We start from the raw sequence: 72,089 nt of genomic DNA, 5'->3' as shown, positions 1-72,089 counted from the left end.
CAACATATTTTAATGCACTATTTCCTGTTGGATTCATTCTCTCTCTCTTTGTTTGACAAATTGCCATTATAAGAAAATAGGAGAGTACAGAGCAAACCCAGAATATTTTTGTGCTTACAAAGTGATGCTTAACTTGATTGAAAGAATGAGTGTAAAGGGAAATGGAAAGAAGACTATTTGCAGAGGCAAGGGCACACAAAAAAACCTGCCAGGGGTAGAACACAGGCTAGCAATGATTATACTAGTTGACTCAAGGATGATACAGGCTCAATAATTAAATGAAGAGATAATCTAATGATTCTGCAATTTCACTCTTATGTAGAGACCAAAGTTGAAACAAACATTCACAAAGTGAATACAGGGACATGCGATTTCATAGATACATTATTCACAATAGTCAAAATGTAGTGACAACTGAAATGTCCATTAGGGAAGAATAGAGGAAAAAACTTGTGGCATTTACATGTGGTATATTACGTATACAGTGGAATTTTATTCAGTCATAGAAAGGAATAGGGTAGTGGAATATACTACAAGATAATGAGACTTTCCTTTAAACATTACACTAAGTGAAACAAGCTAAACATAATATCACATCTTGTATGATTCTATTTATATGAAAAATCCTGAAAAGCTAAATCCATAAGAAAATAATGGCAGATTGGTAGTTTCCAGGGGTTGAAGAAAAGGGGGACAAACTGTTTAATTAGTAAGTGTTTTACTTTGGATGGATGTAAATTTTGGGGAAATAGATATAGTAGTTATATAATGTCATACATACATATATATATGACACATATATGACATTTATATATATTTATATACAAAGGTCACTTCGTTGTTCACTTTAAAGTGGCTAAATTTTATGTCCTGTAAACTGCATTTAAATAAGTAATTTTAAGAAAAGATAATCTATGCCTTAGAGCTTAATCAATATCTTTGGAAGAAAACATTTTTATCAATATTGGAGCAAATCTAAATTATCATTCCTGTATATTTTTGTTTCTGTATTTATGTCAAAGTTATGACAATCAGTTCATTTCAAAGTCTCAGCTCAGATTTTCATAATTAAAACATGAAGTTTCTTACAATATAAATATTATGGCTCAGATAAGTGTCCCTTATAGGTGCATGTGTTAAAACCCTTTTCCTCTGGGTACCACTATTGGGAAGTGTTGAAACCTTTAAGAGGTGGAGCCTATGGGATGTCTTTAGGTGACTGGAGCAGGGCCATGCCTTTGAAAGGGATAGGAGAACCCCAACCCCTTCTCTTCTTTCTTTTGCTGTGAGGTGAGCAGCTTCGTTCCACAAAGCTCTCCAGCATGATGGGATGCTTTGCCACAGGTTTAACACTAATGGGGCCAACAAATCATGGACTGAAACCTCTAAAAGTATGAGCCAAAACAAACCTTTTCTGTTTATAAGTTGATTATCTCAGTGAGTTAGTTTTTCATCACTGTGACAATATACCTGAGAAAAACAGCTTAAAGGAAGAAAGATTTATTTTGGGTCAGTTTCAGTGCATGGCTGGCTGGCTCCACTGTTTCTGGTCTTATGGGGAGGCAATATGTCATGGAGACAAGGCCTGGGAGAAAGAGGCTTACCTTCTAATAGCCAGGAAGCAGAGAGAAAGAGAGAAGGAAAGGGGAAGGGGCTGAGAACAAGATGTAGTTCCCAAGGACACCCCCCACAAGGATCCATGGCCTTCAACTAGGTTCTACCATCTACAGTTTCTGCCTCCTCCCAATAGTCCATTCAGTTAAGAATCCACCAATGGATTGATTCCCTGGAGAGAGAAGAGCCCTCAAGACCTAATTATTCCCTAATGCCCCACCTCTGAACATTGCTGCATTGGGGACCAAGTCATTAATACATGAGCCTATGGGGAACATTCTAGTTCCAAACCATAATACTCAGGTATTTGTTATAGTGACAGACAGCTGACTAACAAAATGCGATTGGGGGGAAAAAATGTGTCAGGTAAAATAGTAAGAGGTAACTGAAGTTCATATCTCCCCCTTGTATTATTTTTCCCTTTCCCCTCGCTACCTCTTGTATGTAATTTTGTATAACCCTGAGGGTTTCCTTCCATTTCCATGCAATTTCCCTTCTCCCTCCCTTTCCCTCCCACCTCTCGTCCCTGTTTAATGTTAATCTTCTTCTCATGCTCTTCGTCCCTACTCTGTTCTTAGTTACTCTCGGGAGGGGAGGGGAGGGGAGGGGGATAGTAGAGGATAGGAAAGGCAGCAGAATACAACAGACACTAGTATGGCAATATATAAATCAATGGAAGTGTAAAAAAAAAAAAAAGAGGTAACTGAATAAGGAAGAGATAATAAACATTTGTGGTGTTCTCCTGGAGATCATGCAGAGCAGACAATGTGATCAGCACCCAGAACAGGGCCTGGACGGGACTGCTGTGAGCAGAGGACCATGTCTCTCCTGTATTATACAGGTGACTGTGTCCTCCAGGGAAGGCTTCATCTCCCTAATGTTTGCATCAAGAATCAAATCAAGAATCAAAGCAAGAGACAGCTCATGCGCAGATGCAGATGCGGGTCAAGGGGAGTTTCCCTGAGTGTGAGGCAATCTCAACACCTCCTGCTCCCCAAGGGCCAACATCAGAAAAGGGGGCATTTGTAAGTTTTACATTTTCAGTAAAGCTGTCAGAATGAATTAAGTACAGTTAAGTAAGGGGAACAATGTTTCTGAGTTGGAGCTTAAAAATACACAACTCTCTGTGTCATTAATGCAGTTACACAATTACGAATATTTTTAGTGGATACTAGTGTATATATAGGAATGTATATATAGGAAAAGGTACATTTGTTTCTAAATAAGTTATCCATACTCTATGAATTTCAATAGAGAAGAAAAAATTTCTGGTGGGGTGCTCTGATTACCAAAGTTACTGTGTGTACTGATAGCATATCCAGATAATTTCATTATGTAAGCTTTGATAGCAAAGTCTACAGTGCAAATAAAATAAGAATGATGATAATAGCAATGATAATAATAGGTTACATTGCTTGAATGCTCATTATGTCAAGTGCTTTAACTTCATAATATTTAATTAAATAGACATTTCTCATGTAATATGCTGTATAAGCACACAGAATCAACCAATTTGTGTTCAAATCTCAGCACCAAGTTCTTCATCTGTAAAATGAGGATCCCAACTATCATACCCCACAGGGTCACTGTGAGGATTAAATGAATTGATATGGGCAAAGCTGTTAGACTATTGCCTGACACATAGCAAGCAACATCGAAGGTATAGCTATTTTTGTTACTAAAAAGAAGCCTTGTCAATAAATTTGCAAAACTTTGATTGACATAAAATAAGTAAGTCAAATTAGGTGGAAAGTATTCAGCCACCAAGGGTTTCCCTATCAATTCTTTACACTGTGGTGCAGTTGTAGTTGAACTTGCTGCTAAGCTGCCCCTTGTATGACCCAACCCTTCTCATGCCTCACTGCTAAAGTGCACAGGGCCTCTCACAAGAAGAGTGATAAAGTAGTCATTTTAGATTAAAAGGGCAATGACCAAAACAACTCCCAGAAAAGCAAAATCCCTGGTGGTTTTTATGAGGTGTATTTTTTTTTTCAATTGCAGATGTCATTTCTACAAATTTTCATTTTGGCATTTGGCACATGCATGTGATTTGAAAGCAATATTGCACATGTGCTGGCTGTTACCGTGACATTCTTTGGGGACTGCTTCACACAAATTAGGTGAGAACTTATCTTTGTAAAAGAATGTCTGTCACTGACAATTATGGTGATGCCCAGCCAATGCCCACAGTGCGAATACAGAACGTCAACATGTATTTCTCAAGTTTTATGATTCAAGGAGGAAACATCAGGCTTGAATGGAAAAAAAAGAAAAAAAAGCTCGATCTTCCAACTGCCACAATTGTGCCCCTATTAGAAATGGTGGAGCCTGAACTCCATTAGTTAGCATAAGTCACATTCAAATAAAGAGGTGAACAAGCCACAGTCCATAGCCATAAAATGGGTCACTGCTTTAATGAAAGAGGGCCTTGTTCTTAATTTATTTGGATCCCAAATCAAATTATGTAGTATTAGAGACTTTTTTTTTTTTTTTTTTTTTTTTTTAGTACTTAGCAGACTTTTGTTGTTGTTGTTGCTTTGGAAAGAATTGCTTTTGTGCTGAGCTGTTCAGCTGAATTTCTTTGTTAAGATAACCAGGACGTTTAGGCTCACACGCCAGCTCTCTGCAAATATTTCTATGGAATATTTTAACATATATAAGCAACCTTGCAATGTGTGCTTAGGGTTTTGAGTTGAAGATGAAAGCCAAAACTTAAAGTGAGGTTTAGTTTATTGTTATTCACAGTGACATAGTTTTATGTGTTCCCTGAAAACTTGATACGAACCTTGAACTTTCTAATTTTAGGTTAATGTTTTTAAGTCACAGCCTTGCAAGCAAACACTTAAAATAAGACTCTCAGATTCCTATTATTTTTGACATTTTCCTTGCAATTTCTTATACAAATTTTAAAGCTATAATGCTATATACTTAACATACCAAATAACTATTAACTCATTTTAGAACTAAGGCAGTATGTGCAAAAATACTTCAAAAGGCATTATGAAGTTGTAAAATATTAAATTTAATATTTTTTAAGATAGAGAGAGAATTTTTTAATATTTATTTTTCAGTTTTCGGTGGACACAACATCTTTATTTTATTTTTATGAGGTGCTGAGTATCAAACCCATGGCCCCATATATGCCAGGCTAGCACGTTACAGCTTGAGCCACATCCCCAGCCCCAAATATTTTTAATGTTCACTAATGTAACCCTATGAAACTAGGGCCCAGTACATTCATGGTAAAATCATGCATATTAATATTTGGATATAGTATAAAATCGAAGTGCAGTTCTACCTTGTTTTCTTTTTCTGGTTCTGTTAAATGTGATATTTGCCTGTTGACTCAGAGAAACGAGCCATTGATTCTTTCCTTCCCAGACCAGCTCCCAGTTCCCTTTCATGAGTACACCAATAGCTTCCTGGTAGGTACAAGATGAAACAATCTTCTTACCTACCATCAAGGGCTGTCACAGGGTATGGGGTAACTAGAAGAAGCCTCATCCAATGATGATTTTGCCAACTCCATTATCACTCATGCAGTAAAACCCTGGTGAGTAGCAGCTAATTGCACCTAATTGTTATTGTGCACTTAATATATGCTAAGTGTTTTGCTTGTATTACTTCACCCAACCTTTGCCCGATTAGCAATTCCACTCCATTTCCACAATGAAACTACTAAGCCATATGGCAGCAGTTAATATTTATTGAGCACTTACTAGGCACCAACTACATTACTTGCATAATCTCATTTAATTTTCTCACCAACGCTTTGATCTTGTAGTCACGCAGGATGCTTGTTCATTGTGACTTATTGGAAGACCAGAGTCACATCTATGCTCTTCTCTGCCTCTTGTACATCTGGTTCCTACTGGGCTACAACTTGAAAATGAGATGGCTAAGAAATTGATGAAGGAACAAAAGAAGGAAGGCAGGAGGAAGAAACAGTAACATAAACTGCCTCTTAGATGAAAAAAAAAAAAACCCCAGTTTCACTTCTCTTGATTCTCACAGTAATCTTTAAGGGAGGCATGTTTATTTTCCCTATGTTAAAAATAAAAATAAAAATGGAGGCATGCTAAGGTTAAACAATTCCATCAAGTCTGTATCACCCACAAATGAGTTGTCAAACACTCAACTCCTGTATCCGAATCCCTGAGATCACAGCCTGGCAGATTGGTGTGTGGCTGCCCAGCGCCTGTGGAAAGAGGCTGAGCCTTGGAGTTTCCTGGGAGGTAAGAGGCACATCTGGCTTCACCAGACCCTGCTTTAGGGAAGAAGCAGCAGGAAGAGGATGAACCTCTTAATGTGGAAACCACTTTAGCCTAGTGGGGCACAACAATCCCCGGGGAGGACAGACGCACGCCATATGGCAACTCACTGCACAAGACCCAGCCCATGGGTTTTACGCAGCTTTGGCAATGAGCTTGACCATCCAGGCCTGAAAGAGGGTGACAATCACATTGACTTGTGCATGACATAATCACTATCTCCTTTTCCTTCACTTCTATTTGCTGTGTGTATTTAATATCCCTATTATGGTATCCATCTTGACATTGAAGATCCCCCTGTTTTTGTTTTAGGAAAACTGGGGGGAGCACAGTTCATCATGGGACATAAACATATCTCCCTGTTCTTGAATGTTTAGTTTAATTGCTTTCTCCTTGAACTTTGTGCTGCGTGAAACTAGGGACTCATTTTATTTACTAATAAAGTCTTAGAACTGTTCACAGGGCCTTGTTGACCCTCTATAAACAATTGGTGAGTTATCTAATTAATACCATTCAGATCTAACACACATACTCTATAGAAAAAAATCAGCAGAGATTAGCTAATATACTAAGAGATGGGGTTTTGCTGGGGGAAAAAAAAAACTGGACTTAAATTCTGTCTGTTCATACCTTGCACAGAACTTTGACCTTCACATCTCTCCCCATCTCTGTGAGGTTACCTCCTAGTCTTCGGTCTCTTCTTGTAAGAAGTCATCTTTAATTGACGTCTGTCCTTGAACCCTTGGAATCAAATTTTCCAGGGGCCACTTTGGTTCACTGCCATTTGTAGTCCATTATTTCCAAGGCAAAAATTGATAGTCCCTTAAAATGGGACATCATTTAAAAAAATAATTATACCCAAATCAAAAAAGATTGCTTAACTTTGAACAGGCTTGTGGGGCTGTCTATATAATCATCTCAGAAGATTTAAAGCACCTTAGAATGCTGATAAATTTTCTTTAAAGCTAAGCATAGGTATGGCCTAATGTAGATTGAATTGATTCAGTTAAAACATCCACCAAGAAACACTTAAAAAGGTGATAGCTTTCTGCCCCTGATCCCTGAGTAGCTGCCCTTAGTAGTAAGTTAAAATTAGAAACTTGTTGAAAGTATGCAGTATGTTTATGAAGACTAAGGAATATTTAAAAGCAATATTTAAATATTTTTTACAACATGTCTGATGCAGAAGAAAAATTTCGCCTTCTCTTTAGAGTTACTGAGGCGCAAGATAAGACTAGGAAAGTTCACCCGGCCATGTATATTTTACAGCAAACATGTCATTTTAGACATCTTTCAAAATGTATCTGGAATATGGAAAGCAATCCTACTGAGCTATTGTTTGGCATAGCTCATTGACATATTTATGTTTGTAAAATCAATCATATCAGAGCAACTATGGGCTTTGAGTTTTATTTTGTTTTTCCCCGAGTGAATGGAGTCTGGAAATTTTCAGCAAATACAAAAATAAAAGAAATGTGTGATAAGTTTTGCTTATTATTTTCCCCTTAAAATAAAAATAATAAAATGTAGAATAAGAGAAAGGGAGATATTAGGAAAATAGTTTGGGGTAATATGTTCAAAGAGTCTATAACAAATGGCCTATGTAGTAATAATTGGAAGATTTTGATATGTATCCCAGAAGCTGGGCTCCAAAGCCACCTTCTGTCTCATCCCACATGCTATAAATTTTCAAAAAGTCAACAACTAACAACAACCTCAGGTTCTTCTAAAACAATGGAACTAAACATAGCTCTCAATTTTCAGGAATGATTATAAGGATCACATAACATATACAATATACATAAAAGGGCTAGAAAATACACACATTTTCCATAAATAAATGGTATTTACTGACAATGTAACAATTATTGTTTAATTAGAATAAGCTGTTGTCTTAGAAAATCTAATTTGAACCTGTTGTCTCAATGTACTATGATTTTACTCTATTCTCTGAGAAGTATTTGAAATGACATATTTAGAAAATTGTTCTTGAGTTAAATGTATCTGATACTCTCCACTTGTGGAGTGGTGGAAGGGTTAAAAAAAGGTTTAACAAAAGCAGGCTTCCTTTTAAAATTAGAATCTCAAAGAATAGATTTTTACAATGGTTCTAATTCTTAACCAAGATATAAATGTAATAAGATAGAGGACAAAAGAAAGCAAGAATATTGGAATCGTTGTACAAGTGAACTAGCAGAAGATTTTGTTGTAAAACAATGATAAAATGGAGATTTGTCTCTAGATAGTAAAAAGTCCTATCAAACTATACCTTGAGAAAGTTTTGCAAAGTTCTTTTTCTTTACTTTCTTAAACATCTTCTGGTATATCAATTCCAGCAATATTTTGGCAGCCTAAAATTACACCATTCTGACCTTGACATTAGTATTCAACAGCACTGATGAAAGAATGACAGCTTCTCCATCCTGGTGGGTGATCTTGCAAGCTTTTACTTTCATGACTATGGAGTTTCTGTCAAATGTGCTTCCAGCTGAATGATCACATTCTTTTGAATTATGAAGTGGCTGCAAACTGTGCTAATTGGGTCCGCACTGATGTCACTGATAAGGATTAAACAGCCTTGATTGTCTAAAGTCATAAAATATATGTAATTTTGTTATACATGCATATTCCTCTTAGTATAATCCGTAACGATAACCGTGCAGAATTGTTTTGCTTAATTCAAATACTCATTAAGAATACGAAGATGAATTAGAGGCAAACCTTAAAGAGATCATTGTAACAGTTGAGAGCAACTATAATAAAAGGTTAAATATTGTGATTATTTTTTATTCTTTACAAAGTGTGAACAGTGTGTTTGGGAATGCAGAAAAGATTGAAAAACAGTTCATCTTCATCCAGAAGAATTGAGCTATAAGTGCAATAGAACAAAGAACATACATCAAGCCCCAAAACCATAAGAAAAAATGACTTGGACTAATGTAGCTGTTTCCTTTTGTGAATTGCAAAGCCTATTCTACAATTAAAGTCCCTTTAAACCGTAAGCTCCTCAAAGGCAGGAATAGGACGAGAAGAGTTTTGTACTCTAGCCAGTACAGAGTCATTTGTACGTAGGTGCTTATTAATTAATTACTATCTGATGTAAGTGTCACAGCCAGTAGGAGATTCTAGAGGACAGTAATGCATTTCTATGCATAGTTCATTGCTCTCTAACCACAAAATTATACTGATATTTTAAATTGGTGGGATTTGAATGGAATAGTTAAAAATCAGTACATTATTAAAGAAGTTACTAAGCTTTTGAAAATCAAAGTATAATAAATTATTGTACTTTATTAAGAAACAAATTTTCCTACTGAGTTGTTCCATGAATTTAATATGGGTATGTTCAGTAGTCTTATTAAATAATTTTATCATGAAATAGTTCATGCAAAGAGAGGAATAGGAATTGATATGTTAACAACACAGTATACAGTGCATTATTCAGGTTTTCAAATTACTAATATTTTCCATCATTGGCTTTAAAAAATAAAACAATATAGATACAACTAAATTTGCCTCTATGTTCTCTGGTAGAAATCCTTCCCTCACCTCAGGGATCCTTGCTTTCTGGAATTGTTTGTTGTTCTCATGTTTTGATGTTTGCATGTTTGTGGAAGTGCGCACGCGTATGCACACACACACACTTGTTTCTAAAGATATGTGCAATATTTTATGCATTTTATAATTTGTATAAATTATTTCATAGTTACATATCCTGCAACTAGCTTTTTTCATTCAATGTTGCTTTTGAGATTGTCAGTATCGATATGTGTAATTTTGCTTCATTCAGTCTTAGATTCTTTCAGTCATTCAATGAATTAGATATGCACTGAAAATCTACTATATTCCAGGCAACATTTGAGGTAATAAGGACATCCAGCCAATTGAACAGACCAAGTGGCTGCACCATGTAGCTTACTTCTTGGGGAATTGATTTCAGTGGATGAACTCTTTTTTCTATGTATGCTTCCAAGTTGTATAGTTTACAAAGGGTGCTTCAATGAATAATCTTAAATATTAGTACCTGTGTACTTGTCTGTGAGGAGAAATACAACGGATGAAATACTGGATTTATAGTTCAGGAATATCTTTAATTTTATTACATAAATTCACATTGTTAAGTAAAGTGATTGAGCTGAATTTACACATCTAACATGGCTGCAAATGAGCACCCAATGACGTTCACATTCTCAATATACTGGTCCTGTCAAACTTCTTAGCATTTGCCTGCAGATGGGTTTGTGATGGCACTTTCCTTCTATTTTACATGTGATTACATGTGATGTTGACCATTCCGTATGTAATTATGGCTTCTAGGATTTCTCTTTCATGGACTATGCAATCATATATATTGTCTGTTTTTATATTGGGTTAGTTGTCTTTTCCTTTTTTATGTTTATAAGTGTTTATGCACTCCACTGGGATTACAGGCCTGTGCCACTGCCCCCTTATTCTGGGCCATAAGGGTTCCACTAGTCTTACATACTTTTTTTTTCTTTTCTGAGCGCATTTGTGATTTGAAAAGCTAATTTGTTTTAATCTAATTATATTTACCAATGTTGTCTGTTTTGTTTGTGCATAATTTTTACCATACTTTACCCTGTATCATAAAGACATCTGTTGTGTAGACCAGGAAGAGCATACTACAGGGACACAGCCCATCAATGTTTATAGCAGCACAATTCACAATAGCTAAACTGTGAAGCCAACCTAGATGCCCTTCAGTGGATGACTGAATAAAAAAAAATGTGGTATATATACAAAATGGAATTTTATTCAGCAATAAAAGAGAATGAAATCATGACATTTTCAGGTAAATGGATGGTGTTGGAGAAGATAATGCTAAGTGAAGTTAGCCAATCCCCAAAAAACAAATGCCGAATGGTTTCTCTGATATAAAGAGGCTGACTCATAGTGGGGTAGGAGGGGGAGCATGGGAGGAATAGATGAATTCTAGATGGGGAAGAGAGGTGGGAGGGAAATGGAGGGGGCAGGGGATTAGCAAGGATGGTGGAATGTGATAGACATCATTATCCAAAGCACATGTATGAAGACATGAATTGGAGTCAACATACTTTATATATAACCAGAGATATGAAAATCCATGCTATATATGTATAATAAGAATTGTAATGTATTTTGGTGTCATTTATTTTTTTAAAAAAATCAATTAAAAAAGAAGTAAAAAAAGACATCTGGTGTATTTCATAAATGTATTAACATTTGGTTTTTCATGCACATGCTTTTAGTTCACCTAGTATATTATTTTGCCTATGAAGAAAGGGCTTAGTTTTATTTCACTTGTCCATGGTTGTAACAATGGTAGTTAGAGTGGATGTTCACCAATACTCTGGTTCTCTCCTTTCTGAGCCCAGGAGAGTACTTCCTTTCAACCCTATTGTTGCAGCTATGTATTTCCATGTGACTTGTTTTGGTCAAGGGACTATGAGTAGAAGGCTATATATAAACTTTAATACCATGAGACTGGATCCAGAAAATAAATAAGAAATTGGATTTTAGTCAAGTCTTCCTCAGAGCAAAACTATAAAGTAAGTGGACTTTTTCTATCTCTCATTCACCATCATCTCCATGTTTTTAGGTTCTTTTCTAAGGTCAACCTTACAGGACTGCCCTACATAGACAGGACTTCTCTCTCTGGATTTATCCCTTCAGCCTCTACCCTAAAGCAAAGTAAAATAAAACAAATCTATCCTAAGATCTACTTTCCAAACAATGATAACACTTCCCAGTTGTCACCATTGAGCAGAAAAATTATTAAGAAATTAACTGCTTGTTTTTTTTTTTTCCAGCACTGAGTTCCTGGTGACAAAGTATTTGTATTATGGTGGGAAATAATAGAACAAAGATGTCACTTTGGAGACTTCCAAGAATATATATTTCTAGAGATTTGAGTTTCAGCTGACTTGGATTTTAAAACCGTTCAATCACTTAATATCTGTATAACTTTTGTCAAATTGCTTAATGCTCTGAGCTTCAGCATCTTCCTTCACTCATTGGAGGTAATAATATTTTCATTACATTATTGATATGAGAATTAAAATCAATGTATGTACTAAATGCTTACCATAGTGGCTGGAACATAGTAAACACAGATATCAGTATTGTCGCTTTTATCAATATTTATAATAGTGACAGTGGTATTCTTTGAAACTAGTCTGTTAATTTTAGGGTAGAGTACTGTCCTGGTAACTCTAACATCACAAAAAAGCAGGCAGCCTCTTGCTTTGCCCATAGAGAGAAACCGCTTATCAAAGCATTGTCTTTTTTGAGGCTTCAGTGGAAATATAGGGAGTTTCTGAATTGGTGATTTATTAAAAGATATCATTACAAATTAAGAATATCCGATTTGCAAAGATATAATTGACATCTGCAAAATAAAAATAGTATATTCGTCTCATTTTCATCCTTTCTCTATTGTTAACTAAGTCAAAAACAAGCTGTTGCCTTTCTGGAAGAGTAACTGCATGTTTTGCCTTGGAAAGAAGGTTTGCATTCATAGGTCCATGTGTTAACTTTCAAAAGAGAATGTTAAACTCCATTAGTTCTACACAGTAAGAGGTAAAAGTGTCAATGAAAATACTAAGTATTTTGCATCCTGATTTTTTGGTCTCTAAAAGGTATGTTTTAATTGTTCCCTAAATTTTTAGAAGCAATTTTGCCCACTTCAAAATAAACGAGATAATTTTTTCTTGTTTATGTGATTTCTTATAAAATGAAAGATACTACATTTAAGCCTTTCTCTTTTAACTTCATTGATTCATAGAAGTCAGATTATTTTTAAAGTTTGTATCATAAGTTGTTAAATAATAAAAATTTGAATTATTAAAAATTAAAACAAGGACAGTTGAAATACAAGTCAATAAAAGATGAAAGAATTTTCTAGTGATTAAATTAAAAGACTAAGGGATTAAATTCATCCTAAGAACCAGTTAATGGTGTTGATTGTGCAGGTTTCATTATGCCATGAATTATTAATTCATTTTCAAATAAGGGAAGTGTGAGACTTAATTAATTTTTACAAAATGTTTGATGACATTATTATTAGAGGAAAGTGTGGATCAATATTTTTATCATTTTAATTATTCAATATGATTACAGCCTCTTATAACCTACGTAGTTTGTATATGATTTTTAAAATAACATTTTGGGTAGATTTTTATATGTTGGTCTATGTTAATTAGAAATAAACATGAGTCCTGAAAATTGTCAATACTTCTATATGAATGCTAAGCAATGTTAGGTTCATGACCAAGTATGTTAGTCTGAATTTGATTTGTAAGCATGTGTATATTAAATGTTTCACCTATCAAAGTTTCTCAGCTGACTAATATAAACCTAGGAATAATACTTTATAATACTGTGCTATTGTTTTCAAAGTAAGTCCTCAGGAATTATTGTATTTAATCTTTGCAAAATCTTTTGAGGAAAAAGGAATAAGTTTGGGTACCACATTTTATTGGTCAGAAAACTGAGCCTCACTGGATAGTCCTAAATATTAGGGCTGATCAGTGGTGTCATGATAAGCACCCGCTTTTCCTGACTTCATGCTCAGTGACTATGCCACGGTATATTTTATGCTTCTTCAGGCAGCTTGCCTGGCAGCTCAGATGGTTTTGTGTGGGGATGTAATGACGACCTTAGTTTAATGACTGGTTATGTAAACATGTATGTGTGTATATTCTTTTTCCTTTGACAAAAAAAGTAGGATCACATTAAATATGGAAGAGTGTATTGCATATTTTAAGGCATTTGTGATAATGCATTAAAATGTTAGTTTGGAGTCATTGACAAACACAAGAAAATTAAAAAAAATGAATGGCTACAGCAGAAGGTAGTTAGGGTTAAAAGTTAAAACATACTTCTGGTTCTTACTCGAATTTATATACATAGAAAATGAGGAGTAGAAAGAGTCTAGCACATCTGTACTTTTGTCCTGGGACATGTAGATACTAACTTATCCCGTTTAACATGAGAAAACTGATTCCAGTAATCCTTATATTGAGCCAGAGTCATTTAGAGTTTCTGATTAGTATTTCTGTTTATACCAGAGCAAGAGAAAACAAAAAGTTTCTAAATCTGCACAGGGAAACTTACTATGGTAGCAGATCATCCTTTGCTAAGAGATTCCAGATGGTAGGGGCTGCAGAGGAGGTTGAGAAAGGGTATTTCCCTGAAAGTTAGCACCCTTAATATTAACAGCATGACAATGACATTACTTTCACTGAAATTGCTGATAATATAAAGGCTTATATCATTATATGAAATGGACTTTCTTAAACATAACCTCCACTAGCATTGGAATTATTTGATCATGATAAACATTAATTCCATGGCTTCTCATTTTCTTTTGTTTATGTTAAATGATTAGAAGTAAAAATTATACTCAACACCTTAAAGACTAGAGTGGCAAAGGTTATGTTTATAAGATTCACTTAAATTGCGAAAATATTCTTCACATACTACTAGCTTCTTTCTCTAAAAATAATCAGCATTGAGTTTTCCTCATTATTTCAATGAGTCAACTTAGTAACTAGATAATTTGCTAATGGCATAATTGCATCTTTAAAACTGCCTATCTGCAATCGGTAAGTGATGCTTCTAATACATGACTAAAAATTGGCCCCTTTAGAGATTGTATTGATATGGGAAATGAGCCAGATCACTTCAGATACCTGTCATTGAAACTGTACAAGGAAGACTGCATCTTTGCACTGATAGGCATGCAAAGAGCTTGAGAATTATGTTAGAGATTTTCAACTTTTAAAAACTGTTTAATATTGTTAATTTTAAATAAAATATTGCATTTTGCTTTTTTTAAAATTTTTTTTTGCAATTTTGCTTTTGCATGCCAGTCACCAATGAATATTTCCACTGAAGCCTCAAAAAAGACAATGCTTTGATAAGCGGTTTCTCTCTATGGGCAAAGCAAGAGGCTGCCTGCTTTTTTGTGATGTCAGAGAACTGAAGCAAAATAAATGCATTAAAGTGGAAGGACAATTGTCATCAATCTGAGCAGTAGGCTTACTGTTCTTACCTTATGAAACTAAGGATTTGATGTTTTGAGCAATGCAAGCTTTCAGGAGCCATGTTTAGTCACTAATTTGGTTCTCAAATGGGCATGTTTAAAGGCTCTTCTGACTGTCACTTCCATGCACAACACAGAAGACTCACGCCTGGGTAGGATTTGCTGTTGAAGCTACTTCCTGTAGCCTTTCAATGACTCCTTACCAAGCTTTTCTCGCTCCAGCAGTACAAATGTTTGTCATCTTATTATCATTGGCATTTGCTCTGCATAAGATGATAATTATAATGTCAGTCAAAGCCTTATTTAAAATATTTTTGTTCAGTGCAGTTTTTCCAAGGTCATGTTGTTGTGATAAGTGGGATAGAATATGGTGGATCAATTTGAACACTATTGAGAAGGCTGTCACATTCAAAGCTTAAAATTAATTAGGATCCTATTCATACTACTTCATCACAATGGCACAAGAATACTTCTTAAAACACATCTCTAGTTTTTGTTGTTTTTTTTTTTTTTAATAACATGAAGAGCCTCATATTTGCTAAGTGTCATGCTGTTCAAATAGCAGGCCAGAAGAGAGAAAACTGAACAATGAAGAACAGGAAGAGTCAGTGAGAACATTATGGCAGTCTGGATAGAGTGGGGAAATGGAATTAATGGAGGTTTTTGAACCAGAGGAGATATTTCAAGGTACAAGAAGGTCATATCAAAAAGGACAAGCAATGAAGAGATTCAAGGAGGCGGAAAGGCAGCATTAGAGAGGTGAGAAAGGAAATCACCCTGGCAGTCATGTCCTGGAGAGAGATGATGGAAGGGGGAGCCAGGGAGCAGACACTATCAGTATCCAACTGCCACTCAACAATTTCTACAAGGAGGAATCCACTAAAGTAGAAGCAATGCAGATTCCATAACTAAAGCCTGGCAATTTTATGATCTCTTTTTTATTTAAAGAGTTTTTCCAAATTCTTTCTGGATGGATGCAAATTTTATTCTGAGCTTTAGAAGGAAGTTTTACCCAGAGAGTAAACAGATCACAAATTCATTAACAGAATATTTCAAATGAACAACCCTAACAACTTTGAAACTATGAAAAAAAAGACCATAGAACTAAAGATTGGTTTTAATGTTTCTGAGAAAATAATATTTACAAAACATTTCATCAGAAACTTCTTAAATGGCTTACTGTTTCAGTTGCTCAAATGTAAAGTGTTGGATAATAAAAATCTGCACCACTTAGTCACTGAAAAATTTAAAGAAATTAATACCAACAAAGCACTTGGAATTCTACCCAGCTTTTAGCAACACTTAATAACATCAGTCATTAATAAATTTATAATCCAAGCCACATGATTCAGCACCAATTCTTTTTCCTATTAGTAACTCTAATGAACAAATAAGTGGGTGTCTACATTAGGTGTGTATATACATATGATAGCCATAAAGCATATAATGATTACTTACAAAATACCCATTCTGACTGTTATTTTTAAAATTCCATTTCTTTGATTAGGGCTTATACATGTATTTTCATGTCATGATTGAATGTAGCATTCTTGTCTTTCGATGACAAAAAGAATTCTAAAAATCCCTTATTTGAGTTGTTCATTATCAGTTTTCAAAGCAATATTAAGGCCACATTCCCAGTCACTATGCAAGTTCTTGGTACAAGAATAATATATTTAAATGGTGCAATATGGATAGGACAGATAAAATAGAGAACACTGCCGCAGGGCATCTTAATTCACTTTTTCCTTTGAATTAAATCCTTGAGTCAGAAAGCAAAAGATAGGATGGTTGAGAAATTCTCAGTATAATATCAAGTGGTTAAAAGGCCCATATATAGAATTTCTGCCTGAAACTGCAGAAATCTTTATGGATGCTACCTAACACTGGGGACTAGAATTCTGATATATATCATTTCATTCACCAGTGGGGTACTTGATAAAATCTGGAGGTTTCTACTGGGTTACTCCTATTTTATTTTGAGCATAACAACTTTCCCAGTGACCATATATAGCCCTGCAACCGAATTAGCAGGACCTGTACCTATTAAAGTTCTGGATCTACCATAATGTCTGACATTGGTGGTGGACATACAATAGGAATATAATGCACTAGTATATCAAACTGTGCTACCATTAGGCTCTCCGGGTAAATAACCACTCGATTGGTCTTGGTCAGTTTTTCATTACTTGGTGACCAACTGCCATAAACCCATCAGACATGACCAAATGAGTTGCGAGTGTGAGTCAGAAAGGATCTAGTAAATCTCAAATGGAGAAGTAGAGCATATTGGTAGAATCTACCAGAGATTCTAATCAGTGTATGGAAAACAAGATTTTGAAGTAAGAGATAAAGGAACTTGTAAAAATAATATGGAATTCACCAGAGCCACATAGCAACGAGAGAGAGTGTCACCCATTACAAACAACACGAAGGGCAAAAGACTGAATGCAGTTATTTTCTAGACATCAGGAACCAGAGGTAGCACTATTAGTGTGCATTAGAAGGACATACGGAACGTTCTATTATACAATTGCACAGTATTTAGCAAAGTGACTGAGAGGGGTTCTCAGTGGCCGCAACCCCTATTCCCCCCTCTTCCTGCAAGCTGGCTCACATGGAGTCTCCAAATTTGGAGGAGGGGCTGCTTAGCTACAGCTGTCACTGACAGACCCGAGTGTGAATGTCAGTTGTGGCCACGATGGCTCCACTCTCACCCTGTCACACATTGTCTTTTCAAGCCTGGCATGTCAGTGCTATAAACTGATGAGGTAAGTAGTGATTAAGGCTAAGTGGATCTTGTTAATTCAGCAACACTTTAAAATAATTGAACATGAATAAAATGGCAAATTATAATCAAAGTCCTCTGGGAATGCATTTGAAAGCTACATAATGCAACATTAGTTCATCATGACTAATACTGTTATAATTAATATTAAATTATAAAATAATGACTGGCTTCTCATCCTGAGTTCACATTCTCATGCCAGCAAAAGGGTGCCCTGGCATGTGACATTGGAGGAAGGGGTGGTGACAAAGGCGTTGGAGAATGAAACCATTCATTTTGTATTGCAATTTTAGAACTCAGCGCTTTCCTTTTTGAAACTGCTTTGTTGGATTACTTGGTGTTTGGACCAGGACATTTTTCCATTACGCTATGATGTTCAAAAAGAACAGAGACGATGGTAATAGTCTCCCGAAGTGAATTCTAAGGTTTTAAAGCCCAAAGTGTACAGGAGGCAATAACATGTTTGCTTTAAGAGCTTTTGAGATGTAAGTAGTGACCTTTGTGTTTCCAATAATGCCTGATAATTGAATGTAGACACTGCATATTGGAAAATAAGGTACTTGCAAGGCAAGGATCATATTCAACTAGCCCTTGTAATTGAGGGGCACAGTTTATCTGAGATTGTATGCCCTGTCTCAAAGAACCTCAATAATCATAAGCAGTAGGGGATTCCCACTTTCTGTAGCTAGGGCACTGCAATTCTTGCCGCAGGTCACATGAAACAGAAATAAAGAAACAAACCAAAACAGAGGGTGTTCACATGACATTGCCCTCGGGAAAGTGGGTGGCAATACCAAACTCATGAAGCTGCACTGAAAGTGTGTGATGAGGATTTTCATGTACTTTGAAACTAAGAATAACCTAGGAAATAGCTGGTAGAAGATACTCATTTTTTTTTTCTTTCTTGTAACCTGCTTTTAAAGTTTCATGCAAAAATATGATTTTTCCATATAATATGTGTGTAGCATTTTCTTTCATGTCCATTGAGTTCTTATGAAGGGGTGTACTCCTCCACCTGTGGCCATGGTAAAGGCCACTCGCATACTTAGTTAGCAATCCTGTGCAAATTGTTTGCTCACATGGTTTCCACCAAGGTTTTATTAAGGCAGAATATGAATTCCTAAACTCTACCTGTAAGGAGCATGGCTGTATTACTTAAAAGCACAACCACCTAGGGGGTCAAGCTGAGCAGAAAAACACAAAATAAGAAACTTCATTAAAAAAATATTAATGCAAGAGGGGAGCTTCCTAGAAATGGATGAATGAGGTGATACTGGGATGTGTGGAGCATGCTTAGCTATTCTGTGTCAAACAAACTGATTTTTACTTTTTATCTCTATAATAGTGAAAATGGCTTAAATTCCTCAAAGTAGCAACTGACAGTGTACAATGATTTGTTTGTTTAATGACTATGATTTGCCACTTTCCTGTGAGTTGTTGGTTACCGTGACATTTTTAGGTCAAGAGCAGTGAGCCCTGGGTTCAAATACAGGTCACTATTCTTTAGTGAACCACAGCAATAGATCTGACTCATTCAGCGATTTTAAACCTCCACACATTAATAGTAGTTTCAGCCATGTGTCTCATATTCCATCCACATCCTTTCTGCTGAATGTACTTTATATTTTTGCCTCTACTCTGATGTGTCAAATGGTTTGCCTTTCATTTAAACAGAATGGCTGCAGTTGTATGTGGGGTCACTTTAAGGCAACTGTTTCAGCTACAATCTCTGTTTTCCAATTAAAAAAAAAATCAACAAAGGTATGCTATCTGCAAGACTCATTTTCTGGCTTCTAGAAAAAAAAAATGCCTAAAAACAAAGAATGAAAGGTTGTGGTAGATTTTACAGGAGACTGCATTTTCCTTTGTAACTGGAGTGCATGAGAAGCTTTATAAATGACAATTTGAACTATAGCTTATATCTTCGTTCCTTGAGTGCTCTCTTTGGCTCTGGAGGTAATCATTATGACCCCAGATCATTCCTCCAGATTCTTTTGATTGCCTAAACTCCAGTGTCAGTCCTAGTTTTTATGGGATCTTTGACCTCCTCGGCAGTGTCCTCAGTTAATTGGACCACAGTTTTGAGCTGTTACCTTGACACCATAGGTGGTCGTGCTTTTAAGAAACACAATGTCATGTTCCTTTTAAGTAGAGTTAGGAATTCGTATCCTGCCTTAGTAAAACCTCAGCAAACATTATGCACAAACATTATGCACAGAATAGTTATTTAAATATAATAATGAGCTTGCCATGATCGTGAATGGGAGTGAAACCCTTCATAAGAACTCAACTGCAGTAAAATAAAATGCCACACACACTTGAAAACCATATCAGCATAAGAAACTTTAAAGGCAGGTAACAAAAAAGACTTACAAAACCTAACATATGCAAGTGTTTCAGCATATAGGACAGTATTCCAGATCATAGGTAAATGATTGTAAACAATTGTATGAAAAAAATTAATAAATTTGAATGTTCATTGTTGTGACATAAAATGAAGATAATGTTCAAATAAAATGTTAAAATGTCCAGAGGATAGAGATGTGAAAGCATTCCAACAAAACTTGGAGCTGTTTATATTTTTGTAATTATCTACAAAGGAATAATGTCATTCACTATGGCCTGCAGAGGACCAAGTCTCCAGCTGTTGACATTCAGAAAGCCTAACTCCAGGCCGGGGCAAAGGTATAGCTATGGTCAAAAAACAAAACAAAACAAAAAACTGAAAAATGTGGAACTTAGACAGATCAAGTATTCTTTCTAGAATGCTTAGATACCCAAATATAAAACCAAGTTCTTTTTACAAAATATAATCATAAAAAAGTCTTCTATGTAATTTTCTTTGAACTCCAATGTATCTCATTTTCTTTTTTTCTAGGAATATGGATACTCAAAAGTCTCACTTTTTTCATTTTTTTCTCTCTTTCTTCCTCAGGCATCTAGAGAATTAAACAAAATCTTAGGTGCAGGAAGGATCTCAGAGACAAGCTTATCCATCACTGCTAGTGAGCAGATGAGAAATGGAGGCCAAATAGGATTACCTGCTTGCTCAGGATTCCACAGGTAATAAGATTCAGATTCCAAATACAAATCTTCTGCCTTCTAGAATGTTATCTTTTCTTCTATGTCACATCATCAGGTTGCTTTAATTTCTCAAAGGTTTTCTAGTATTTGTCCCTACAAGAAACACTCCAAGCCACACTCTACGTCATTAGATATTTAAGTATTTTCTCCGAGGTCCCTTTGTCTTGTATTCTCCTCAAATGGATTCCCAACCACATGACAAAGACAGGGTGAACTGTGTCAGAGGAGGGTATCTTTGTCAAGGCTGATAACCAGATTTTGATTCTGATTATCTGTTGAACTTTTCCTTCAAAAAATATATTTGGAGCACCTATTGCATATCAGATACTAGGTTAAATGTCAGACATAGAGCAAAGGACAAAAACACCATCTCCACCCCATCTCACCACTCCCACAGCGAGAGACCACACACAAGATAGTAGACGATGAATGAATAGATAGAAGGAGGGCAGACAGATAGGCAGACAGACAGAAAGAAGAAACATCAAATGGTGATAACTTGACAACTCTGAAGAAAAATAAAGCCCAGGAGGAGATTAGGAGGCATTGGGAATGTGGTTTCTATTTAACAAGGATAACTAGAGGAGGCCTCAGGGTAGGTCTAGTCTGAGCAGATAACTAAAGAACGTATAAGACACAGCCAAGGAGGGATCAGGGAAGGATGCTGTAGGCCCAAGGAGGCATGCTCTAGTGTGCCTAGCACATTCTAAGAATAGTCTAGGATGGCAGGATGCCAGAAACTAAGAGAATGAGAGGAAGTTGCAGGGCACATGATGAGAAATAGGTGAATGGGTGCGAGTAGTCCCTCTAGAGCTTCACAGGCTGTAGTAAAGAGTTTGGCTCTTCCAAACCCCAAAACCAAAGGCCGAAAGTTCTCTCTGATAAGTGGATACTGATCGATAATGGGGGAGGGGGCATGGGAATAATGGAGGAATTGTGGATTGGGAAAAGGTATGGGGAGAGGAGTGGGCATCACAGTAGGTAAGATGGTGGAGTGAGACGGACATCATTACCTAGGGTACATGTATCCTGGTACAAATGGAGGGACTCTGCATCCTGTACAACCAGAGAAATGAAAAATTGTGTTCCATTTGTGTATAATGAAATGAAATGCATTCTGCTGTCAGGTATAACTAATTAGAAAAAAAAATTTAAATGTTAAAAAAAAAAGAGTTTGGCTCTACCTGAGAAAGATGGGAAGCCATTTGAAAGTTCTGGATAGAGGAGTAAAGTGATGTGACTTATATTTCAAAGGCATCACTCTATTCTCTCCACTGAGAGATGAAAAAAAAAAAAAAGAAAATGAAAAATGCTATTAAAATCCAGGCAAGCACTATAAGTGGGTGAAACTGGAGACTATCATGCTAAGTAGAATAAGACAATCCCCCCAAACCAAAGGCTGAATGTTCTCTCTAATATGTGGATGCTGACTCACAATAAGGGGAGTGGTGTGGAATAGAAGTTCATTGGATTAGTTGGAGGGGAATGAAGGGAAGGGAGGAGGGACAGGAATAGGAAAGACAGTAGAATGAATCAGACATAACTTTCCTAAGTTCATATATGAATACATGACCAGTGTAACTCCACATCATGTACAATTGCAAGAATGGGATCCTAATTAGAATAAATTATACTCCAAGTATATAAAATATGTCAAAATGCACTCTACTGTCATATATACATAAAAGAAAAAAATCTAAAAACAATGCAGGCAAATAATGATCGTAGAATGAAAGTTTGGAAGGGTTAGGATGCTGGGTGCATTTTAAAGGTAAAGCCAACTGGATTGGCTGGGGACATGGATTTGGGGTATGAGTGAGAATAGTCAAAGAGATGCTGTTTAGCTTTTTTTTTTTTTTAAGGTTCTGTGGATAAAATTTAGGATTTTATCATTTGTGTCAGGCCAAGTGTCTTCCACTCATTTACACCCAACCTGCCTATTGGCTTCTAACTGGATAGTTGAGGAGGCCATTTTATACATGGATCTAGAGTTTAGGGGAACATTTTGGATTATAAATACAAAGTTGGAAGATATCAGCTTTCCATAGGACAGGCTATTCTCACCTAGGAGTGACTCAACATAGAGAAGAACCCAAGGTTCAAGCTCTGGAACACTTAGGGGTACAGAAATAGTGAGAAACTGAGAAGGAAGGGCTAATGAGTAGAAGGAAAGCTATAAATGAATGATTTCCAGTGTGCCATGTAAAGAAAATACTAAGAGAAAGAGGAATAGACCACCTATAACAAATGTTGCTCAAAGAGTCAGTAAGGTGAGAACCAGGGGTTGCCAAATTTTGCACAGAGGTAGATATTAGTGACTTTTCCAGAAGTGGTAAAGTGGTGGGAGCAAAGCTTGATGTTTTGTGTGTTCAGTGTAAAAGAACATAAGGTTGGGAGGTAGGTTTGGGATGAATCACTTCTGATACATCCTACACAGGTGGTTGAGGAAGGCTCCTTAGAGGGGGTAAGAAAAAAATAGGTCTTTAGCTTTGAATAAGTAAATGTCCTGGAAGGACATTTAGGGATATTGAACTACTTGAGGAAAATATTTACCAGTGAGAAGTACAAGCAATGGTGCATAGGTTAATACCATGAGATGATGAAAGGGGAGGCACAGTTGGAGGGTAAATGGAAACGCTTGGGTGAGAAGGCGGCCAAGCCAGGAAGTCTGAATGTTTCTCCTGCATAATGAGGTATGGCACAGATGACTTAAAGACAGGGTAGTGAGGTCATTGATCGCAGGAAGCTATCTCTGGTCCCAGAGCATTGGATGGTGTTCAGGAAGGAGGGAGGATGGATGCAGGGAAGCCAGCTGAGTTGCTGTACTAGTAGTTCAGAGATAAAGCAAGTGTGGACTAAGGCAGAGACCTTTGAGTTAAAAAAAATAAGGAGAAGCAGCAAAGATTGGACAAAATATTTGGGAGGTTTGACAGGATATGTCATCTTCTTAGACATACAGTCTGAAGCGGAGGAGACATTTTCAGCCTCAATGTGAAGTTTCTGGTGATGACAACTGATGCAACACATAGAAATGGTGAACAATGAATTTGGAATCCAAACTAGATGGCAGCTCAGCCTGTGCTGCTGACAAGGCTTGGGCCACTCTGTCCTTCTCTCTTCTTTCTTGCTCTTACTTTCAACTGCTGTTTCATCACTTCTAAAACAAAGAATTTTAGAGTCTGAGATCCATTTGGCTTCAGTCTTCCATGATTTCAGCTCTAATGGTAAGAATTTCAGTCTTAACTGTTGAGCTTGAGGTCCCTTCAAGAAATCAGCAAATAAAAGTTCAAAGGGCATAGAGAAAAGAGTCTAAGAAGAACTTGCAAGAGTGGGCAAAATGTACAGTTGAGGAGCAAGCAGCTCCAGTATAGAAAATTCTAATTTAGCTCCTGGCTCTGGATGAGAAGCTTGTTACCGTAGAGGCTTTTCGAGCTAGAAAAGGGTTTCTGCCTGGCAGCGAGAAAGAATCTGTGAGACTCCAGTGGCACATGTCCATGTTTCCCTTCCAAGGTTTTCAGTCTGTGCCAGTGTACATAGAGTCGCACAACTCCACCTTGAGAAGCAGAGCCGAGCTGGGGTCCTTTCCATACACCTCTATGAAAGCCTAAGCCCATACATGTTAGAAAATTAGACTGAAGTGCTTAATTGGTTTTTCTGCTAGATTTGAAGATCCAGTGGCCTCCTATCTTACTCATTTTTCAATCTGTTTGAATCCATCCCAGATCTTTCTGCTAATTCCAGTACGGGATGTGTCTTTGGGGGCATGATGCATGGAACATACAAGGTGCCCAAAAACTGTATGTAGTGTCCTGGCCAGATTACTCATACAGGATGAATACTGAGAGTAGAAAACTGGCTACTTCTAATATCTTCCTACAGGAGGTTGGAAAGAAATGAATAAAAAATCAAAAGTAAGTAGATAGAGACAATTCCCCTACTCCTACATGCAAAGCTTTCTAAAAAAACATATGTAAAAGGCAGATAACTTAATAAATTCACAGATGAGAAAGGGAGTTCTTCTTCAGGAAAGTTGGCCACACACAAACACGCACACACCTATTCATTTCCTGATTTGATCTCACCCTAAATATAATTTCAATATGGACCTTGTATTTTGTTTGGCCTCTCTAATGATGTTCTTCCTCCTTTTACCCACATTCTTGCACTCATGAGGCACAATGAGAAGCTGAGTCTAAGAATTTTCCCTTTTCAGGACACCTAAACATTTCTTTGTTTATATTGCATCATGTTTAGGAAAAACACTATTGCTATTGCTGGTCTCCACCCGCTCTCATTTCAGCTTTTGCCTACTTCTAAATAAGGACAAATGTGACTAAAGTCAAGTAATTTTGCAAACAGGGACTGCTACATAGATGAACATGGGTGTGCTGGTGAAGTAGAACTGGTGGCTGACAGGAGGCAGCAAGTGATGTTTGAAATGATTGTATATAAGTTTATGAACAAAATCCCAGATATGCACAAGAAATGCAGCTTGAGTAATGAGCACAAATTCTCAAAGACACTTGTGAAATAAATTTAATCTTTATAAAGCCTAAAGGACAGTTGTAAAATTGAGGTAGCTCCTAACATGAGTTGCTTCCTTAACTGTCAGGCATTGTACATAATGTGTGGGCGGCTTAGAAAATTTATTCTTTTCACTAATCTTATGCTGATTCTGATATATTATGTTTTCCATTTTTTTCAAATTAAAAACTGAGGTTCAAAGGCATGAGCAACTTGTCCAACCCACGTTTGAGAGACAATCCTCAATGAATCTGGGAGCCATGTAGTGTGTCAGGGGCAGTGAAAACTTCAGGGTATTTTGGATGACCTATAATAACCTGAAGGCAATACAAGTTTGCCACAGGAGTTCTTGTCTTGGGCACTTTGATCCTTGGGATTTTGTCATGCTGTAGCGATTTCCTGGCAGGGAAGAACAATTAGGTTCCCGTGAAATACCTTGGCATCTCTCCATCCCCCATGAATGGAGCATGACATAACCCCTCCATAGCCATCGCAGAAGACATCCTGGGCTTAAGGCTAATATGCTCTTTTAATAATTCCTTCTGGAATCCTACCAAGAGCAGCCATCATTTGAATTTGGCATGATTTCACTGATGCTTGTTGCTCATAATTTCATTATTCTCCAGATGTTAACATATTTTTCTGCGATGCTAATTTTTCTTCAGCCAATTATCTCTCTCAGAATTGTAAGACACTCATCTTTTGGGTTATTTATTTGCACATTTATTCCACTAAAATGCAAGCTGTGCGAAGGTAGGGATTGTGTTTTGTTTAGCAATTGTATCTTCAGAGACCAAAAGTCATAACCATGATAAAGCATGTGCCCAATAAATACATTTAGAGATTAAATAAGTGAAAACTGTACACATAAGTTTCCTGTTGTGTGGGAGATATTAAAGCGGAATGATTAAAAATATCTTGAATGCTTAGAAGTAAAAAAAAAATTCAGTTCTTGTTTCTATCTGCAGATTATACATAAAAATTTTAAATGCTAGAGTGATTTACCCCTCGGTTTATATTCCTAGGCTGCTCCCAGTTCATAATGTGAGCTGGGTTAAAAAGAAAGGAAATCATTTTTTTTAAGCCAAGTTGTTAGTACAAAATGACTGACACTTAAAATCATCTTATATATTTTCAATTAAAAACAGTACTCTGAATAATCCTCTTTTTATTATCTATATCACCTCACCAGTCTGTGTGCTTCATTAATTGACAATTTGTTATCCCATTTTTAATCACTCCATAAGAGATGGAATTAATTTTTCCTAAGTCTTCTTTCATTTTCTTGGCTAAACACATACATTTTTAATGATTTTAAAATATGGTCCCTGTTAGTCTTTTTTTTTTTTTTTTCTGAGTTGGATCTTGGGTGGACATTTTGCAGGCCTGGCAGGCATTTTTGTTCTTCTTGTTCAAGTTTTAAACTGTCTTTTCCCTTTCCATATGAGCAACTGTAACCCACATAATATTGGGCATGAAGTGTTGAAGAAGTACTGTCCGGAACTACTGCTGCCTGGGGAATGGTAAATGATATTATGTGAAGTGTCATGGTACTGTGCAAATAGGGAATTCATTTTCAATTCAAACTCCAAGCAGGAACTCTTCCCTGCCAAAGGGGGTTTAGCACCCCTCATTAATAGTTTGCAGGAAGATTCAGGCAGCAGGGGAAGAAAGGCAGCCACTGGCATGGAAGATACTAAGCCCATATCAGATGCTCAGATTAGAGGACTGGGCCACAGTACAGCAGTGGCTAATAAGGTTAACAAGTGATTGCCACCACTCATAGCCACTTCCTTGAATATACCTATAAGCAGACATTCAAGTGTCCTGAATCAGAAGTGGTCAACCCAATGCAGTAGGAATCCAGTGGATTCCTAATCCAATGGAGTAGGAATACAGAAGAGAAACTTTTCAATACCTACTTCCTCAGGTGAATTGAGGGCTAATAAAATGAATCAGTGGACATTGCTTTAGGCCTGTGTGTTCTGATCCCTTCAAGAAAGGCTATGAACTCAGTTATTATTAACAAGTTAACTCAGGTATTATTAACTCAGTTATCATTAACAATAACTATATCTGGGGTATAAAGTATGCCATTAAAAAAAACACTGTGAACATTCTATATCAAGTCCTCAATGGCATAGGAAGAGCCCTGCTTTGTTAATTGTGCTAAGAATATTTGTCCAGAAGAGTCAAAATTACAAAGGCCTTTTATTTTTCCTTGTGTGTGTGGCAGGATGTGTATCTTCTTCCAGAGGGTATCAATCTTCTAGATTGGTGAAGCATAAATTTTAATATGAATATGAATTACTTTGAGGGTTCTGTGAAAACATAGCCTCAGATTCAGTAGATCTGGGGTGGAGTCTTAAAATCTGCACTTCTTTTTTTTTTTTTTTTTTTTTCCGGTGGGGGTTACTGGGGATTGAACCCAGGGGCACTTAATCACGGAGCAACATCCCCTGCCCTTGTTTCATATTTTATGTAGAGTCAGGTCTCACTGAGTTGCTTAGGGCCTCACTAAGTTACTGAGGCTGGCTTTGAACCCCCAACCCTCCTGCCTTAGCTTCCCAAGACACTGGGATCACAGGCATGTGCCACCACCACATCCAGATTCTGTTCAGATTCTGTACTTCTAACAAGCTCCCAGGCACTGCAGCTGGTAGACCACCTTGAGTGGTGAGGCTTTGGGTTATAAAATCTTATACACCAGTACGAAAATTGGTGATCCTGATCATAATTTCTCATGTGTCTTTACTATACCAGGGAACTGTTCCTCCCATGCCACCTGTGATTTGGCTTTTCTTTTTTCCCTTGGAGTCCAAGTCCCTTCTCCTATATTCAGAGGCTATCTCTTTTACTCAATAGCACCTAAGTCAGTTTTTGCTGAGATTGATTGGCTGTTTGATTTTTGCCCTTTTAAAATAAATGTTGATCCCTTTGGTCTTGAGGAGACAAAGGAAGTCAGGTGACTTGGAATTCCTAGCGATATCTTAAAGATGGCTCTTCTGTTTCTCCAGCAAGGAGGAGGAGAATAACATATGGATATATTGCCGGGCTGCCCGTGCCATCTCCTGAATTGCCAGACCACGCTGTAAGGTGCAGCAGATGGCCAGAGCAGCAGGACGTGCCAAATGATGCACTCCAGAGCCCTTCCACAAGGTGCCTGCTCTGGTAGCAGTAGCAGAGCTCAAGAATATGCTTACGGCCTTTCACAAAGACAAATTATCTGGTACCTCTTCAGATGGTGCTATCAAAATCATCATATAGGGTAGATGATTTACCTCTTCTACACACTGGCAATTCAACATTGTGTTAGGAAAGAGAGAGAAAAAAAAAACTTGTTGAAAGTTTTTGAAATAGGCTTTTTTTTTTTTTTTCCTGAGCAAAAAGTGATGCTTACTGATTATTTCATCTCTCACAACAACAAAGAAACTAAGCTCAATTTCCCAGAATCAGCAAGGGCCCCCTCCTCTTCTCCTGCCTCCCTCTAAACTTCTGCTCTGGAGAGCAAGGTGCTTGTCTTCTACCCTATACTTTTACTGGCCACCAGGTTTTGCCTCTGAGGTCTTGTGTCTTCCATAGTGTTCTGAGCTTCCTGTTGGATCCTGTTGATCTCAGTTCTACTCATTCTTTAAGACACAATCCACAGACAAACCCTTCCTAAAGATCTCCCTTTATCTTCCCAAGCCCAAATAATATTACCTTCCTCCAAAACTATCAGATTCCATCATTTGGCAGGTGAGTGGCTCTTTGGGACCGTTACCTGTCTTTTTCTTTTATTTGACTTTTCAGATGGACACGATTTATCTTTTCATTTGACCTAAAGCTTCTTAAAAGTAGCAGATATTCTTAGCATTTTAAAATCTATGACAGTGAAGAAAGTCTTATTCAGATTTTAAAGTTCTTCAGGGCACAAGTGTAAAGAGTGGCCTTCCTCCCAGAGGCCCAAAACACTGAACTGTGTTAAGTGCTCATAAGGCCATTGAGATCTGCCCAGTGTTCCCAACCATACCACCAAAGATGGAGGTAGGAAGGTCATTACTGTGCCCACATTCTCTTTCCCCAGGATAATGAAACAAGGACAAACTCTCTCTCCCTTCTACTGTAGTAATTCTAGCTTTTTCTTGCTCTGTGGAGGAGAGTGTATGAGTTACCTGTGTTTATCCCTGAGGGTAGCTGATGTTGCTTGCACTCTTATTATTACCCAGTAGACTTCCTTTCCTAGGAATTCCATTAGGTAGGTCTTGGTTTCTATAGCATATATTGGATTCAGAAATTCATTGTTAGTTGCTGTAATAATGCTGCAGAAAGTCATTATTTTGTTGTGAATCAAATTTGAAATCTTTCCTTGGAATGAGCCCTCACTTAGTTCAAGCCAATTGGCTTAATATCTCTATCACCCAGTCATTCCACACAAGCCTTTTCCAAACTGTGCCATATTCTTGGAATGTTCTCTCTTTCTATCTGCCAAGTTATCTCTCTTTCATCATCCAAATAGCTCATGCAATCCCACCTCCTCTTCACAGTCTTCCAGAACTATTTGGAAAAGGTCTAATAGCTTCTCTCTGCACCATCCGGTGTGAGCATTAGCCACTTGAGGCTCTTGCTCCTCACTGCTTCGCTCACGTAAAAATTCTTGAAATGGACACCAAAAACACTGATTTGCATGTTCAGCCGTCTTTCTTTTTCACCCTTGTGTACATCATTTTTATATTCAGATATTTTTAGTCTCATAATCTACTTTTGACAGATCCTACAGAAATAAGACTATAACTAAAGCCTTCTGTACAGTACTGAGTGCAATGTCTTGAAGAAACAGATACTTAATACATAAGGTTTCTCAGATTTGATTTTTTTAATGTACAAAGAATATGGAACATATTTAATATTTCACAAATCCACCAGGACCTGCCAGAGAACTCTGTTAGCCTTGGGCAAGGATGGAGATTTCCATGGGGGTTCATCTCTCAGATGGCAGTGCAGTAGCTGCTGTTGGTGGTAATTGTAGGCAGTACAAAGGGGAATTAATGAGATGTCCCCAATGCTAAGGGACAAGATCATGAAAGGTCATTCTCAGGGAGGGAACTCTAGTAGGAATGTACATGGCTTAGAGCAGCAAGATACAGAAGGTTCCCTTCTTTGAGAGAAGACTGAAGAGAATGTTCCTAGAAAAAGCCAGGAAATCACCTTCAACTTGGCGTGGGCTCTCACTGTGGATTTGTCGAATGAAAAAAGGAAACAGCTATTTAAGGAACAATAAGGCAAGCTACAATTTTGTTGTTGCATCCCAGTGATCTGTTTGAGGAAATAACTTGGTAACAGAATCTTCTGGGGGCAGTCTGAAAGGTTACAAAACAGTCTAAGAACCGTTTTATACTGTGCTTATCCACTCATGATCAAAAGAGAAAAATACCATCAGCAGGACTGGCTACATGATTTGCAGGACCTGGTACAAGATGAAAATGCAGAGCCCCTTGTTCAAAAATTAATAAGAATTTTGAGGCAGTGACAGCAGAGCCTTTAACCAGTAGCAGGGTCCTTCTAAGCACAGACCCCTGTGTGATGCCCGGGTTTCCTGCCCCTGCAGCTGACCCCATCCAGCAGATATGACTACTTCTTGTCCGACCATTACTGGCCTAACACAAACTCTGGAAAAAATATTCCTCTTCACATGTATCTTAGCTAAAATAAGATGAACTTTAGTTAAATCTCATTTTTCTAAATATTTTTATACCATGGAGGGAGATAAAGGGAAAGAAGACCTCAATTTTATTCAATCTGGAGCCTCTTTCAATTTCTATATCAGTCAGTTGAGATTTTTAACTAGCCTACAAATTTCGCCTCTTGTGTAAACCACTTGAACTCTCTGTTCATCCATTTTATGAGAATCATCTCTAAAATGGGAATAATAAGCTTCATCTCTCAGGCTAATTTGCATTTCTCGAGGTTATGTTCATAATTTTCTGGCATATACTGGTCACTTCTTTCTTTCTCTTCTGTTCACAAATCCCCATATTAGCAGGGTGCACTTGGGTGTATCATTGGATAGGGTGTAATTAACCAACTTTCTGTGTGTGCAAAGCTCAGGGCCTGGCTCTGCACCCTATTCATCAGCCCTTAGTGGATGCAGCCTTGGAAGTCAGAGGTTCGGGCCCATTTTCTCTCTCTGATACCCTATACTTGCAGCACAACTTATCCATGGAAGTCTGTGGGTGTTGCTGAAGAAGAAGATGATGGATTAAAGGGACAAGAGCCCTAGATATTTCTGTCTTATTTCTCATTATCTGCAGAGCTAGGTTCTATACTATCAACTTCAGTCTACTAACAGCCTATTGCATTCCAGGAAGGAGACCTGGATGAAAGGATGGTGGAGGTGGGGTGAGGGTAGGGATAAAGAGAGATGGAAAACAGATCCAGCACTTTGACAAGCTGGATGCAAAGATGCTCTAGTCCGTTTGATCAAAATGGGGGAAAAAAACACTTTTGTCAAACTGTCTGCTTTGTTTACGGGCACTGCCATTCTCGCACATCATTTGCCTCTTTGCATTAATGCTCTGTCTACATTTTTTATTCACTGTTGGATGATCAGTGTCCAAAGCATGTTTTTTTCCCCCCTGCAACAGATTTATTTAAATTTGCTGAACTCTTAAGCAGTGAGCTTACAGCAACTACTATAATCTCTTCTTTACTCATAACCAAAGACGCACATCACACAAAGAATAACAAAAGTATGAGGAGGATTAGGGGAATTTTGTGTCATAGTGAACAAAGCACAGCTAGCATTATGCTTTAAAAATAATGGCTTTTCTGTCTCATGGGCAAGGAGAAATAACTTTTCCACCACATAATAAATTTATTAGCCTTTCTGACCTCATCATTCCTACCTTAACTTAGATACAGCATCAAAGACAAGAACATCTGTTTGACAGTAATATTTCCAATTCAGCTTTTTTATCATTCCCTTCTGGAGCTCCAAAGTTACTGCACGAGCGCCACCTGGTGGTAATTTCGCAGGTTGCTCAATGTAGCATCACATAAAGGTAAGAACCTCAGTTCGATGTTTTCACTACTTGAAAATAAATTTAAACATATTTTGAAAATATGTTTTAAAGACCAACCATAATCTGATAGCCTATTAACATCATTAAAAAGTTACTTTTGTCATTTTATTGGCACCTAATTCCATATTTCCCTTTTTTTTGCCCATTTTGTTTTTCCTACTGAAATACTATTATTTTCCCCATGCACTTCTTCCAGCCTGTTCCCCCCACCCATTCTTAACTTGTTCATGATGGAACTCATCATGGAGTTTCTACGAAAAGCCTTATGAATCCTTGTGTCAGCTGAGGTCAATCAATACAGAAGGCCCAGTGAAACTGGATTATTGAAGAAGTTTCTAATTTCAAAAATCCATTGACCAAAGGGTGGACAAGGTACAGGGAACTCACAAGTGATAGTGAAGAATCCCAAGAGTAGTAACCCATGCCTTTACCAGCCAAGTTCTGAAGGGACAAGGAGAAACTGGGCTATGGGGAAAGGGACTGACAGGCATGCGGCCTCTTTGGACAGATCACATCTCCTACAGATGGTCCCTGTTGGCCAAGCCCAACAGCAAACCAGAGAGCAAGGAAACCCATTCAAAGTCACCTCTGGGGACATAGCCAGGGGAGAAAAATTTTGAAAGACAAGATAGAGGGTCCAATATACCTGCACCATTTCCCACTATTCTGAGCACCCACTAGATAAGAATGCTTTCATGGATTAAAGATGGAAAGATAAAATATGAAGATATACCACTACATTAAAAGACTGAATGATGGAACAAATCAAAAATTTCCATGATGTCTAGTTTACTCTTGCTTCCCAGATTAACATCTCCTCATTCTTAGCTACAACTACTACTGCATTCAATGTGACTCTATCTCAGCATTTTTTTTTTTTGTTTGAAGGTGCACAAGGGGGTATGTTAATAGCAGCTATGCTTCAGACTCTGCTAGCAGTGACCCATTATCATTTATCACTTATCATCGACGAGAAGATGGAGGATTCAATCTGATAAATTAATGTTAATTAATGTCTGCCATGTCCCATCTCTCAGTTTTTGAAGGACATTTCAGACTTTATTGAGTCTGTTCTCTCTGGCTCTCTCTTTTTGAAATTAGCATACCTTTGAAAGGTGTACTGGCTAATTAAGCAGGGAAAAGTGTCAACAGCTTTAAGTTTCAAATCAAGAATGGGCAGCATTGTCTTCAGGAGGGTTTCATTTGCAGGCTTGTATTGCAGTCCCAAAGAGAAAGGGACCTGTTAAATTAACCAGGGAGAATCTTAGATATGCTGAGGCTGCCTTGTCCACAAAAGGCTACATCAGCTTTTGAGAAAGTCAGTATTGACTTTCATATATTTCTTAGTACAGTTCATGAATCTTTAACATGACAATGCAGTAATCTGAACAGTGGAATTTTATCAAAGTTGTGGACTTTCTTCAAAGCACTAATATATCCTACTACCTACCCATATATTTTTAAATTGTCCAAAGAGCCCCACAAATTTCCTCTATTCTTCAGTTAGTTGTTTGAATTGGTTTTGGTAAGAAGGGCTCCATAGATATTATCAGGCAACAAATAATAGTGATTATTTCAATATTCAAATAATGACAGAAATTATCAGACAAGACTGTGTTTCCTAAATCAAGAGATTTTTTTTTAGGTCAGCATGAAATTTTGTAGAATAGGTACTATTCTATTTTTGTGGCATTTAATGATTTATCCTTCTCATTTTATAAATGAAGAAAATGAGATCAAGTTTCAGTCACATACCAGAAAAAGTGGCTAAGTAATTGCAGATTTAAAACCACATCTCATGGATTGACCCCTCTGGTGAGAATGTCAATGTAAAAACAGGACCTTGTTGTGTGACAGGATGGTTTTATTAAAACAAAGCAGGTAGTGGGAACTTTCACCTCTTTTCTAAAGTAGAATCAATAGGAAGACAGAAGTCGGGTTCTCTCACCTCTTCCTTATCATCCTCCCCCCTGTATAAGAAGGGAAAAATAAACAGTGGTTTTTGTGGCTCAGAATCAGAGGAGAATTCTAGAATGAACCTGAGTAGTCCAAATATAGACACCTATTAAGGTACTGTTTTTCCCTCACATACTTGAAACTGAGTAAAAGGGAAATTCAGGGACAAAGAGGGAGGCGTGAGGTAGATGTGTGTGAGTGTGCACATAAACACAAGCTGCTGAGACATCGCCAAGGATGGCATCATCTGCATTGTGTACCTTGGATCTCTCCGCAAGTCCCCACTACTAGCTTGGTGATGGTAGCAGGGGTGATAGCGATTCTCCATTAAACCTGGCTGCCTGACCAAGTAGAAATGGCATCCCTAGCTCTGTGTCCTTTGCTCTTTTTCTGGATTGCTTAAGCCCCAGAGTTCTACTACAGCCTAAGGGTGGGTTGAGAACATCCAAAATTGACTATTATTGGAATCCTTGTCATCCTTGATGACTGCCACCTTACACAGGATTTAATCTATCTTTGAAAAATAAAGCAAGGCGACACTTCTTGTACTTGAAGTACCATGGAGCAAGTTGTACCTGTTATAAGTGTAAATTTTCTGCTGCTATCATATAATAGTTATTTTGATGGGTGAGGAGTTAAGAGTTAAGTACCAAGTTGATCATTTCATCCACTGACTTTTGTTCTTAGAAAGTGTCTTTCTCTTTTTCTTTATTTTCTTTGTTTCTTTCTTTTTTTTTTTTTTAAGGATAATGTTTCTTACTGCACCATTTTTCTGGTCCACCTAAAAAGAGAAAAAATGGATTTTTACAATTGTTTTTGTAGTAACATAAGCTCTTCAGGGCATAGGGCTTGTGCACTGAATTGCAGCCCAGCATGAAATTTTACAGCTGAATTATGAACTCCTGCCAATAAAAGTTTACAACAGAACAGCCTGGCTTTTCAAGCTGTAGGAGCAGGAAAAAATATACATGAGCTCACAGATACTGTTATTCTGGAAATATGATATTAATGATTGGACAATTTGAGAATAAAGAATTAAAATATGAGAACAAAGTTAATTAGAAATGCTTGAGAGGTATGTCATTTATTATCCAATTCATGTGCACATTATTTACTTTATTGAAATGTAAACTCAAAATGATTTGACATCACTCTCAATTTCATAATTAAATTAGAAGATTTGAGAACTTACAGGTTTTTAAATGGAACTACTATTGACTTTAAATTATCCCTGTTAAGAGGGAAAGTAATAGGATGAATAAATTAAATTCACACAACCTACCATGATTTTATATCATTAATTTCCCTCCTAAAGACAATTTTTTTTTGCCTATTGAATACATTTATATCACAATTGCCCATGCGGTCAATATTCCAAAAGAATCAAGAGGTTATAGATTTTTTTGGGGGGGGCAGAGAGAGATGATTGGCTATAATGTATTTTGGAGTAGGACAAGGTGGAGGAGGGTACCCAGATGACTGAACAGAGCCATGAAGTAAACAAGACACTTTCCAATTAGAATTTAAAAAACAATAATAAAGTGTTGCTTTTTTGTAAAGTAGTTTTAAAATCCCTTGAGAGTTCCTAAATTAAAATTCCCCATGAATATAACACAGGATTTTTATGGGAAAAGCATGAACAGAATTGTGCTTTCATTTGTCTAGCTCTACTCCCCATCCTTTTTTTTTGTTTGTTTGTTTGTTTTTGTTTTTTTATCTGATGGTCACAGAGTGAGTGTATATGTGTCAGTAAATATTCTGGTGAGCGGGACACAGTTATATTATCATTCCGGGTTGCTATTGGCACCCAGGGCACGTACAAAAATAATGGTTCTTAAGGAAGAGTAGGGAGCACACTAGGAGGTCGTGAACTTCACTACTGGTTCTGTCCATTTGGAACCTTGGGGCTCAGGGAGTCACCTAACTGCCATTTGCCTAAGTCTACTCCCCAGCACAATAGGAATCACCAGTCACCATGACAGAGATGCTAGACTCACAGGGTCTCAGCTGGGAAGAGATGTAAGTCATCAAAGTGATGTTGGGAGGATTTGGATCAAATGTTACAGCGAAACTCTGGGTAAATATAAAGTGCAGACGAGTATATCAACATTGTCTTGCTTTAGGGAAGGCCCACCATTACTGTAAACTGTAAAAACCAGAATAATTTATTTCACAGACAAAATGGGAATAATAACCACCATCAACAAATGATATATTTGCCCCACATTCTATGCAACAGCAGTCTTGTCGTCTTAGGCTGTGTGCATAATTACATCCATTCATTCATTTGCTTAGTAATTTAGCATGGACTTTATTCCAAGTACCAAGCTCGGGACTGGAAAGCATGATAATAAAATGCATCTCTTACTGGCAAGGATCTCAGAAATCTTAGGTGGGGATACAAAGTTAACAGACACAGCATGAATGTGGAGGTAATTCTAGGGCAACACAGGAATGCACAGGAAGGTGACTGATAAAGAAAGGAGGAAGGAAGAACACAAGACCTCTCAGAGAAGGTGGGATTTGCTTAAGCCTTAAAACTTCAGGGATGAGAAACCTACAGGCAGAGGAAACCACAGAGTGTTTAGGGAACTTGAAATTGCAACCATTGACAAACCTGGAAAGAGGAGGGTCCACGGTTGAAGACAGAATAGAGACTCAAGGAGTCTGTTTCTTTTGATGATGAAAACAGTCATCTATAAAGTGGTTAGATTTACATTCTATGATGATAAATCTAATGAGGAAGGTGAGTTGATTATAAAGGATGAGAAGGAAGCAAGGAAATTTGTGTATTTAAATTTTTCTACAATGAACATGATTATCTAGGTTTATTAATTTTAATGTTTAGAACCTGGCTGTAGTGCCCCCTGAGCATGCACTTTTTCAGATCTCCAACTACAGGGAGCATAAGTGACCAAGGGCCCCAGCTGCTGAGTTCTGAAATCCATCTCAGGCTTAGTTGCAAGGCCATACTTCCTACTGACAGCTCCTAGGCAGTGACTGAGCATGGCAGAGGCACTAAGCAAGGCACTTCCTGGGAAACCAGGGTTTTCCCAGTGGAGAAAGAGAACTGAAAACCCCAGCAGAGCAGCCTTGCAGAACCTTCTTTAAACTGCATGACACCTGTTCTCTCTTTCCTTCATTCTTGGAAAGACTTAACATCAAGGTCTGAGAACTCTCCCAAACTTCTCCACTCCCTCCCCCTTTGCTCTCCAGGCATCTCCCTACTAAAGACCTTGCATGTATTATTCCATATGGCATCTGCTTCTCAGAAGATTTGAACTATTACCCAGGCACAGCACAATTTATCAACTAAATACAAATACATACAAATGCACACAAAGTGGATGTCTTGAAATTAAGGTTGGTTCTCATTTTCTACTTCTGCCTGGCAAATGAAGACATACGATAGTTTTGCAAGAATGATTAAAAGAATCACATCAGTTGCAGAACCATTGATTTACATATTGCCATTCTGGTGTCTGTTGAATTCTGCTGCCTTTCCTATCCTCTACTATCCCCCCTTCCCCCTCCCCTCCCCTCTTCTCTCTCTACCCCCTCTACTGTAATTCATTTCTCCCCATCTGTATATGGGGTAAAAATGGGAGCTCATATCCCACTTGAATCAAAGTGTGAAATATGATATATCAAGAACTATGTAATGTTTTGAACAACCTACAATAAAAATTAATTAAAAAAAAAGAAAAAAAAAGAATGATTAAAAGAATAAACCAATCTAGAGTTGATCATACTACCATATCTTCCCTTATAGTTTAAGATAATAAGTTAGCCATGCTAATACTAATTTTTTATGAATGCAACAACAACAACAAAACATGACAAGGGATGTGCTTTTGATCACTAAGAAGATTAATGGTAGAAGTCCCCTTGTGCAATGTGATTAGAACCAGTGCTATAGTTGTTTAACTTGAAAAAGTCAACTTGAAATAGTCAACTTGAAAAAGGAGGGGTTCATAAAAGTGATTCACACCTTAATATTTTATTATAGCTCCAAACATACTCATGTGTATCTACTTATAATCTTTCATAGAGTGAAGGAATTGTCACTGTGTGGGATTCCCTGAATAAGCTTCTATGTTCTTTTCTTCATAAAACATGCCCACAATACATTACCTGTGGTTTGCCATCTCAGGTCCTTAAAGGTGAATTGAAACTTTAATCTGATTGTGAACTCCATCTACATTTTAATGATTTCACCTAAATATTGTAGAATTTGATTGCCTATAGAATATGCATAGAATTTACACATGTATGCATGTTCATGAGCATTGGGTTTGCTAGAGGGCATTCTGTTTCCCCTCCTTATTTTTGTTGGAAACAGTTTCAGTTATAGTTAGCTCTACTAACCACTCTGTAGCTGGAGGAAAGCACAGTAGAGTTTGGGCAAAGAAGCTGAACCTGGCTTGAATCATATCATTTCTTTCTCTTTTGTGAACTCAGCCTGCCCACAAAACAGACCATTTTCTGCCTCTTTACAAAGATGTTCTCTGCCTGTATGGAAAAGGTCACCAGTTGCTCAAATTCATCAATAACGTGCAACTATTGCTGTGAAATTCGGGAGGGATGCATTAGGAAGTGTGTAGTAAGGAAATCACTGAGTTCCATATTCCAGTTTAGTTTTTATTGCTAAGAATACTAACATCTTAATCTCCACTTAAGAACTCCTGTGTCCTAATTTGGCAAATAAAGAACTCATAGCCCCAACAATCTTTAATAAAATCTTCAAAATTGGTGAAGGTAAAAGAAGTTATTGCACATGAGTATTTAGTCTGCTGTGTAATAATTAACTAGACTACACAATTATTGCATCAAATGCATTGATGAAAAACAGATTTGAGAAATTCATTACTGGCTCTTGTTAAATATTCCATCCAACATGAGGGAGATCAAGTGTGATGGTGGACTTAAATATAATGCTCCCCCCCACCCCTGCAGCCCAGATTGTCAAGAATTGTATGCATTTGCATAGGAAATGGAGAACATTAGTTAAACTGACTTTTAAATGGAGGTTGATGAGGAGAACTTCTGCTGGACTTATATGCACAGGTTATTTTTCTATAGTAATATCTGAAATTCAACCATCTGAGGAATTTATTCAGAAGGTGCTATTTGTACTGGGGTATTGATGACCTGAGCCCAGTGGTTTCAGTTTGTTTTTCTTTTTCTGTCATAAATTTCTTTTAACATAAATGATTCCTTGAGATTAGGCTCTTTTAAACCATTGGGACCATTTTTATTAACCTCTTAGAAGGGTTTTTACACAGTTTATTCTCATTTCCATCAATGCTTAGGATTCTACCACATGCCAACTCCTATCCCTTCAATAACCATTGGTCTTTAGATTTTTTAATCTCTTCTTCCCTGTAGACTCTATCCCTGAGAATTTCAAACATATTTTACCTGAGAAACCTTGATTCTGCCTTTCCTTTTGGATGGTACCTTCCAATATCCCTATCACTCTTCATCAATTGACAACATAGAGCCTAATCCTCTCCCCTAGCATGCCTGAGATTGCTCCTCTGAATGGCCACCTTGACAGAGCAGGTCTTTTTCTCATCATTCATTCCTTCTGACCTTCCTTGAAAGTGTGACTTGAATGGTCTCATTATTTATTCTTCATCTCTTTGTGAACATAATCTGGTGTCCTGAATTTTCCTGCTAGTATGACTAGGCCCTCTTCTCCTCTTTTCCTAACTCCCTTACCCCTACCAAATGCTGTCAAGTTCAGTGGATTATGACACACAGTCTTCTGCCAGAATGGCTGGGTCCAGATACTACTCACCGTATGACCTTGAACAAAATTCTGCCTTATGAAAACAACAGGGATGTTATGAATGATTACCACCAGTTTATCATTAGGATGATATGACTATTACACATTGTAATGTTTCAGGAATATTACACATTGTTTGATGCACAGTGACATTTCCATATACAGAACTGACAAAATAAAAGCTCATTTTTTTTCTTAGTTTTTGTTGTTCCTTCAAACTCAGTCTTTAATAACTTTTTTTTTTTAAAAAAAAATGTCTGGCTTTAAGCACTTCTACATTCCAGTTTCCTAGGTCTTTCTATCTGAGCCAGAATTATCTCATTTAGAATCTTACCACATTTCTACCAATAAAATATACCTGCTCCAATATTGTCTCTGCTCTCTCTATTTCTGTCATAAACTCTTACATTAATCTTCTTTCCCAACATCCTTTGTACAATATAAATATCTGAAGAATAAAAATATTTCTATGGTTCAATCACTTCTCCAAATCATTTCTCCAAACTTGTTTTGAGATCTTCGGCACTTGTCCCTCTGATGCTGCCATAATCTTTTAATGGATACTCTTGCATCAAGACTTCAGCCACCAAATTCATCTGCTTTAATTTGATCAATCCTTTTTGAATACCTATCATTAGTCCTGCATTTTCAAGGTCCTTGGGAGGCACCTGAAAATGAGACATACAAGGTCCCCACCTCAGTATCCCCTGGTCCCAGATCCTGGCTCTCATTATAACCACATATCACTGTCAGCTGAAGCCCTTTAGCTTGAAGTCTAATTATTTTTATATCAAATTAAAAAATCTATATAAGCAGTTGTGATAAGACACAGAGTAAGAAACACCAGTAACTATGTTTCTTTGCATAGTTCCCATTCATTCTCCTAAGCCACTGTTCATCTATGTTACTTTCCTGCCAAAAAAACAAAAAAAGCACAGTGGCTTCTCATTTGCCTCCCTCAATCTGAAGTTTGCTTTTTGGAATTCTTCTTGTTCTGATCTCACCATATGCATCCAATCTTCTGCAGTCCATTCATGTCTCTGTGCTATTTCTCAAACAAGATGGCATACCCACATTTCAATCACACACTCTATTTGTGAGTTTAAGTTTCACCCCTACCATGAAGTTATTGAAGACTGTAAACTCTGCCAATCTTTCTCTTTTGTTCAAGTCTAACATATGTTAGAGCATAGCAGAAACATTAACAGAGTCTTTTCCTTGTTTGGATTTTTGGCTGAGGATCCAAACCTGGGTACAAAATGATTGGTCTGGAGACCTAGTCCCTTACTCACTCCAAGCTAAAGCATTGAAAAGACTGAATGAAGAAAATAGGTACAAGGGATTTCACTAAAAAGAGTTCCTGAGATGGGTATCACATACCTTTACATATATAAATAAACGGGGGTGGGTAAAGGCATTCTGTCACCTCAAGTCCAATAAGAGAAAGTTCAAGAATAGGAAGCACATAATGGGAGTACTTGCCAAAAGAGGCAATTACTTTTCTTTATAGAAGGACCTTTGCTAATGTAAGTAAAATCTTCTGCTTTTCCACTTTAAAGGGCTGAAAACAGAGCTCAGGGAGAGAGCAATGGAGTGTTATCTTGTTTTCCAAGAAGTCTGTGGAGCCAGAAGCTGGTTTTTCCCTGGAAAACCTTGTGTAAGTAAAATCTTGTTGGATTTCCACCCACCCCAATTTATCAAGATGAAGTGGACACCATGAGAGGAAGCTGTACTTGTTTTGTTCTGAAAGGGACCTGTTCAAAATATCATCTCCCTGAAGTGGGGAGACTCTAGCTGAATGAGTTTGCACGGGGTGTATCACACAAATGAAGACTGAGAAGAGAATCATAGCTGGCCAGTCAGTGCAGACACTGTCCGAACAAGCAACAGTGCAGTGGGAGGGAGTTCAGCACTTCTTCCTTCTCCTCTCACCCCAACCTCAGAGCATCCACAGGCAGGGAGAGGAAGATGAAGAATAGAAGAAAAGAGAGAACAAACACTAAGAAGCTTGAGTTGGGCCAAATCTGGGCATAGGAGGGATTTTAAACCAAAGGAGAAATTAAAGTTTGTGTTAGACCAGACACATGACTACTTGTTTAAAACTGAAGGGTGACCAGAAGGGCCAAAAGATTTGTCTGAAGGTTCTGTCCAGGAATATGGAAGCAGGAATCGATAAAGTGTGTTCGCCATGTCACCGGTGAGCATAATTAAGTCGTTTCTCACTTTGTACCCTGCCAAGTCCAGCTTTCTCAGTAAAATAGGCACAGATGTTCACAGTTTACTTGATCATTTTATTTCTCCAACGGAATGAATGCTGCAAAAGGGAAGGAACAGGCTCTCTATGGTTTCCTTTGAATACTCCCTACCCCAGAGATCAAGAAATGCCCTCTCTCAGCCATTCCTTTATAATTATTGAAAGTTGGCTCCCAAAGCTCTCTTTCAGTTAGACTCAGTTTTTTATTACATCTATTTACTGTGAGAAGCACTTGTCCCCTCTTACAGGAATGCTCTTCCCAGGTGGCACTTGGCCATTGCCAGAAGAATTCCAACAGCCCTGTCCTCCCATTCCTCTGAAGATGCCTTCGTTGAACAGTCAACATGGAGCCTGATCCAGTTGGAAATGGAGAGAACCGTTGCCATCTGGGCATTTCCTGATAATAGCAAATTCACCCTAAGGGGCTGGGACGTTACATTATATTGCTATTTTAAAAATAAATTAATTTCTCAACTGTGTGAGAAAATTTTTTCCTTGACAAGGTAATGAAGGAGTTTTATTAGACAAAAATCCACTCACATCTGAAGAGAAAGCTCCCCTCCCTCCTCACTTTTTCTCTGATTATGTGTTCCCCTCCCATGAACAAAGGTGTAGTCTCAAGTTCATTTATTTCCTTCAAGCCTCATGCCTCCTGGTGGATTGTTACTCCCAAATGCCTGTGAGAAAGTCTTTGGATATGCCTTTCCTCGGGTTCTGCTTTTAGGTTGCACAGTTCCCCACAGAGTTTTATACTTTAAACGTATTTTCTAATTTCCATTTTTATTTTTATAAATGATTCCCTAAGTGTTTATCCCCACCTCCACTGTTTCCCTTTTCTTTTTATTACAGTTTGCCTTCTTTTTTTTCCCCCAAAGAAAGGCTCAAAATAAATTATTTCTACTTATACTCCTTTAATTTTGAACAAAGTTGCTTAAATGATCTCAGGCATGCTTGTTTCAATTTATCAGCTTGATTTAGGCAAAGGGAGGCTGGATTTTAGCTACGCATTTTTCCCAGGATTTGGTAAAGAACAGCTGAGGGTTTCAGTCTCTTTGTTCTCTTGAATAGCAGGGAAGACATCATATTCTTTTGAATTCATCTATATGAGAAAACTTTTTAATAAGTAGTCCCTCTCCCTCACACAGGTAGAGCAGCATTGGGAGTAATGGACATTTTTGATATTCTAATCTAAACAATCAGAAAATAACAAGGTCACCCAGGGGTAGGAAAGTGATGATTCCTGATCCAATATTTGGTAGTCACTTTTTTTTTTTTGCTATTTTAGAGAGAAATGGATGCATACATTACAGAATTAAAGAAGAGACTGTGAGGTCTGAGTAATCTCAGTTAATCCAAGAGAGGTGTTATTGAAATTGGTCTTTCTCAGTTGAGGAGAGACAGGTGATGATTATCTCAGAGTCACTTTTAATAGTATTCTGACATTCTTGGGTGGTATTCACGGTATAACTACAAATTTGGTTAACATGACCGCCAGAGAGTCCCTAACATGCACGTGTGTGTACACAGGAACACACAGAGTGTGAAGAGATCCTTGTTTATAGACTTGATGGAAAGGCCTTCTTAAGTATGCTACACCATTTTAGTGCAGTGCATATTATAAGGTAAGATTTGTATGTTGAGGTGCCCTCCTGTACTTTTCAATATAAGCACCCGGGCTGGTGATGTGGCAGATAATGTATGGACAGTATGGAGACTAATGGAGAGACCAAATGCAGTGACACATTTTGCGGTTCCCATTCTTCATGTGGATACAGTCCACGGAAGATATAGGTGATGTAGGGCCCTGGTGCACTTGGAAGGCCTTAAAGGAAGACCTTGAGTGGTGAGAAGAAGAACGAAGAAGACCTCTCCAGGTGTGTGAGTGACTGGGATGGGCAGGCATAAGGTCAAGGAGAGGAAAAGGAATAGAGACAGTGGGAAGCACAAAGAGAAGAGGTTTGGAAAAGTATGTAAATAACATCACTCCCTCCGCCCACTCCCACAGACACATACTGTTGAAGGCCAAGCTGAAGGCAAAAAAGTGTGCTGACTATGTCAGAAACTAGCAGGGTCGTTTGAGTGAAGAAAATAGAGAACCATCCCTGCTCTGGTAGAGTTTGAGTTCTAGTGAGAGAGAACAACAAACATAATAAATAAAAAGTTATTGACACGAAGAATCACATATTATTAATTATACCAGAGATTATAATAAATACAACCAAAAGGGAAAGGAGGAAAAAAATCAGTTCAAAATAAGAGAGATTAGGCATCCCAAGAGGGAGACAGTTATTGATTTTACATAGTGTGGCTGGGTTGGGCATCTCTGAGAATGGATTAGTGTGAGAAGAAAGAGGTGGCCCTGAAAGAGCCTGGGATAAAATCACTCCAGGCAGTGACCCTGTAAGTGTCCGGGCATAGGACAGGAACACCTATGGCCTCTGGAATTCATGGGGAAGAAGGGCAACAACCACACGAAAAGGTGGACCAGTCTTTCCCCACAAGCTTGGCATCGTTTATCCCACTGTTTGTTCCCACCTATCCTGCCAACTGGATTTTATCATCCACATCAAGAGGAGTGTTTTGAACATTTTAAAATCTATCCCTTTTTTCTCTTCTCCCTCCCAAGTTTGGACATCATTTCTCTCTCCTTCAGTGTTACTTTTCTTAACAAATATTACACCCAAACTGCCTCTTCTTCCCCAGCCTCCTGTCTATCTTCTGCTCCATCCTCTTCCTCTTTCCCCATCACTTGACTAAAATCATTCTTCCTAAAGTCACCATTGAACTTCATAGCTCTAAATGTGGTGGAAACTCCTGCTTCCAGTTTACTCAGAGTGTCAGAAGCAATGCCGGTCCTCCTGGACACTTTCCTCTTGGCTTTCATAATATCGTCCCTGTCCGTCGTCCTAGTCCTCTCCCATCACTACCCCTGGGCTCACTTTCTTCCCTCTTTCCTCCTCCCTTAATTTCTAGCAAATGGAGTTCCTTAGGGTGTTCACCTGGAGCTTCTTCTCCTTGTACCCTACAGACTCCTTGAGGGCATTATTTCAAGTCCAGTGGCTCTACATGGCATCTCTATACATCACTCATATATATATTCCCATTGCAGACCTCAACTGAGCCAAAGAAATGCATCCAACTGCCTTCTTGGTATCTTCATTTGATATCTCACAGGTATCTCAAGTAGACTTCATGGATCTAGATCTCAACCCTTAATCATCCTTCCTTCAAAACCTATCCCAAACCCATTCTATGCCAGGACACTGCATTTCAGCAAATGCTATCTTCATGAACCTATTTCCACAAAGTAGAAATCAAGGAGTCATCATCTGCACTTCTCTCTCATTCATCAGCCATATTCAATGCATTTAAAAACTCGCTTGATTATTTCTATAAAACATCTGTTTCATATTTGTCTGCTTTACCCCACCTGCACAGTCTTCACCCTATTCCAAGTCACTGTAATCTCTCAGCTGAAAAATTGCAATATCCTATTTATTTGTCTCTCTTCTTTTACATTTGGCCCTCTTCCATCCCTTCTTCACAAAGCAACCAAAGTCGTATTAAAAAAAAAAAAAAGTAAATACCTTATTTTCCTTCCTTTGTTTAAAACCCTTCAGTTGCTTCTGAATTCAACATTCTTAGCATGGTCTGCAGAACCATGCATGATCTAGACCCTGTTCCACTGGCTTTATTTTACCCAATCTCACTGTCACTAAATTCAATTTGCTTATTCTAGTATATATGCTCGCTTGTTCTCTCTCCCTTCCTCCATACTTCCATCCCTTTTGTTCTTCCTCTTTCTTTCATATTTTCCTCCTCTTCCCTTTCCTTTCTTCTTAGTTCTTTGCTTGCATCTCTCTATTCTTTTCTTCCTTCTGCCTTTATTCAAGCTCATGGATCTCCCCCCCCCCCATTCAGCTACTATGCATAATTTGTTTCTTCTAAGTGAAACACAATGTCCTCTCTGTCTTCAGTTCCTGCAACTCCTGGGATAATTCTCATGTGCTATGGTTTAGATGTGAGGTGACCCCCAAAAGCTCATGTGTGAGACAGTGCAAGAAGATTTAGAGGAGAAATGACTGGGTTGTTAAAGCCTTAACCCAATCAGCGAAGTAATCCCCTGATGTGGTTAACTGAGTGGTAACTGAAGGCAGGTGGGGTGTGGCTGGAGAAAGTGGGTCATTGGGGGCATGGCTTTGGGGTATATATTTTGTATTTGGTAAGTGGGGTCTGTCTCTCTTTCTATCTGATCATCATGTGAGCTGCTTCCCTCTGCCACACTCTTTCTCCATGATGTTCCACCTTACCTTGGGCTCAATGAATGGAGTCTACGGATTGAGAGCTCTGAAATTGTGAGTCCTCAATTAAACTTTCCCTTCTCTACAATTGTGCTAGTCTAGTCTTTTAGTCACAGCAGTGAAAAACCTGGCTAAAACACCATCTATTCTGGAAAGTCTTTCTTAATTCCTGCTTGGCTTACCTAATGATGTACAGCAAACCATGATAAACCTTAGTGGCTTAAAATAAAAACCATTTTATTTAATCATAAATTATCAATCTAAGGTAAACTCAGCTAGGTAATTCTTTGGTTCCTCTGGTGATCATTCATGTGGCCATATTTAGTTGGTAAGCCCATTGGTGTCTGGGACAGAGCCCTTTCTATTTTGTATTATTTCTATTTTGTCCCTTTGCATATGGTGCTTCTACATGGTCTCCCCAAGTGTTCTCTCCAGCATGGAAACTCAGGGAGCTCAGGTAGGCAACAGTGGTTGCTGGAACATTTTCAGATTTAGAGTTAGAAGAGACACATTGGTACTTGTGGCACATTCTATTGGTGAAATTATATTTTAGGGACTGCACAAGGATATGGTTACTTGGAACTATGGTTCATTGTAGTGACAAATAAATGAGATTATAACAATAAACCCTGATTTAAATTAGCTGTTATGAAAGGGAACTCACCTAGTCTAACACTACAGAAAAGAACAGAAACATCTGAAATTGATTTATTGACTTATTACAGTTTCTATATGAGAGAGAAAAGAGAAGAAAATCCAATAATCACAAAACATTTCTTGGTCTTGGGAAGTAAAGATTTGATTTCAAGGGAAGAAATGAAATTTTATTGTTTTATCTATCACCTTTTCTACAAAGTCTATAAAGTAGACTTTGGCTACATAATTATCAAAAGGTTACATTTTAAAAAAGAATGCTCATTTAGCCATTTTTCATCTCCACCTTTAACTAAGGACAAAAAAAAATTTCTTAAACATTTTCAACTACATCTTTTGAAACTGTTATGGCAATATAGAAAGATACCAGTGTGCATTTCTAGCAGCCATGGTGTATATTATTATTACCATGATTATTATTGGAGTTGGTAGAATCATTTTATTGTCATGCCAGTTAATAATTGTTTGAATAACAACAAAAAATAAAATAAACAAAAAAATTAAAAACAAACAACAACAAAAATAAGCAGACACAAAACACTGATCAGGATTCAGTTTCATTCTCCTGGAGAAAAAAATTAAATGCTTGAACACATAAAGGATGTTCATCTATCATTTACTAAGTCATCCATTCTGTGAAAACTGGAGTTTGACATTAGCTATGTGCCAGGCACAGTGAGAGGCATAAGGTCTTATAGATAATCAGGTCCTGGGCCCATTATCTGAGTAGCTCACTGTCTTTGCTGATTCCTCTATTATGTTTGACTAAAATCCAACTTCAGATAATTAAATAAACTTATCAGAGAAACACGTAGAAAGAAAATATAGAGGGATGAAACCCATAGAGAGAGAATTTTATAAAGCTAGATTCATGCTTTATATGCTTCAAGTTAATCATAAATGATTTTGCCATGGATATTTAGGATTATTTCTTACAATTTTCACAGAACTCAGGAGTCATTGGGAAATCTCTGAAGACTGAAAGCACTACTTGGAAATTTTTGTTTGTTTATGTCCCAAAGGCAATTTGGCTTCATGAAGCATTTTTGAGTACATCAGAATTTCTGGACAAAATAGTAACATTTTAAAGAATTAGCATTCCATGATCACATTGACCATCTCAAGGCGGTCACTGGAAGATTTATAAGGCAACTAAAATAAACTTTATAAATAAAACATGATGTTTAAAACAAATATTTTTCCCAGCAGTCTGAACCAAATGTTTGGTTTAATACAGTAAATATATACAAAATAGAATAAAATAATTTCTCATATAAATTGAAATATTGTGATATTGATATTTCACTGAGTGTGTGTATTTTATACATATTGGATATTTGACAGTATTTTCCTCTTAATTGGAATAAAATACCTATCCTGGAAAAATATATTTCAATTCTCTTTATTAATCAACGTGAACTAAAACTATGTTGATTTACTTTTCTTTTGCAGTGCCTGCCTCAAAGAAGTTCTAGCTATATCATAAAAAAACAAGTGGACAGGGGAAAATCCCTAATAGGAAATTCCCTTTAAGTCTGACATTTGGTTTTAGTAACACCTCTAAATATCTACAGACACAATCTTTAATCAAACATTTTTATCTGCAAAATTGAACTGGAAATTGCTTGTTAATGCCTAGTTAATAGCCCTTTTCTTCCCTAACAGCTAAGAAAAATCTCATTTCAGAATAGAATTAACTAGAAAATGACAATTCTTGGAATTTATAGCTCTCTTCCTAGTTTGTATCCGAACCCATCTAAGCCCTTTCTGATAAAATTGAATAAAAACAATGAGCTTTAAGTCAATCTACCTTCATTCAAGGCATGTATTTAGGCCAGCTGGTACTTATAAAATGAAAAAAAGGCATTTTCTTCTTTCCCATTTCTTTCTGAAATCAGCTTTGTCTTCATTCTATTGAAATACAGTGCTCATTGTTCAATGAGCCAGTGAAAGGTAATACATTAAAATCATTTAATTCTTATAGAAAGTAAATATTTACCAGTTATTTCGTTGTTTATTGCATATTGGACTCTGTATTTTATTCAACTGCACTTTTAAATAAAATCTTGCTTAGTACCTTGAAAAGAGTCCACAGAAGTGCTTGGATACTGTATCACTGCCCTTGGTCCATTAGGGATAGGATCAATCTGGGTACTGAAAGGCCTTCGTTAGATCCAGAGTTAAGAAAGGAAAATATAAACACATGTGTACATCTTCATGCTTATAAAATGAATTTAATTATTCATAGATAAAAAGAAGTATATTTCTTGTAGTGTATTAACTCAGCTGCTAGCCAAAAGACACTTCTTTTTGTCTGGTTTTTACCTCGATCCTGTAAATCTCTCATTGCTCTGCTTATAGCAATCAATAAATCACATCCCAGACATCAGAGCTCAAGGTTCATTCTAAAATAACCTACAGGGTTCTGTCCCTCTATAAAGTTTTCTCTGTGATATATTAAGTGTATAGGAGCTGGTGGTTTGGGATATAACAAATGTGTTTTAGAAAGTTTCCTGTGAACATTCCCTCATGAATCTATTCCTGGTCTTTGTCACATCAGGAAATTATGAAAGTTTGCCAAAAATAAGTTCAAAATTTTATTTCACCCTATAAATGTAAGTCCAAAAGAGCTTGTAAAAACTACAAACTCCTAAGAGGAAATGGATTATGTTTACACTACATCTCTATGTTAAACACAGTGAGGCAGTCTGGTGAAATGGAACTAAGATAAGATATTTGAGTTAGAACAACACAGATTAGAATCTGAAGGAAGCCATTAGGTAAGCCATTTTGCTTCTTTAAGCATTACGTTCCTCATTTATAAGTTAGAAATAACAATATAAATTTTATGGGTTAGGCATCCACATCATGTATTAAGGCTTTCTAGAAACTTTCTAAAACTGTCATGGATGCCAACTACTCCCCACGTGGTCCACTTATTTTCCAATAGTTTTTCACATCTCACCTTAGATTCACATCTGTGCTAAAAATTTCACTACCACCTCCCCATGATTTAGAGCAAGGGTTGACAGTCTACAACCAGACCAAATCTAGACTGTTACTTGTTTTCATAAAGAAAACTTCATCAGAACATACTCATACTCATTTATGTGTTGTCTATAACAATTCTTGCCCTGCACCTCCAGAACGAGTAGGTACAGCAGAGGCTTTATGCCCTGTAAAGCCTAAAATATCTATTATCTGATCCTTTATGGAAAAAGTTTGATGATGCCTGCTCTAGAGAATTTATTTTATTTTGCAATGGTGAACTATTAGTGAGACTATTTATAAAATGACTCTCTGTTAGAATATAAACTCCATTATAAGAAGGACCATTTCTCTTCTTGATGTTTACTGGTTCCATACCACCAATCAGCCATAGCATTTGCAGTGTAGTTTCCATTCAATAAATGTTGCATAAATGAACAAATGAACTAATAAGTCAATTTGTTTAATTTTAAAATTAACCTAGTTATATGGTAATGGATACAACATAAATTAAAGTGGACACAATTTTCATGTGTTATCAGAATATTAAGATAAAATCATTGTGGATTTAACCCTTTTTAAGTGTTATGAATTGCCTAGTTGTATAATCAGCATTATCTAAACTATACTGTTAGAAAGAGAGCTTATTATGAATGAGCTTTTCATGAAGCTCATACATCATGGACTTTATACAACATGCATAAATTAAATAACCATTTGTCCCATATTAAAATACTTCAGTGACATATGAATAATATGTAGGCAAAGGCTAGAGAAATAATTATGAGGGAATTACTTACTTTTTATTCAATTACTTTTGGCATCACCTCTGCTCTGCTTCTGCTTTTTTGTATATTATTGCTCCCCCTCCCACATCTCTACTTTGCATAAACAATATATCAGAAAGCATTTTACAGTGAATGCCCAGCAGCTCCTGGCCTTGAAGAGCTTATTCGCCTAATTGTGCATCCCTTGTGGATTTTTCATAATACTTTACAGATCTAATTTAAATACTTTTACAAATTCATCAAATACATTCTCCGAGGCACATTTACTCAGCTTACTTTTGAAACTTCTAATGAATTCTCTCGATATGTAATTTTATACTCGGCATCATGATTTGAATTAAATATTATTGAACAAGGTGTTCATTATTGGATGAGAATTATAATTAGAATGATAGGCAACCTTAACTATGATAATAGTTTAGTCAATTTCCTATGGGACTTCCAGTTTTCAATCCAGTACAAAGACCAATACCCTCTGCTAAAAGTCTGTTATAAGGGTTACAAGTAAATTAAGCAATGTCAGTTCTAGCTGCTTAAAAGCTAGGATTAGCAGACACAACTTAACTCTTAAAAGGCAAATAGCAGGCTGTCATGGGGCTGTAAATCAGCAGTGCAGGATAGCTGACCTGCTTTGTACGCAATTTAGCATCCTGATATTGAGAGATGACCTAGATTTTCCAAGAACCACATGTGAACCTTGTAAACAATTGCTGCATCCATCTATTTCCCATACGCATCAACACCAGCAGCAAAAGTGGACTTTAAAGAAAATCTGAGTAACTGACGTATTTTCTCAAAAAATGTGTTCATGTCTTTAATATTATAAATAAATGTATAATAAAACCTTTTATAGTTGTTTTAATGTGATATAGTTATGACATTTTTCTTATTTTCAAATGTGGTCATTATACTTATCATGAAAGCATAAATAAGTCTATGAACAAATGAAAGGGCCAAACTACTAGAACCAGATATCTTTGATGTGCTTTTATCCAGTGGGCATTTCAACAGAATGTGATATGAATTTGTAAGAGCATAGTGGTTTTCAGGTCACTGAGGCCAAATTATGAGGAGAGACTGTAATTATCCAAGTATCTATTGTCTCATTATAAATGACCTAGGATGCGGCCTTACACATAATATGTGTTCATTAAATGCCATCTCCCTTCCCTCTTTGTGAATAATTAGACATCGGTCATGGTTAGTGAACATATTAATTCCTCCTTCTCTATTTTCATATGTTCATTTATAATTTAATCATCCTCGGCTAAACGTGTCTTTAACTGGACACCACCTCCAACTAGTGTCCATTGCAGAAAAAATTCAGGAAAAAGGAAGTGCTCTTGTTAATATATGACTTTACTCATTTTGAATCAGTATTTTTAACATGGTATGTTGGGGACATTTGGGGATTTACTGGAATGGAGTGGAACATGTTTATGGCATATTTATAACATGGCCTGTCACAGTGGTTTTAAAATCGAAAGCTGGGTCAGCTTATTTCACATCACCTATTTTTCATAATTTTATCATCACATTATCAGTTGTATTCTTTTCTGCCAACGCCACCCTTCCAAAAGACAGTGCAAGTCCAACCTGATATTATGTCTGCCTCTTTCCCTCTTTCCTCCCCTATCTGTGTGTTCTGGCATTTCTTATATCAGAACTCCAATGAAAAAAGAATTATTCCTCCTATTTTAACAATACACAAATGTTCCGTTGTTTCCTCACGTGTGTGTGTGTGTGTGTGTGTGTGTGTGTGTTGGTATGTTGTTATTTATTTATTTATCATTCGGCCACCCAGGCAATGGAAGTTTTGCTAGAATTCTGTTTCCTTTTTCTTCCACAGCCCTGTGAATGTGTTTTTATGTATGCTGCTATATATGTGAAGACATGATACAAATCTTGTTGGCAAGAAAGAAAATATTGGAGTTGGTGAAAACTGTCTCATGCCTAAGCATTTGAATATACTGTAAATGATAATCATCTAATCTTCTTCTAAGGTGGTTATTGATCCAGGTATCCCTTAGTGGTAGATCTAGACAAGTTTATGACTGTTTCTCACATGGAGAATAAATTTTTCCCATTTTACAGATGTAGGCTGATTAACATAGAAAAAATAAGAACTCCCTTTGGCCTATGTCATATTAGATGTAACATGTTTGCTTATTTTTATGCATATATTTTTGCTAAAGCAATAGAAAAGGGACCAGCATCTGTGACCTGGGCTCATTTCTTTCACCCACATATTGACAATTAAATATAGAGAATTTTCAGGAAAGGTAAATAGAAAATACTTCCCATTTTCATTGTCTCTTTTGAATACTTCTTGAAGAAAGAAAGGAAACTGAGAATTCTAGAAAAACTTCCATTGCCTGAGTTGCCAAATGATAAACAACAAAATCTTTGCCTCTTTCTTCACAGCAGGATCTCTAGATATGCAGCAGAATCCCCCAAAAGTCTTTTAGAACTTAAAGCAACTTGGCAGATGGAGCTGAGCTCAGCTCACTCACAATGTGTAGAAATGTTGGACAAAACATAATAAACACCTATTTTATATACATAGATATACTCAAAGGAAGGAAGAAGAATCTCTAGGTTTGGAAATGAAGGTAGAAACTTCAAGGCAGAGCTTTAAGCACATAGGTTGTTGCCTCAGAGGGTGTGAATTGTATCCATGCAGGTACAGGCTTTACTAAGAGCTGGGGGTTCATATCCACACAGGGATAACACTGATCTCTGCATTAGGCAGGGAGCTGGCAGACAGACCCCTAAACAAAGTAGAAATCCCAGGAGGCCTTCCTTTAAGGAGAACAATGGGACTTACCTATAGACATTGGGAAACAACAAGGAATGCTTCCATCTGCCCTGGATCTGGCAGGAAATTGAAACCTCAGTTATGCGCTGATTAAAATCTACTTTATATATACTATGGAGAAATAGATGCTAAACAGAAATTAAAAACAACAACAAAAATCTTGTTTTAAAATCACTGGGCTTTTGAGAGAAACAAGTACAGAACTTCTTTGTGGGTTTAATTTTATAACTCAGAGAGTATGAGACTTGCACAGGGTAAAAGAATCAACAGAGATAAGGTCACAAAAATTATCTTAGCCACATGAGAAGTGAATCACTGTGGGTATAGTATATTGACAAGCAATCAAAAACATTAGAACTTACACGAATCTGAAATGCCTTAAAACACCTAAAATGCATGTGTTTGAAATTACTGTACAAATAGAATAATGTATTCACTTAAAGATAATAACAGATTTAATTGTAATGCATTCCACTGTCATATATAAATAATAAATAAATAAATGAAAGATCATTACAGATTTAAATGAATAAATTTTAAAAGTAAACAATTTATAACAAATTTGCTTAGAAATAATGTCACAAATTCACAACTCAATGGACGAGTTTAAACTCTTTCAAGAGAACTTGGGTGATGTTCATGATGAGAAATCAACTCTGCAATTACTCAGAGCTAATTTTACATTTAAATAAATATATACAATTGCATATTGGTATACACTATAAGGGGATAAGACAAAATACTATGAAAATAATTAAGGGTAATTTATTTAAAATTGAATATTCACAAGATGCCTTTCACTGAGAAAAAAACTAATCAATTACAGAGCATGATAGATCAATCCAAGAAAATGGTAGTCTGAAGCATGTATGGAGGTAATTCTAAGTTCTAAGAGGTTCTGGGTAATTCTAAGTGCATTCTCAACCATTAAACGGTTTTAATCAAGGACATAATAGTTCAGAGATCCTTCCATAGTGTGTAAATTACAGGTTGAAGCGGGGTGAGAGTAGAATTAGTAGGGCAAATTAGAAAATCACAATAACCCATGGAAAGAGATGGTGGTAACTTGGCTTGAGGGAGTGATAAATTTTTTAAAGAAAATGACATATTCAGCTGCATCTAATTTGGAAATGGAATCAACTGGACTTTGTTTGGAATATCTGGGAAAAGTGACACTAAAAATGAGTTAAATTTCCTTGTAAAAATATACTACTTGTCTATTACTGATAAAACTTGGATAATATATAAAAACATGCTCTTATTAGAAAAAGGATGCACATTCATTATGAGTCATCCAACATCATTTCATGCAATCAGCAGTAAACCACTGGTAATGAGGCTAATGAGTACATCTTTATGAACTTTTTTCAGTAAGACCATCATTAAACTCCTTTGCCTTGATCTGCATGTAATCATGTTTCTTTCTCAGCCCAGACAATATTGAATTCAAATACAATTGGTTTACTCTAATATTCTCTGTTTTTCAAAGCTTATTTCTTCCTATTCTTATTTCCCTCTCTCCCATTCTGAACCATTGAAACACACTTCTTTCCTAACCAAATAGTATTCAGTTGGATGGTCATCAAACTAGACTAAATTAGAGTAATAATCAAGTTCAGAAATATTGTTGTTTTTAGCCTTTAATATGATCCTTAAATTCTATTGTACAATAATAACAGAAGAACTTCAGATGATTACTAAGTTTAGAAAGTTCTTTTTTCAGTAGCAGTTACATTTCTTAACTTTCCATCAATGCAATTCCTTTATTCATCTGTTTTACTGTGGCTGGCCCTGAAATCAAGTGTTCAATAATTCATACAATATAATATTTGCCAGTTATTTTCTTGGTGGATGTACCAAATGGTTATTCTATTAGCATATAATCCCTCATTTTCATATTCTTGACTGAGTAATTACCTTAGACTTCCCTCAATAAAATAAATATGATGTCTTTTGCTAAAATCACTTAAACAGCAAGATTAGGTTCACATTCTGCACCTGAGACCTTCCTTTTCACTCTAGGAAAAAATATATTAGCAATAGTCTTGAATATTTATTTCAAATTTCTCATATATTCATATGCCAAGTACCCTAAGTCTTTTATTACCTAATCTTGGTTCCCTAGCTAATCAGTAGTATTATAATACATCCTCAGACATTTTTTCCTGAAAGAATCAATTCCATTGGGTTGGTAATTTGCCTGAAATCTTAATAAAGTGTATTTATATTAAAAAGTTGATTTAGTTGATTAGTGATAGTACTTAAACAAAATTTTAATGCTACATAACCATTATTTAAATAAGCAAAATATGAAGAACATTTCTGAAATATAATTGACTGTTTTAATAACTTATAAATAACTTGCTTTTAAATAAAGGGGTTTTCAATGTAATTGAAATACCCTGTTTTCCCAGCAATGACCTAAAAGCTTTTAATAAGAGTATAAGCACCATATCAAACAACATAGCAGGTTGTTCTGTTGCAAAAACAATTTTGATGAATCTTGGATGTTATTTTTCAAAATTAGAGTTTATAAAGACAACCAGTTAAAAAATATCAGGGTGCACAGTGCACACCTAAAAAGTAATATTCAGAAAGCCTGGGGAGGAAACTATGAACCTACCTTTCTAGCAAGTTTCCTGAGAGATTCTTTCTCATACCAACATTTGAGAACCATTGACTAAGAATGTCACTAGACAGATGTTCAATGACCACATATCAAGTCACTAGAACGAGAATAGAAATAATCCATCAGTTCAAGAGAGGGTTGTGCTACTAACACAAAGTAGATTTCCATAAAAATCCTATTTCTCTTTTCCCCATGTGAATGCAAAAGAGGGAGAGGATGTAAGAGAGAACCTATGACATTATAGTAAAAATAAAAATCTTGAAAAAAACAACCCACTAAAGAATTATTCTTAAGTTTTAGGTATATGGCTTCAAACACTGAATTACAAATACTTATTTCATCAAATGAGATTAAAACGTGGAAAGTCTAATGATATAAGCCTCTTAAAATCAAATGGCATTGTCTGTGATGGCATGAAATTTCCCATGATTTGAAGAGTGACAGAGCCACATAGTCACTTGCTGAGAATATTGCCTATAATTCTGCCTCTTTTCTTGCCCAGATGTCATTATTGTGTAATCAAAAGATATCAAGTTATTCCACTGATGCCTTTCCCCCCCCCATTTTTGTGAAATTCGCCCTTTTCTTGTAAAGGGCAATGTCCCTGCGCTGAGAATTGTGGTTTCACAGAGAGAAGAGAGATGCAGTGAATCAGCCCCTTTTCCTGGTACATATTTGGAAGTAGAAATCTCTCTGGTGGGTCTTGGAATACTACAGGTATTCTTTTGTGCCTTGAAATTTCAGAGTTCTCAACCAACATACACAAAAAAATGATAGCACCTAGTTATGAAGAAGCAATCTGACACAAAACACATGCTTTATAAATGTTTGAAGAAATAATGAGTGGATAATTAAATAAGCTTGAATGGAAATCAATGAAATAGAAAAATAGGGTAAAATCATAAATAATTATGAAACAAAGAGAGAGTTGTCTAAAGAATGAAAACCCTCAAACAGTTTTGGTGTTAATATGAGGAAAAATGATAAGAAAAACAAAATTAAGAGACTTTTACCTGGATGACAAAAATAAGTTTGAATGGTAACAGAAATAGGGCAAACAGAAGTAAAATTCATGAAGTTTCTGATAAAATTGAAAATTTGTGTCTCTAGTTTGAAATGGTGAAGTGCCAATGAAACAATAAAGCATATCAAAAGATCAGAGTTGTATGTATACAGCTAGTACATATCAACTTGCAGAGTTTGGCAATACTATATGTAAAATATATATAGTGCAATGAACAATGTTTGGTGTCCCCAAAATTAATATGGTGAAATCTTATTTCAAAAAGGATGGTAACGGGTGGTGGGGCTTTGGCAGGTGATTATGTCAGGAGATTAGTGTCCTCATGAATGAGACTAATGCCTTATAAAAGGAAGTCACCTGGCCCTTTCTGACACATAAAAACAGTGAGAAGAAGGCCACCAATGAACCAGGAAGTCAACCATTACCAGACACTGTGATTTATGACTTCACAGACTCCAGACTTCTTATAAATACATATTTGTATGTTTATAAGCCACCAGTCTAGGGTAATCTTGTTATAGCAGCCCACACAGCCCAAGACTCAAGTCATTCAGGAGAATTTGCCATGTTCTAGGTGCTGTGTTAAGCAGGATCTTTAACCCTCTTCATCAAAAAATACTTGAATCGTGGTGATTTTTCTTTCCATTTTAATATAAGAAACTGAGGCTTGTTCAGTACCCTCAGGGATGAGTGCATAAACAGAACAGGCAGCAAAGGGTGTGAACACATTTGACACCAAGGCCCCCTTTTCATGTATTCTTCTAAGCAACTATACTTCTTCTGTTTCTCTGGTAGCACATTTTGAATAGAGGATTTTAAAGGAGATTTAGTGAGGAGGGAGGGACTGGGAAGGTCATGGGTTTATTTCCTGGGAGCACCTTACTGAGGACATACCTTCCTGCCACAGACTCCACTGATGATTATGTGATGAGAACTGCTGGGTAATCAACAAAAATAATCATAGTTTCTCTGAGTTTATAGAAAATATCTTAGTATAAATTTAAGATAATTAACATTTGTGTTTCATGCCCATTTTCTGCATTAAAAATAAATAAGCTGAGTAAAGCTAATTTCATTATTCTCTGCCATCCCAGCATCCAGGATCCATGGAGGGAAAGGGAAGGGGAGGGAGAATTAATTCCATTTTCTGCTTTCCAAAGTTATATATATTTTAAGATGATTTATTATAGAGAAGCACTATGTAGAGTGTATTGAAATTTTCTATCTGTAAAAGCTTGTCAGTGTACTTTCTTTGTAGCAACTCCACTTAGCACTCCTACACACTTTCGGTGACTTTATGTTACGCTATAATGTTTTCCCAACTCTAAAAGCTATATTGTCCTCAGATAGTTAATTTCTTTCCCTTTCATTCTGTTTCTTTACTCAAAAATATAGAAATTTCTTCTATGTTTGAGAAACTTTTACTTTATACCTGAATATGCCATTAGTAATCTATTTTCAAAAACATAATTATATTCAAGAATTATTTTCTTTATGGGAATTCTTTGGGTAACAATTCTGTGTGCATATAAAAAGAAACTTAAGAAGTTTTTGTGATCCAGATACTAGCAACAGCTGGCCAAGTGTTCTACAACCCAGCTCTGTTATACATATAAAACATTTTAATATCCAGCATTGTCACAGATGTGGGGAAAATAGCACTCATACATTGCTACTGTGAATTTAAATCAGAAGAGGTACACTACTTGGAGAATGTTGAATGTCCATGTTGAAAATGTGTAGACTCTTTGACCAGCTTTCTGACTTCTGGGAATCTACTATATTTTAATATTGATGTGAATTTATAAAGACATGTACATGTACTTGGACTGTCATCAGAGGAAATAAAATATCAAACTGTCCACTAGAATTATTGAATAAAATATAGTCATATAAAATATGCAATGGAGTAGTATATGATAATAAGGCATAATAGATGAAATGGGAAGATATCTACAATATATTGTAAGATGAAAAAGAGCAAATCAGAGAAGATCTTTGATTGTGTAAAGTCATAGAATTGAGATTCATGAGTATGTGTGTGTATTCATGTGGGGGTACTTGAGTGTGTTTAGAAAGTGCCTAGATACATAACCAACAAACCCTTAATAGTAACTGCTTCTGAACAATGCAATTAGCGGCAAGAACCAAGGAGAGTTACTTCATTGTGTAGCCTGTAACCATTTCTGATAATTTCTTTCAGTAGACATATGTTACTTTGCAATTAAAATCTCTCTATATGTTTATCTCTATATATATTTGAGAAGAACACATGGCATCTGAAAGCATTGTACAAGTCGCCTGGGTCAATACACATGGTGCTTAAGCCTTGATATAGAAAGATGATTCCTGCAGATTTCCACTTCCTGAGCCACTGATGAGTCACACTTCCAGGAAGGAACTATGTGTTATTGCTGCAAATCAGTTTTCCCTATTGTTGACAGAGTAAGGAGCATTACGTTAGCAAAGGGGTTTATTTTGTTATTTTGTGGTGGCGGGGAGTGCCAGAGTCTTTGAGCTATTTCCCATTTGTGATGACAAAATAATACAGTGTCACAGTTTACCCTCTCTCTATTTTAGAATTAAAAAAATGAATTTTTTGAAAGGAAGGACTGACTGTAACATTACTCATCTTTTTTGTTTGTTTATTTTTATTTGTAAGCTAATTAAATTATTTCAGAATATTGCTTATTTAATAGATTGGACATGTCACTATATCTGAAAACATTTACAATAGCCATCAGACTTATAAACAGTTGATTTCTCCTATGGATCTTAATGTAGACTTATCTACATTAGAGAACTTATGTATGCCATTATTTTAAGTTGGCATATGCACTTACAAACTTATTGTTTGACAACAAATAAATTATTCTCATACTTTCCCACTATTCATTGATTATCTCACTCCTGGTTCAGGGCCATGAATTTAAGTCAATTTATTAGCTCTAACTGATCGATTGACTCTTAGTTACTTAAAGGCTACATTTTGCTCGCTGTTGCTTTTTAAGTCAGGTAATTATAACTTGACTTTGTAAATGTGGCTTTAAAAGTAAGGAAAGAGAATTTTTTTTCATGGAAAGGTTCAAGATTTTAAAAGATGCAATTCAACATAATTACAGCAGGCAATTACAAAATGCCTACTTCATGAATCTGAATAGATTACCTACAATCACATTAATGTGGTTGTAGCCTAGACTTATAAAGCACAGTGATGTTGAGAATTTAGCATGCTTTCTCACACCAAACCAACCATGGTCTGTCTTTTTAAAAATAGAAACAGGAATAAATGCCATTGTAATTTCACTCTTCTCTTTCTGCTTCAATCAGTTTCTACATCATTAAGATTTTCTAGGTAGGGGGTATTATTGTCTCATGCTGGAGGCTTTTAAAGATTTCTTTCTATAGCAGCATCGCACCTGGCAACCACTGGGAGGTGGGTTATGACTTTAAGTTTTTGTTCTCATCACTTCAGGTCTAATAGGACAACTAATAGGTCAGGTGGGATGTTCTGAAATGTAATTTTTTAAATTGCTTTAAGTACTTCTGACCAAAACCCATTAACCTTCATACATCTTTACCAGAAAAGCAGAAAAAGACTCTTCAGAGGCTTGGCCATACTGTGCCAGCCAAGTGCTCCCAGCCCTATGTGGCATGTCTGGTGGATTTGTGATAATGAGAAAGATGCCCTTTGTGGTTGCTCAATTTTCCAGATTAGCAAGTGAGAAATACTTGATTTTAAAAACAAGCATATATTTGTTTGTTTGCTTTATTTTTTGACAAATTAAATCTAAGCTTAATTCTAATTTAATTATATAACAGAAAGATTCAAGGTTTTTTGTCACTATCTTCAATTATCTCAGTTTGTGAATTAAATAGCTCTGGTTGAAATTCTAGAAGTATAATTATTTCAGCAAATGTGAATGTGAGATTTAAACATAAGTGAATAGGATAGGTAATTTGCATATTTACTCATATCCTGTGGTAGAAATTAATATGTACATTTGACAGACATGACAATCTATAACTTATAATAAATACCTAGGAAGTTGAAATTATCCTCTTTCTGTTTTCTTAGAGTCCATGGCAAAGAAAAACATTGGAAGAACCACCCTCATTATTCAGCCCCTGTTCTTAGCCCAAGTCCCTATTTGGATAACAGTTCTGATCTAATTCGTAGTAATGCCATCATACATAGAGACATTGTCACCTTTGGTGATTAGCTAACAAAGGAAAGATTTAATTCAAGCATACAAGGAACAGAACATAGATAAAATGTCCAATTACACATAAATTTAGAAGTATTGCTAATTTTTCTTGATATGGCAAAGTGAATAATAACTTCAACGTTTAAAGAGACAATGTTCTAACTAAAGCAATTTATAGACTGCAAATTTTGTGTAGAAACATAATGTAGGCGTCTAACTTGTTCATTATGATTTATTTTTAAAATATTGGTGTGATCCTCAGTCTTCTGATTGAACCTACTGCCTAACATAAGCTTTAATTTGCTAAGTAGATTTGCAGTCTCTCTTTTACTGGGGGAATTCCAATATGATGTCAGTTGGAACATTGCCTATATCTAAAATCATTTGAAATAGCTGAGTTAGTTTTAAAAATATTAATAGGTACTCTAATACTGCCTGCATTATTAATGTGGACTAATGTTACATGTGGCCTCTAATACCTTTGGTGGATAATTAATGAATATTCATAAAACTGAATTGACACCAATAAACACAGATAGGGATACTGTTAATGGAAAAGTGTCACCTATAAAATAAATGTACTAAATATTAAAAATAGAACAAATATTCAAATCACAAACTAAATTGACATTCTATTTTTTTAATTTAAAACCCAAAGAACACTTTTTAGAATTCTGTAGGCCCAGAGTAATCTCTTCATATTTAATGTTAATATGCATAATTGCTGATGAAAGACAGTTCCAATAGAAATAATGAATATTTAATAATCATATTTATTTTTAGTAGTATCAAATCTATTATAAATCTCAGACTGAGAAACCAGAAGCAGAATTTTTTTTTGTTTCTTTTTTAAGGATAGAGAGTATAAGCCTGATACATTGAATCATTCTAATTCAATAAGTTTCAAATAGCTAGTGTTTTTTTTTTTTTTTTTTTTTTGTATGCCTTGACAAATTCTTGTTATTAAGCAGGCCTATTTGCCCAAATAATTAAATATTTCACTCTAGATCAGAAGGTCCTTTATCATTTTTAAATGCAAGAAAGCGCACACCTACTAACTCAAGGGCTAACCTTACTCTAAATACATTAGCCAGGTTTGAATTGATTTAAAACGATATCTAACAATATTCTAATGAAGTTCTTAACATTTTAAAATAATTAAATGCCACTTATTTTTAAGGAGTTGTGCTAAAATGGCAGTTCTTTTCAAACTATGCAAAATATTAAATAGCTTACATATTACTCTAAAAATTTTAAAGATGTTGTCTCAAAAAATAACTGAAGATTTTGAAGATAAATTAAAGGTTTAATCATTCAAAATTTCCCAGTGTCTCCCAGTGCCTAAGCTGTATCTACTCATTAAAAATTTAAAAAAAAAAAAAAAAGGAGGCAAGAGGGGACACCCATCATTATGCTTTATACGCTATCCCTTTTTCTGTGTTTTTCCAAGTATAATCTAAGAAATGTTACATTTTTAAGATGCTTAAAAGACTAAATGTGTTCAAGTCAAATAATATTAAGGAAATGATGTAAGTTCTTTTATGGAAATAAAGCCAAGAACAAATGAGCTGTGAGAAATTCTTCTACAAAAGAACAAACAAAAATCAGGTACTGTGGGGGGTATAGCTCAGTAGTAGATGACTTTTTTAACCTTTTTCCTCTAGCCCCACCAAAACACAACCATAACAGCAAAAAAGCAAGTGAACAAGCTTTTTGCAATCTATTCCTATTTTATTTTTAACCATGTCATTCCCCAATTGTTGTTAACTTCTACATAGTATTGGTTAAACTGTCCAATATGTGGAAAAAACACCTTTATAATTTTTCTTTTAGGAAAACTCTACAATCATTTTCTAAGGCTTATTGAACATTATTTCTTGTTTCACCAATGGGGTTCATTTTCCTTTATTCTCCTTGATGCAACTAGAATCCATATCCTGGTCATCTCGCACAGAGTTTATAGACCTTTTTCAGTTCTGGACTCTATCTTTTAAGTACACGCACAGGAGCAGCTTTATGTCCATGAAGTACTACTCTGTACATTCCTTTATTTTTAAAGATTCTCACTTATGTAAAAGCAAGTCCAAACTCAGAGATCTGGGATGCCATACCTCTGCAATCTAGCTCCTAGCACTTCACGAATCACTGCAAGGCAGCCCTGCACTAGGATCCCTATTCCCCGCCACTTTGAGTGCATTCCTCAAGCCTTGCACCTTCCTTGTTCTGCATTTGCTCACATGAAGCCTTTGTTCTCATCAATTTCACTGTGTGTGTAGCATTACTTCAAGTTCTCTCTATTCAAGAAAGCCTCACTAATTAGATGTGCTTGAGGTGCGTTTCTCTTCCACTTTATTCCAGCTTTATCTACACTCTCAGCTGTTTCAATTTTCTGTAGATGGATGCTGTCTACAGTTTTCTCTTTATTTGTGTGTCTTTATTCTCCTCATCACATAGTGCATTGGAGGCCAGGAATGTATTTACTTTTAAATGGCATCTAACAAAGTACCATGTCAGGAATTTAATAAATGTATGCTGCTGGATATACATTTCACTTACTCAAGTTGCTTATTCATTGAATAATTTTGGACACGGCTTATTCCCTATTTGGTGGTAGGGGACAGAGAGCAAGGGTACAGCACATTTTATTTTTAATGGTGCAGCAAGTTTACCAACTTTATACTTTGGTTTATCCTGCTGAAATATGAAGGAATGGCCTGGTCTTATGAAGGAAAGGAAGATGAGTTAACTGTTAACTGCTGTGAAGGGATGAGAGCAAGAGTCACTATGAAGCTATGCAGAGAAGGGGCAGAGCCTGCTGCCTATGCACAGATGCCATGGGTCTCAAATTGTCCAGTTCTCTATCAACAGCCACCACTTATATATCGTTTATCAAAAGAGGCTCAAACTTCACAGCGAGCTATGTTAAGAACTGGAATCCCACATGAAAATGTCTGACAAACTAGACTACAAATCTATAACCACTTAATATTTTCCAAAGAATGTATTTGTTTTATTTAATCAAATTAACATCCATCAGGCAGAAGGAATTGGGACATTTGGCTGGTCCAATCTTCAATTACGCAGCTACATGTCAGTGAAGAAACTGAAATATAACCCCTTTGTAATTAGACTGTCCTTGTATTGCCAGTCTCCTCTGTGTAGATGTTAATTTCCACATCATTGGATGTTAATTCTTTCAAATGCAAGGCTATCATTTATGTAGTATGTGAAGACTGCATCTTATTGAACAGAAGTCAGACAATCCAAGGACGTAATGGAAGTTCCCAGGTGTCCACTTTATATCTCTGGAGATGCTTAAGGACCCACAGGACATGCATCGATGCAGTATAAATTTGAGAGGACAGGGACTGAGATGACATTTAAAGTCCGTTCTTATTATGCTGTACTTTGGAAAACAATGGGGATGTTCCTTAAACAATGCATGATAAGACAATCTCTGCATGTGTTTCTTTAAAGGTAGTAATAATAATATGAAACAGAGCTGGGAGTCAGGGACTCTAGTTTACAAACACGAGTTTACTGAAGCTGCTTCACACTAATAACTAAGTTGCAAAATGAGTCAAACAGAAATGGAATGCTGAACAATTAAGATTCTCTCCCCATAAGCCCATCTCTATCATTTTATTAAAGGCTACTGGGAAAACCCTTACTGAATAACTAATTCTAAATTATATTCGATGAAAACAAATTAATGTAATAATTTTCTTTCTGAAATTAATTTAAATCTCTGTGGATGCTGCAACAAATTTAGTCTTTACTATGCATACAAAAAGTTATGAAAAGCCTTATTGCACTCACTGCTTTAGGCAAAGATTCATTGTTTCGCAATCACTGGTAATGGCCATTATTTCAATTTAGCAAACTTGCTTTAATCAATCATTTTTGCCTATTTGACTTAAATATTTAAAATTACTTTGTATTTTTCAGTAGAGATAGTGTAGTTTCTGAGATGCTATTGGTCACAATGTGTATTATTTTCAAATGGATGCTTTTTTTTTTTTTTAGAAATTCTCCCCCATGTGTACTTTTCCCTCCCATTTCATTCTTGCCATTGAATTAAAAAACATCTTTGTGCATAATATAAAGTTCAGATGTTGCTTTTAGTTGATTAAGTACAAAATGAATCATCTAAATTTATAATGGGCTATTTCATTTAAGTAACTACTCACTTTTGCTTTATGTGTTTCAAATTTATATTGTGTTTGAATGTCTACATTAAAACCATGCTTTTACTACTGTTAACCAAAATAATACAATTAGTGGGATTTAAAAATGTATTCAAACCAAATGCACTTTTTTCAGAGTTAAAAAAAAACCATTTACATTTCACTTAACAATAGTACCTATTAATATGTAAATACAAAATAGAGAAAATTTTAATTGAAGAGTTATAAATATTTTGGATGGCAGGAGAAAAGAACTTATCAGAATAAATGAATTAGAATGTTAGAAAAGTTCAGGGGAAGAGAGGAATGTCTTGTGATCAGGATAGTGGCCCAGGCAGAAATGTGTCCTATAAATGTAACCCAGGTGGGTGGTATTGTCAGGGAGCTGAAGAATGTCCTCTTCAATTTAAAATCAGGAGAAGCCTGTGAACTCCACAGCAAGTCCTTCAAGCTCTCCTGCTGTTTATAAGGACCTGGAATGTTTCATTGAGAAGACTGCAGATACGAACCCAATTCCAGAACAAGGTAAAGCCACAGATGAAAAATCAAGACCCTGACTGCACTAAGGCATCTGTCACTTCCAAGTGGGGAGCTCACCAGGGCTGCCATTAACTGAAGACCCTAAACTGTGAAATGACTCTGAGCCTCTAAGGATGACACAGATGATGGAGACAGCATGCTAGAATGTCCTGTGCTGGTCAGTCCTGAGAACCTGCCATACTGAGCAAGTGTGAGAAGTCTCTTTCAGAAAGGTAATCCTCTGCTAGTCATGTTTTACCTGTTATTCTGCCGCTGGCAGTCAGACTAACTCACACATGTGCAATAAAAGGTATGGAACCATCTCTGTTATTAGCCTCCATCCCTTCTTTCCTTATTACTTTTCTTCCTTTTAACTTTTCATACTTATAATCTGGGTCGTGGCCTATGACAAGATGGAAGCCACTAAGACTCTTTCAGTATAAAAAAACAACTCATGACTCATTAAAACGGGGACATAGATGTGTATTCTGGACACTGAAGATTCTAACAGCACTCCATCAGCCTCCACTATATGCTGTTATTTATATTTACTTGACCACAGCCCCCTCCACCTTCTCCATGGGGGATGTGTTCCAAGAACCCCAGTGGATGCCTGAGACTGCAAATAATACCAAATAATACACTTCCTCTTTCCCATATACATGTATCTATGAGAAAGTTTAATTTACAAATTTGGTGGAATAGACAACAATATTAACATAGACCTTAACAGCTCCAATATGGGATCTTTTGTTTAAGGCAAGAATTTTTGCCTTCTTAAAGAAAGAAAGCACTTTACAGATTACCTTTGAAATATTAGAATTCCCAGAGTCAGTGTGAGCTTTGGGGCTATTTTTAAGTAAAATGGGTGCTACTTAAATACAAGCACTGCAGTGCCCTGGCAGTCAATCAAATAAACAAATGGCAATGGATGAGTATTATATTCAGTGGACACAGTGGATAAAGGAATGATTGCTGTCCCAAAGCAGGATAGAGTGAGCCAGCATGAATTCATCACACATGAAGAATGGCACACAACTTAAAACTTACTAATTGCACAGGAATTTTCCATTTAATATTTGTGGACCACCTCTGTCCGTGGGTAATGAAATCCATGGAAAAGCAAACCACAGGTCAGTGGAGACTTCTACACTTCCTTCTGATTCCTTTCAATCTTTTCCCCCCATTTTCTTTCATTAAAAGAAAAAAGTCATTGGTGTGTGTGTGTGTGTGTGTGTGTATGTGTTTGCATGTGTGTGTCTATCTGTCTATCTCTTCTGAATCTAATCATAAAATCTAATACATGCACTGATTTTGTTTAGGCTCTTGTGTCAACAGATAGGAAGTAAACTTTATTCTGATCCAATCTTGTGGTAAACAAAAAAAAGTTAATATAATATTCCAAATAACTACTTTTCCTAAGAAAATAATTTAAGCATGAAACTCGTCAGGCAGAAAATTCAAAACAAAGATAAATATTCATAATAAAATAGAAAACAATAGGATTGAGTGTCAAAAATTGAGTGGGGCATTAGAAAATGCTATAAATGTATTCTTTAGAGTTAGTAAAATAAAAACAATAAATTAAGCCAATTTACAACACTTAAGATATTTTCTCTTAGTATTAATCAATATTGTACAAATTTATCAAAAAGAAAGCTTTCTAAAGCTAGCCAATACTAGAGATGAAATCCTTACAAATTTACCTTTGTGAGTTTATGTTAAAAGCTATGAAGGCAATCTGTCCCTTTTTGTAAGGCATGTGATCAGAATTGTATCCAAACATTCAATGACTTCCTGTGTCCTGTCATAGAGAGCTCTAATTTGTGTCCTAATTCAGAAATCAAAGTAGTTTGTAAATCACACATTGAAATGAAGCATGAGTTTATGTATATAGATGATAGATAGCTAACAGAAAGGTAGATAGGAATATTCTGCTTTGATGCAATTCTGATTTTATTTAAAGGAAATCTACAATTGAGAAAGATTGGCCTATTTTATACATTCTAGTTTTGAGTGCTTTCTTCATTTTCCTGGGTAGTAATGAAATTATGAGTCCATTTTATGAACATGTGTCTACATTTGATGAACATCCAGAAACTACCAAGCCACTCCTGCGCCAGAATGCTAATGGTGACCCTGGATAGGTGCCAGGCTTTGGGGGTGCTAAGCTCTTTATCTGAGGCATTGACCTTCTGGGCCTCAGCTTCATTTCCTACAGCCTGGGGATAACTCCCCTTCACCTGCTTAAAGAGCTGTTTTCAAAGGTTAAAATGGGATGGAATTAGTGTGCTTTCACAAAATAAACAGTGCTATAAAACAGCACTTCTTTTGAATTTATTATAGTTCTTTTTATATTTGGCATTACTTCCTTGGAATTACAGGGAGATTGCAATTGAAATAAATACTATGTTGTGATTTTCTTAGTGACATGAGAAATGTCTGGTACATTTGGAAGAAAAGTAAGAATTTCCCTAATTCAAGACTATGTAGTCTAAATACACTCTGATCATCATGCAAAAGAACTTAATTTCTAGACAGAAAATCCAGACTGGCAGGCAGGCAAATTTATTATCATCATCATCACCATCATCATCATCCAGGTAATTGATGAAATGCTACTGATTAGTGATGTATTAATGATAAAAAGTAAGTCATTTGAAAAATATATCACATAAAATAATCAATATTATATACATAAAACCATTTTTTTCTAATGTGCTTGATTACTCATGTTAAGGAAATATTTATACATCTATATCAACATGAAATAGGCATATATTTCATGTTTTAATGTGTGATTTTTTGAAAATGTTTAAATGACATACTATAATCATAGGATAAAATTGAAACTTTCTCAGTAACATCCATAGGCCTGTAATTTTGGGGACAGTATTTTTTAAGTAGTAATTTCCATATTATTATTATTAACACATATTATATGTACAAATTAATGGGTTTCACTGTGACATTTTCATACATGTATATATTATGAATGAAATACTTCCATACTCCCTTCTTCTACCCTCCCCACCCCTTTCTCTCTACTCTCTCTTCTTGTTCCCCTTCTCATTTTTTAATACTTCTTGTTTCCTTCTTCCACTTAAGGTCATCATTATTATTATTATTTTTAGCTTTCACATATGAGAAAAAACTTGCATACTTGTCTTTCTGTTTCTGGCTTATTTGGATTAATGCAGTTTTCTCTATCCATTTTCCAGCAAATAGCAGGATTTCAATCTACTCTATTATGTTCATACACCATAACATTTCCTTCATTCATTCTTCTGTGGAGGAGTATCTAAGGCTGATTCTCTATCTTGGCTGCAATAAACATGGGAATAAAAGTATCTTATTTTAAATGTTGACTTCATTTCTTTTGAAAATGTACCCAGCAGTAGGACAGTGGGATCATGTGGTAGTTCTCTTTATGGTTTTTGGAGAAACCGCCATACCGTAAATGACTATACTAATTTACATCCTACCACCTGTATATAGGAATGCCTTGTTCTCCACATCCTTATCAGCATGTTCCTTTTTGTTGTTGTAGTTTGGGTAAGAGTTTGCATAGTGTTTGATCAATTGTTTTGGGGGTATGTTACTGAATTGTTTTGGGTTTCACAGTGGCACTGGGAGAGGACCAAGGGCATCCCCTAGGCCATCAGAGAGGCATAGCCACCAGGCAGTAAGAACCACCACTTGGATGTATCTGTTACAATGTCACAAAGAATCCAAGGATCTAGATATGACAAGGGAGTATTTAATAAGGGTAGCACATTTCTTAGTCAATCGAGATGGACTTTGGAAGACTATTATGAACAGAATATAATTACAAATCCTTCAAAGTTAAGACAGGTTTTCAAATTTTTCATAATAGGTCCGATGATTAGCCAGATAGGGGGAATAAAACAGCTGTTAAAGAGATGAAGTGAGAAATAAAAATCAAATTTTAAATATGAAATATTTTGCTCAACATCCAGGATGTTTACAGTGGCATATGGAAGTCAGAATATGGATTAAGACAGAAAAGAGGGGCAGACTCTCTCTCCTCTAAGAGACACTTAATCCATGGGAATCTCAAGGCAACTGATAGAATATTTCTATTAACAATCAGTTCTGAAGTTATTCCTAACTATGAAATGAATCCATTTACAACTCTGTATATCTCAGTAATGACTATGTGCTTATTTAACCATAAAATCTATAAAACACACCCACAGAGACAAGCAATTCAGCAGCAATAAAAGCTATAGAAATTGCCGGAGGTGGCCGATGGAGTAATACTGCACTGGATCCCATTCTGATTCAGGTAAATACTGTACCTATTTGTCTGTGAACTACTCTTTCCAGACTCTTTCAATTATCTCTCAGTAAAAGAGGACAAACTCCCTCGCCTTCGACCTTTGGTTTAATGACAGCATTAATTTGAATTCTCAGTACATTGGCTACATTGTGTTAGTTTACGAGGCCATAACGCACAGAGTCACTTCATCAACCAAAGTTAATATTCTTTGTGTATTTAATTAGATTTGACAAAAAAGCAGGTATAAATGTTAGATTTGCTCCAAAAATAATTCCAAACCTGGCCTAGATTACATACAAATAGGGCACACTGATGATTGAGTGTACTATAGAGATGTTGAAACATTAAACGATATTATTGAAAACTGTCTCTCTAAACTTACAATTTTATGGTACACTGTGCTAAAACCATGACCTTTAAGGAGTTCCTTCAATTGCAGATTATTGCAATTTTATTCACCATAGACACTTAGCTAAACAGCCCACTGAGACAACCAGAAGATGATGCCAAAAGTTTCATGAATATTTATGAACTAAATTACCAAAAAGGATGACATAACAATTTGCAGTTTCATGATGAATCATTTTAGTAATAAAATGTTCAAACTGTTGGTTTAAATTTATTTGAATTTATCCTTTGGTTGTCTGAAATGCTATGAACATAGTTTTGATGAACAGCAGCCAAATCAAAGTTTTTAGGTGTTGTTGAGACTGTCCCTGTTCACTTTAGACTGTTCCCACCCACTTTAGACTGCTGCTTATGTTGAGGAGTAAATTAATCAATTAGATGCTACTAGATATGATATAAAATATCACCATCTTCTCATTAGATACAGCCAAAGCTAAAAATAAAACTCCTTTCCTCTGTTTTCCCTCTAAGGTAACACTTAGCCAACAAAGATGATATAGACTCAGCTCTATAGAGAGAAATTTTATTATCTACTTCTCACAGATTTTTCTATACGATGGGCCTTTCTATAGGTGGAGGGTATTGCAGTTTAAGGTTTTCTTTCTTTATATAAAATCTCATAGCTAAATTTACTAATTGAAGTTGGCTTTTGTTTTGGTTGACAGTTAATTGTCACAAAAGTGATATTTTACATGGTATTTTCTTTTGTATCATATAATCTTACTTTCTGAGAGAAAATGTCAAAATTATCTCAAGGAACATATTAATGAAATATTAGGTACATTCAAACTATTGACTTATTTTTTAAAAATCAAATGGTCCATCAATTGACTGAATAATGATAATTTCTATTTTAAACTTTTTTCCTTA

The sequence above is a fragment of the Callospermophilus lateralis genome, chromosome 4 (genome assembly GCF_048772815.1).
Source record: "Callospermophilus lateralis isolate mCalLat2 chromosome 4, mCalLat2.hap1, whole genome shotgun sequence".
In the NCBI taxonomy this organism is placed as follows: Eukaryota; Metazoa; Chordata; class Mammalia; order Rodentia; family Sciuridae; genus Callospermophilus; species Callospermophilus lateralis.
The sequence above is the reverse complement of the archived record's forward strand: the minus strand, read 5'-3'. Positions refer to the sequence as shown.